At 43.1% G+C, this 72,089-nt stretch overlaps 1 protein-coding gene across 1 annotated transcript; it reads right to left on the bottom strand.

The window, feature by feature from the left end:
- Window positions 1-40,543: 40,543 nt before the first annotated feature.
- Window positions 40,544-44,475, bottom strand: LOC123446511 (peroxidase 56-like). The gene is made up of 4 exons (XM_045123087.1): window positions 44,120-44,475; window positions 43,847-44,035; window positions 43,536-43,734; window positions 40,544-41,131 (listed from the first exon to the last, which is right to left on the bottom strand). Exons 1-4 carry the CDS (start codon window positions 44,351-44,353, stop codon window positions 40,725-40,727), a joined length of 1,029 nt encoding a protein of 342 aa, XP_044979022.1. The 5' UTR covers window positions 44,354-44,475; the 3' UTR covers window positions 40,544-40,724.
- Between the last annotated feature and the right edge of the window lie 27,614 nt (window positions 44,476-72,089).

The following is a 72,089-nucleotide window of genomic DNA, read 5'->3' as shown; positions in this document are numbered from 1 at the left end:
CTATATCGTGACCATCGCGGTGGGCCCGGCCCCTGTCGACCCTCCTCTGGGCGATATATCCTCTTGCGTCAGGCCTTCGATCATAAGTGTCACCGACCGAACGCCGATCATCATGATGTCGGGGCCCGTAGGGCCCACCCCGCGGAGGGGTGCGTGAACGGCGACGATCTTCGGGATCCATGGAACGGCTACCTCCCCTGTGTCGCTGATGAGAACCGAGGCTGTGAACTGAACGATGCGTGTTCGCACGAACAGAACTATTGTGGATCCTGTTGTGCGACTGGGAGACCGCCGAATTTTTCTGTTGCACCGTGTGTAGCAGGGCATGGATCTGCTCGATCCCTCTGCCAGCCTCTGAATCAGTCGGCTGGAGGGAATCGGCTATCTTAGCGGCGGCGGCCAGGCTAAGGACGGGTGTGCGGAACACCTCCACGTTGCTCTGACGAGTGCGCCGACTGGCAAAACGGCGGGGCTGACGACGAGCACCGGATGTTTCGCCAACCTTGTGCTTGTTCCAGCTGGTTTGGCGGGGACTTTCATGGGAGTTGGCCATGTGCACTTCGGCTGCAGGCCCGTGACCCAAGTACTCGGAAGGAAACTCAGTCGGAACTGAGTCCGAGCGCTGGGACAGCGACGCAACTACAACCGACTCGAGGACCGCCACTTGTGAAGACGCGTTCTGGCGCGCCTGGGCGTGTTGCACCCAACGCTGGAGCCGCGGAAGGCGGGACCACTTGTTGCGGCGCGCGATAGGAGCGTAGATCGACACTGGAGCCGACTGCTGGAGAAGAAGGATGCCACGGGCGCCGGCACGGACGTGCGTAGCCCCGCGACTGGGGAGCGCCTCGACGTCGAGAGGGCCATCCCGAAGCCATGCCGAATCGTCAACGATGAAGGAGAGAGCGCCGAAGAGGATCTCATGACCCACGCACAAATCTCCACCGGATGACATGATGAAAAGATGTAGTCGCAAACTCGCCGGAAGTAGCTTAGACGCCTGCCCCATGGTGGGCGCCAACTGTCGTGGGTATAAGTCTGACAGTAGATGTATGGGGTACGAAAGGATGGGCAGAGCCTTAGCTACGGCGAGGTTGTATGAGTTCAGGCCCCTCTACGGTGGAGGTAAAAGCCCTACGTCTCAGTGGTCATGGGAGCTTGATGTCGAGTGGAATATGGATTACAGTGAATTGCTAACCCCTGCACCAGTGGGGAAGAGCGACTTATATAGAGTGCGCTGCCCTTCACAACGGTTCGGTGCATAGGGGTGGAGTAGTGGTGATTAAATGTCTACTTTACAGGTAATGTATGCCTTAAATGCTAATAAAGGTACATGAAAGTGTATGACCGTTGCCCTCCAGGGGGGTTACGATGTACAGAGTGGAATCCAGTCGGTAAGTTTGATACACTCCGAATGCTCATTTCCTACTGGATGATGGAGGAATCGTCACCGACTGGATGAAGGGAAGTCCTTAATTCAGTCGGAACTGACTAAGAGCCTTGTCCCTTGTGAAGGGTAGTCCTTGGGTAGGACCTATAGGGCAGGCCTATGACCCTACCCTAGGACTATAACCCCATCATTACTCTTTGCTTGCTACGTTTCACCTCGCTACACAATCACTTGTTACCGCTACTTTCAGTGCTTGCAGTTATTACCTTATCGAAACCCGTTTATCAGAGCCTTCTGCTCCTCGTTGGGTTAGACACTCTTACTTATCAAAAGGACTACGATTGATCCCCTATACTTGTGGGTCATCAAGACTCTTTTCTGGCGCCGTTGCTGGGGAGTGAAGTGCCTTTGGTAAGTGGAAATTGGTAAGGAAACATTTATATACGGTGCTGAAATTTATTGTCACTTGTCACTATGGAAACTCTTCCTTTGAGGAGTTTGTTCGGGGTATCTTCACCATGAACGGAATCACAAGGAGGTTCTCCTCAACCTGAGGTACCTACTGAAAATATCTTTTATGAAATTCCTTCGGGTATGCTTGAGAAACAGCTGGCTAATCCTTTCACAGGAGATGGATCTTCACATCCAGACTTGCATCTAATCTATGTAGATGAAGTTTGTGGTTTATTTAAGCTTGCGGGTTTGCCCGAGGATGAGGTAAAGAAGAAATTCTTTCCTTTATCTTTGAAGTATAAGGCGCTGACATGGTATAGGCTATGTGATGATACTGGATCATGGGGCTACAATCGGTTGAAATTGGAATTTCATCAAAAGTTCAATCCTTTGCATTTAGTACATCATGATCGGAACTTTATTTATAACTTTTGGCCTCGTGAGAGGGAAAGCATAGCTCAAGCTTGGGGGAGTCTTAAATCAATGCTATATTCATGCCCCAATCATGAGCTCTCGAGAGAAATCATCACTCAAAACTTTTATGCTCGGCTTTCTCATGAAGATCGTACCATGCTTGACACTTCTTGTGTCGGTTCTTTTATGAAGAAGGATATTGATCACAAGTGGAATTTATTGGAGAGAATCAAACACAAATCTGAAGATTGGGAGCTGGAGGAAGGTAAGGAGTCAGGTATGAATATCCAGTTTGATTGTGTTAAATCTTTTGTTGAGACAAACACTTCTAGAGATTTTAGCACTAAGTATGGACTTGACTCTGAGATAGTAGCTTCTCTATGTGAATCTTTTGCTGTTCATGTTGATCTTCCCAAAGAGAAGTGGTATAAATATCATCCTTCTGTAGAAAACAACATAGCCAAAACCAATCTAGTTGAGGAGAAAATCTTAGCTTTTAGTGATCCTGTTGTTCCTTGTGCTTACACTGAGAAACCACCATACCCTGCTAGGATAAAGGATTATTCTAAAGCTCCAACTATGATACGTAGGGGTTACATTAGATCACTTGCACCCCCTGAGGAGATTAGAGTTGAACCTAGTGTTGCTATTATCAAAGATCTCTTAGCTGAAGACATAGATGGGCATGTTATCAAATTCTGTGAGGACTCCGCTAGAATTGCTAAACCTCACGCGAAAGACAAACACAGACCTGTAGTTGGCCTGCCCGTTATTTCTGTTAAGATAGGAGATCAATGTTACCATGGTTTATGTGATATGGGAGCTAGTGTTAGTGCAATACCCCGTTCTCTATATGATGAAATCAAAGATGAGATTGCACCTGCTGAGTTAGAACCCATTGATGTCACTATTATGCTAGCTAATAGAGACACTATCTGCCCTTGTGGGAATTGTGAGAGACGTAGAAGTCCTGTGTGGTAAGACGAAGTATCCTACTGATTTCCTCGTCCTTGGTACTGCACAAGATAGCTTTTGTCCCATCATATTCGGTAGACCCTTTCTCAACACTGTTAATGCTCACATTGATTGCATTAAGCAGACTGTCGCAGTAAGTTTCGAGGGTGTGTCTCATGAATTTAACTTCTCCAAGTTTGGAAGACAAACCCATGAAAGAGAATCGTCTAGTAGGGATGAAATCATTCACTACAGGAATCACCTTCTTTGCCGTCTGCCATCACGGACGGCAAAGACAAATACCCGGACGGCAAAGACAATACCACAGACGGCAAAGATTGTCACGGCCGGCAAATTTTCTGCGTCAGCCTACGACGGCATAGGACATTCTTTGCCGTCAGCCCCCTCAAAGCGGACGGCAAAGCTCTTTGCCGTCCGCTTCCCTGAGCAGCAGTCGGCAAAGAGCTTGAGACGGCAGCCGAGAGGCGTTGCCTCCGTTAGGGGTTAACGGAGGCTCTTTGCCGTCTGCCTGGTGGTCAATCTTTGCCGTCTGCCTGGTGGTCAATCCTTGTCGTCTGCCTTGTCCTCCCCTCCCCCTCTCTCCACTCCTGCCCCTCCTCTGTGCCCTCTTCTTTGCCGTCCGCCCCCCAGCAGCAGACGGCAAAGAGCCTATATGGGTGCCCAGGAAGCACAGCTGGGTGCCATGTGGCACCTTTGCCGTCTGCTGGGTGATGGCAAAGGCCTTTGCCATCAGCCAGCAGACGGCAAAGAGCCCATATTGTCACTGTTTTGTTTATTTTATGTTATTTCACAGCAATAATATATATAATTCATAGCACATATATGATATATAGTTCACAACACATATATGATATACATATAAAGTTCACCAATGTCATTTGTTCATCAATGGACATCCATATATCGAAAGAAACCAACATATACAAAGTTTCATCCATATATATATACATATAGTTCCACATATATTGTTCATCAACACATTGTTCATCAACACATACAAAGAACCAACACATTGTTCATCAACTCAAATAAAAAAGGAAACTAAAGCACTCCAACGCCAGCTTCCATGCATGTAGTACATCCAATATGCAAAATGGGAATAAGAAAGTAAGTTCAAGAAGAACAACAACATAAATGACAAATAAGCTAAATTGAAGAAGAAAGATAAGAAGCAATAAGAGAACAAGGAGAAGAAAAACAAGGAGGAGGAGGAGGAGAAGGAGGAGGGGAAGGGGAAGGAGAAGGAGAAGGAGGAGGAGAAGAAGAAAAAAGAAGAGAAGAAGACGGAGAAGAAGGAGGAGAAGAAGGAGAGAAGAAGAAGGAGAAGAAGGAGGGCTCCTTCTCCTTCTCCTTCTTCTTCTCCTCCTTCCTTCTCCTTCTTGTCTTCTTCTCCTCCTCCTCCTTCTTCTTCTCCTCCTCCTCCTTCTTCTTCTCCTTATCCTTCTATTCTTATTCTCTTCTTCGTCTTCTTCTTCCTTCTCCTTCTTTTTGAGCTAAATATTCCAATTATGTCATTTTAGAGGAAAATAAGCTAAGTATATAATATTCATGAGCTAACCAAGGTTCTTATGCCATTTTGAGCTTATTACGGTATTTTGGAGCTAAATGGGCTAACTATGTCATTGTTGGGTTAATTAAAGCAAGGATAATATGAAAGAGGAGAAGAAAGAGGAGGAGGAGGAGAAGAAGAAGAAATCAAGAAGAAGGAGGAGGAGGAGAAGGAGGAGGAGGAGAAGGATAGAAGGTCCTTGGCCTTCTCCTCCTCCTCCTCCTCCTCCTCCTCCTCCTCCTCCACCTCCCTTCTCCTCCTCCTCCTCCTCCTCCTTCTCCTTATTCTCTTCTTCTTCATCTCTTCTTCTTCTTTCTTTTCATTTTGAGCTTATTATGGTAGAATAAGAAGAAGAAAGAGGAGGAGAAGAAGAAGAAAGAGGAGGAAGAGGAGAAGAAGAAGAAATCAAGAAGAAGGAGGAGGAGGAGGAGGAGAAGTCCAGGGGCCTTCTTCTCCTCCTCCTCCTCCTCGTCCTCCTCGTCCTCCTCCTTCTTCTCTTATTCTTCATCTCTTCTTCTTCTTTCTTTTCATTTTGAGCTTATTATGGTAGAAGAAGAAGAAGAAATCAAGAAGAAGAAGAAAGAGGAGGAAGAGGAGAAGAAGAAGAAAGAGGAGGAAGAGGAGAAGAAGAAAGAGGAGGAGGAGAAAGAGGAGGAGGAGAAGAAGAAGAAAGAGGAGGAGGAGAAGAAGAAGAAAGAGGAGGAGGAGGAGAAAGAGGAGGAAGAGAAGAAGAAGAAAGAGGAGGAAGAGAAGAAGAAGAAAGAGGAGGAGGAGGAGAAAGAGGAGGAGGAGAAGAAGAAGAAAGAGGAGGAAGAGGAGAAGAAGAAGAAATCAAGAAGAAGAAGGAGGAGGAGGAGGAGGAGAAGGCCTTCTCCTCCTCCTCCTTCTCCTCCTCCTCCTCCCTTCTCCTCCTCCTCCTCCTCCTCCTCCTCCTCCTTCTTCTCTTCTTCTTCATCTCTTCTTCTTCTTTCTTTTCATTTTGCCTATTTCTTCTCCTCTTCTCCTCTTGTTGGAGCTAAATTACCTAATTATGTCTTTTTTGAGCTAAATATTCCAATTATGTCCTTTTAGAGGAAAAGAAGCTAAGTATATAATATTCATGAGCTAACCAAGGTTCTTATGCCATTTTGAGCTTATTACGGTATTTTGGAGCTAAATGGGCTAACTATGTCATTGTTGGGTTAATTAAAGCAAGGATAATATGAAAGAGGAGAAGAAAGAGGAGGAGGAGAAGGATAGAAGGTCCTTGGCCTTCTCCTCCTCCTCCTCCTCCTCCTCCTCCTTCTCCTTCTTCTCTTCTTCTTCATCTCTTCTTCTTCTTTCTTTTCATTTTGAGCTTATTATGGTAGAAGAAGAAGAAGAAAGAGGAGGAGAAGAAGAAGAAAGAGGAGGAAGAGGAGAAGAAGAAGAAATCAAGAAGAAGGAGGAGGAGGAGGAGAAGAAGAAAGAGGAGGAGCTTATTATGGCATATTTTCTAATGTTTCTAATCTTCAAGTGCATTGCATTCATCTTGATCTTGTGATCGTCACGCACCTCGGCAACATCCAACTCCAATATCATCTTCTCCTCATCAAGGCTTTTACGGACCTTCGACAACTTATATATAAGCTAATAATAGATCTTTTGCGTCTTTCGATATGCGAATAGAAGTAAGAAGGTTTACTATTGGGATAACGAAGATATGACCATATGTCTGATCAATTCAACAGACGAGATCGGATCTTCTACTTTCTGAAAATGATAGAGAGTCAGGAGACGGTCTATGTTAATAGTGCTCTTTAGATAGGGAGAGGAAAGACGTAACTAGACCGTGAAAATAATATAATCTTTTACCGCTACATCCGCTGGAGAAGAAAACTCAGCAAAGGATATTCCTATCCTTTCTCTAGTTGAAGACTAATCTGGATATTCCCTAACATGCCGGGGACACTATGAACACACACGTACTTGGTTGACTTGACATCCCGTCTCACATCCGTGTAAGATCTAATAAACAAACAACTTGCTTGCCCAATCCCTATTGAGAGGATTTCTTGAGCTTGAACTTCCTTTTGTAGCTCCGCACAAAAGGACTTCTTTTCATCCGCAATGAAGCTTATACCACCACTTGGTGAGTAAGGCCTGATTTCGTCCCGTCCATAGCACTTCAGAGGTCACTTTGGCGTGGCGCTGCTGGATACTTCTGTTCAATAGGAAGTTTACCGTTTACCCATAGTGAGCACACCATCCGGCACCGGAACCGCATTGCTGGCATTGTCGGGTGTGAAGGTGGTCTCCACAACAATGAAGGGAAGACCCCGAGGACCACCCTCACTAGGGCCGGCGCGCGTCTAACCCTGTTTCAACTACGGAAGCAGTTTGCCTCAAGAAGATGCTCGGAGCGGGTGGCCTCGCGGCACGCACCCTAGGGAAGCGCTGCCCTGCCACCACAACCACGACCCACAAGGGGAAGGGTGTCATTGCAAATGCTGGTATCACAGGCTCATGTCAGCGCCCGCCTCCCTCCGGTATAGGAGGTCGCGCCAAGCGCTCTCGTTAGGCCGGGCTTGGGAGCTCCCTCATAGAACCTCATGGCTTGGTCGGTGTGATGAGGAGCACCCAGGGACCCCGTGGAGGTGCGCCTTGGCATGTGCCCCATGAGCTGGGACTGTGGCGCCAAGCGCCAAGGGCGCATGAGTTCACCGCACACGAGATCAACAAGCTGTAAGTTGTGTTGGCCATGCACGCCTCGCGAAGCGTCGGGACCCCGCAGGCTCATGAAGCCTCACGTGCCAACCGTCCCCCACCAGAGGGGTAGACCCCCACGACATGGGACGTCAAGCGGCCTCACGCACTCGTGGCAGCCTGGCGTTCAAGTGACTTTTATGGTTGTTCGAATCAAGAAATTCCCTGTATTTTGCATCGCCCCAGGTGGGTGTTTCCTGGATATGTAACATACTCGATTAACCTTCACTTGAGATGGTGTCATCTGTCTAAAACTTAAGCTATGTTGTCTCACCATTGCAGGGGGCTAGCGTGCCCCCGCAATTTCCGTGGGATGGTTCCGTGGTGGGGGTTAGACACGACATCTGTGTCGGGACTTGTCCTTGCAGCATCGAGGAATCTAAGTGATCGAGCTCTGGCTCATGGGTTGGCCACCCATGTTTGTTATCTTGCCTTGGGCGTCACACTCGGGGGATGGCTCATGGGTTGGCCACCCATAAAGAATATCGGGCTCGAGGCACTACCGCCAGGAATCTCAATGCTGGTGTCACGCACGCTTAGTCACAACCCTCCTCCTCCTTGACATGGGCGCTCGAGGAGCCTTCGGAGTCATTGTCGCCCCCACTCCGCCAACGGAGGAGCTGTCGCTGCCATCGGTGCCGGAAGGGCTGCTGTCGCTGGTGCTCTCGAAGGCCTTCATGAAGAGCGAGGCTGCCCCGTCAAACTTTAAGCGGAGGACGTGCCCTTCCTGCAAATCCTGGGCAAGTGTGAACAACTTCCACCCACGACGCAAGGACATGAAGCCAACAGAGTTGAACTCCGTCGTCACCTAGGTAGGCCCGTTATAGCAGAGTTGAACCCCTCGGCCGCTTACCGTTTACCTCAACGGTCCAGGACTACGCCGACCGATTCCAAGCCCTGGCATGCCACGCGCCAGGCATATCCGGGACTTCGACGCCCTCACGATGATATTCTGGCGGCTGGGACGCCAAATTGGCCTTGGCCTCCTCCTCCTCCTCCTCTTTATGTCTTTTTTGAGCTAAATTACCTAATTATGTCTTTTTTGAGCTAAATTACCTAATTATGTCTTCTTGGAGCTAAATTGGCTAATTATCTCATTTTAGAGGAAAACAAGCTAAGTTTGGAGGAGAAACTTACCGTAGTGGTCATCAAGGAGGAGAAACACCACGGTTGCTCGCGCCGGCTTCGTTTGGAGAAGGTTGCCCCGGAGAGGGGTCGTGCGATGCCGCTCGGGAGTTATTCTGCAGAAAAGATATTTTGCAATTTCTCAGTTAGCATGATGACACTCAATTATTAATACTAGTTTATAATGAAACTCACCGTGCCAATGGAAGAGAAGACGGGCATCGGCGGAGGGACTTGACCGCTCTTCTCACACAGACCCTGAAGAGTGGGTCGTATTAGTTAGTATTGAAACAGACATTACACACATGATTTGGCTAATGTGAAAAAAAATATACCACAAAAAGCTCGTACAGGGCCCGTTGACCCGCCTCATTCCGGGCCCTCTCCTCCTCAAGCAATCGTGCCGTGCTCTGGTCCCTCTCATCAAGAGCAGCCTGAAGAGCAGCCTGGCTTGCCAATCTCTCTTTCTCAAGAGCAGCCTGGTTTGCCGCTCTCTCTTTCTGAAGAGCAGCCTGAAAAACCATTCCTCGTTACCACAGTAATGATCTATGGTGACACACATAATGAAATGGATGAAAGTGTTCTTAGGCCGTACAACTAACCTCGATGGCAAGTTCGACTGGCCGTGGACGACGCGTTATCTCAGGACAGTTGCTCGACTGGCGCGCCTTGATCTCCGGAAGAGTGAGTGGACAACGTATTATCCCATCTCCAATGGCTATCGAGCCATGGGGCCTCCCGCCACCAGATATCATCACCAGCTCTGGATCCAAAGGTTCCTGGCTAGGGTTAAAGTCATCCCCTTTCGTAGCCTTCCCCGCGTCCCTGTATGCCACGAGCTTCTGGTGGGATGATATGTTGGTGAAGTTACTGGGATCATCCAGGTCAGACTCAGAGAATGCCTTCGCCTTCTTGTACGAGGCAGTATGGGCCATGCCATAAACGTCGTACAAGTGTGGCATCTCAGTCTTATTGTGATGCGCCTAAAAGAGAGGAACAAAATATTAGCATAAGAATGAATTGCATGAATCATGAAGCAAATCACATACCCAGTTTCGTCCAAACTGAAGTAAGTTGGCGCTGCCTTGATGGTGTGGCACACCAACCATTTGGCTACGCCGATCCTTCGCATTATCGTGGACGGCTCGCCAGCTGCCTGTGCACCACTCATCAACCAACGCCTCCCAACAATCCATCTTATCCGCACACCATCTCGGGGGCACCTGTAAGTTTTTAGAAAGAATTTTCAGCGCTACGCCTATGAATGAAATCAAGAAAACTACGTAGAAGGACTTAAGAATAGGTAATTACCTTCATGTATTGCTCCTTCTTCAGAAACTTTCCGCGGCAATCCTTCTTCTCCTTCTTAATACCACGCATGGCGTAGTAATCTCGAATAGCCTGCGGCCGAGCCTCATGGCGCAAGTTCTGTAGTAACCACCTACACTCGACCTCGAGAACCCTGGCCGCCGCCTCCTCATATCCATCCTCACACCTATAGAAGGTCTGCAAGCAAACGTGAAAACACCGATTAGTACAATAATGAGGTATATGCTTAATTTTAGATTCTGTAAAAGGATAATTTACCCAAAAGCTCCTGATCACCATCTCGGCCCTCGTGTGGCACAAGACACCATCTATAATCTCCTCCGGCGGGGCCTGCGCAGCCTGGTAGTGCTCCCAGGTAAATCCTAGTGTAGGAACCTGACCCTCACCAGGCAACGTGACAAACCCCGGGAAATTTGTCCGGCAAAGCACACCAAGGACGGAGTTCGGCCTACGGACTCCAAGAGGGTGTACCCATCCCCTGCAGTATGATAAGGTCAGCGCATTAGATATTTGACCAAACTTGAAGGCAAAAGCTAAAAAAAGGGTAAATGTACTTACCTATCTCCTTCAGGTTTTATCACCGGCCTCTGCTCGCGGGTAGCCGGGGCGACCGGGAGACGTGTACTACCACGCTTGTACACGGTAGCCGGGGCCCCGTCCACCTGCACATCGCCCTCGCTATCCATAAGCTCATCCCCGCCATCCCCGCACCGTGAGCCACCCGGACCCTCGGTCCAATCCGGCAACTCGGTACGATCCGGCCAAGGCTCCCATCCGGACCTCTCCACGTCGGGTGAAGCCTCCGGAACTGTAGTCTCCTCCGGCTGCTCCTGGGCCGAATGCACCTCGACCCGAGGCTGCTCCTGGACCGGAGTCTCATGGGACGAATGCCCGTGAACACCAGGCTCCTGGACCGGAGTCCCCGTAGCCTCCTCCGCAAACGGGTCGACCATACTAGTCCTATGCTCGGGTGAATGAGCTAGTGGTGGTGGCGAGGACGGCTCAACAGTCCTCCTGGATGTTCCGCGGCCACCACCTCTCCCTGTACCCTTCCCCTTCTTCCCTACCCGACCAGCACCTCTACCAGCGGGCAATGCCGCCGACGAAGAAGAACCCCCGGCTGGTGTCGAAAGACTGTCTGCCAAGGCTCTACGGAGAGATAGGGGTGGAAGGGAAGTACCACCCCTCGTGCGGGGCGCCTGGGAAGAACCCGTCGAGCGCTCTGGACCCGCGCCCACCATCTTTCAACACCTGCCATGATAAAGATTAAAAGAAATTAGTACAACATAAAAAAATTGAATGACTGACATGAATACTAATATGTACATGAATAATAAATATTAAAATATATAGATATTATCTTCTGTTGCCCGGCTCTCCAAGGAGCCGGAACCCTAGCCTCCGCCGCACCTAACCCTAGCCGCGACGGCGCCATCTCAACACCACCACCGCCCTACTGCCGCAAACCACCACCACCGCCCCGCTGGGACCCAACCCCCGCCGCCGAGCGTCGCCCCCACTACCTACGGGCCGCCGTCGCTGCCGTGGGCCACCCCGGCCTTCCAGCCACTCCACGGAGGGGCGCCGCCACTGCCGCCGCAGCTGCTGCTGCAGCACTACCACGCCGCGGGCACTCCTGGCCGGTGTGGCCGGCCACCACCGCGCCGCTGGGGGGGCTGCCCCAACAGTCGCTATCGGCCACCACGGCGCAGGCGTCGGGGGTCGGGGTAGGGGGTCGGGGGTCGAGGGTGAGTGTTGTCGGGGGTCGGGGGTCGAGGTTACCTATAAAACTTTCTAGGTTACCTATAAAACTTTCTAGGTTACCTATAAAACTTTCCAGGTTACCTATACTACTTTATAAAACTTTCCAGGTTCCATAAAAAAATATTTCATGCCAGGGTGTCGTCGAGATGTCGTGTCGGGGCGTCGTGTCGGGGTTTCGGGGCATCGTGTCGGGTGTCAGGGGTGTCGTCGAGATGTCGTGTCGGGGCGTCGTGTCGGGGTTTCGGGGCATCGTGACGGGTGTCAGGGGTGTCGTCGAGATGTCGTGTCGGTGCGACAACTACTATTGCGAGCTGTTGTAATACCCTCAACGTTGTGGCTAGTGCAAGCATAGGCGGCGACCGGAGGGCTCTACACGGTCAACTACAAACCTAACAACTAACCTAACACACAGTAGGTAATTAACAACTAACCTAACAACTAACCTAGCTCGAGGGGTAATACCACTAACAACTAACCTAATTACCACTAACAACTAACAAGTAACCTAACTAACCTAATTACCAGTACGTAACCACTAACAACTAACCTAACTAACCTAACTAACAATAGGTAATTAACAACTAACCTAACTAACCTAATTAATGAATTAAACGAAAAAAAGGAAAAAAGGACTCACCGAGGAGGAGGAGGGCCGCAGGAGGGGGGGCGCAGGGCGGCGGTGGGGTGTGTAGGTGGGGAGGTGGGGGGGAGGCGGCGGCGGTGCGGCGGCGGCGGCGGTGGGGCGGCGGCGGCGCTGGGGGCACAGGGCGCAGGGGCGCAGGGAGGCCCGCAGGGGGGGTCGCAGGGCGGCGGTGGGGCGGCGGCGGCGGTGGGGCGGCGGCGGCGCTGGGGGCGCAGGGCGCAGGGGCGCAGGGAGGCCCGCAGGGGGGGGGGGGGTCGCAGGGCGGCGGTGGGGCGGCGGCGGCGGTGGGGCGGCGGCGGCGCTGGGGGCGGCGGCGCTGGGCGTGCGTGGGAGAGAGAGAGAGCGCGTGGGAGAGAGAGAGAGTGCGTGGGAGAGAGGAGAGAGGTAGGCGCGCGGCGCCGTTAACTTTTCGGGGGTCCATCCCTTTGCCGTCTGCCAGTGATCCCCTTTGCCGTCCGCCACGGACGGCAAAGCTAGTCAGGCAGACGGCAAAGGGGTGGGTGGGGCCGGGGTGGGATGGGGAGAGAGGAGGGGTGGGGTGGGACAACTTTGCCGTCGGCCATCCCTACCTTTGCCGTCTGTCAGCAGACGGCAAAGAGGTGGCTGATGGCAAATATATATATTGCCATCAGCCTCCTCTTTACCGTTTGTTTTTTGCCAACGCACGGTAAAGAGGTTCTTCGCCGTCTGCTGGCTGACGGCAAAGATTTGGAAGACGGCAAATATAGGAATTCTAGTAGTGATTGCTCTTGCCTCTATTGTTGTACCTCCTACGGATCCTTTAGAGCAATATCTGCTTGAGCATGAAAATGATATGCATATGGAGGAGAGAGATGAGATAGATAGAATTGTCTTAGAACAACATCCTATTCTCAAGAATAATCTGCCTTTTGAACTGCTTCGGGATCCTCCCCAACCAAAGGGTGATCCTGTGTTCGAGCTTAAACAGTTGCCTGATACTCTTAAGTATGCCTATCTTGATGAGAAGGATATATATCCTGTCATTATTAGTGCTCTCCTCTCAGAGCGCGAAGAGAAGAAGTTACTAAAAACTCTGAGGAAGCACCGCGCTGCTATTGGATATACTCTTGATGATCTTAAGGGTATTAGTCCTACTCTATGTCAGCACAAGATTAAAACCGATCCTGACTTTAAACCAGTTGCTGATCATCAAAGGAGATTAAATCCTAAGATGAAAGAGGTCGTTAGAAAATAAATATTAAAGCTTCTGGAAGCAGGAATCATTTATCCTGTTGCTCATAGTGATTGGGTAAGTCGAGTACATTGCATACCTAAGAAGGGAGGTATCACCGTCGTTCCTAATGATAAGGATGAACTAATCCCACAAAGGATTATTACTGGCTATAGAATGGTGATAGACTTCCGGAAACTGAACTAGGCAACCAGGAAAGATCATTGTCCTTTGCCGTTCATAGACCAAATGCTAGAAAGGCTATCAAAGCACACACACACTTCTGCATTCTAGACGGTTATTCAGGTTTCTCGCAAATACCTATTGCACAATCTCATCAAGAGAAAACCACTTTCACCTGCCCTTTCGGTACCTTTGCCTATAGACGTATGCCTTTTGGCTTATGTAATGCACCTGCCACCTTCCAAAGATGTATGATGGCTATATTCTCTGACTTTTGTGAAAAGATTATCGAGGTTTTCATGGATGACTTCTCCGTTTACGGGTGTTCCTTTGATGATTGCCTCAGCAACCTTGATCGAGTCTTACAGAGATGTGAAGAAATCAACCTCGTCTTGAATTGGAAGAAGTGCCACTTTATGGTTAATGAAGGAATCGTCTTAGGACACAAAATCTCTGAAAGAGGCATTGAAGTTGATAAGGCTAAGGTTGATGCAATTGAGAAAATGCCTTGCCCCACAAATATCAGAGGTATACGAAGTTTCCTAGGTCATGCTGGTTTCTATAGAAGGTTCATTAAAGACTTCTCTAAGATTTCTAGGCCTCTTACCAACCTCTTGCAGAAGGATGTTCCTTTTGTTTTTGATGAGGATTGTGAGGAAGCCTTCAAAATACTTAAGAAGGCTTTGATAACCGCACCTATTGTTCAATCACTTGACTGGAACTTGCCCATTGAAATCATGTGTGACGCTAGTGATTATGCTGTTGGTGCTGTTTTAGGACAAAGAGTTGACAAGAAGTTGAATGTCATTCACTACGCTAGTAAAACTCTAGACAGTGCCCAAAGAAACTATGCCACTACGGAAAAGGAATTTTTAGCAGTCGTGTTTGCACGTGAAAAGTTCCGATCTTACATAGTTGACTCCAAAGTCACTATTCACTCTGATCATGCTGATATTAAGTACCTCATGCAGAAGAAGGATGCTAAGCCTAGGCTGATCAGATGGGTTCTCCTGCTACAGGAATTTAATTTGCACGTTGTTGACCGAAAGGGTGCTGATAACCCTGTAGCACATAACTTGTCTAGGCTAGAGAATGTCCTTGATGACCCACTACCTATTGATGACAGCTTTCCCGATGAGCAATTAAACGTCATCCGCACTTCTCATAGTGCACCGTGGTATGCCGAATATGCAAACTATATCGTAGCCAAATACATACCACCCAGTTTCACCTATCAACAAAAGAAGAAATTCTTCTTTGATTGGAGACACTACTTTTGGGATGATCCTCACCTTTATAAGGAAGGAGTAGATGGTGTTATTAGACGTTGTGTGTTTGAACATGAACAGGGACATATCATGCAGAAGTTCCATTCCGAAGCCTACAAAGGACACCATGCTGGAGATAGAACTGCCCATAAGGTATTGCAATCAGGTTTCTATTGGCCCACTCTCTTCAAGGATGCCCGTAAGTTTGTCTTGTCTTGTGACGAATGCCAAAGGATAGGGAACATCAGTAAGTGACAGGAGATGCCTATGAACTATTCAGTTGTCATTGAACCATTTGATGTCTGGGGCTTTTATTATATGGGACCTTTCCCGAGTTCCAATGGGTACACTCACATCTTAGTTGTTGTGGATTACGTTACTAAGTGGGTAGAAGCTATCCCCACTAAAAATGTTGATCACCACACCTCTATTAAGATGCTTAAAGAAGTCATATTCCCAAGATTTGGAGTCCCTAGATACTTGATGACTGATGGCGGTTCACACTTCATTCATGGTGTTTTCCGCAAGATGCTAGCTAAGTATGATGTCAACCATAGAGTTGCATCTCCTTATCATCCTCGGTCTAGTGGTCAAGTTGAGTTGAGTAATAGGGAGATCAAGTTGACCTAGAAAAGACCGTCAATAGATCTCGAAAGAACTGGTCTAGCAAACTTGACGATGCACTATGGCTTATAGGACTGCTTATAAGAATCCCATGGGCATGTCACCGTATAAAATGGTTTACGGTAAGGCCTGTCATTTACCTCTTGAGCTGGAACACAAAGCTTATTGGGCAATCAAAAAGCTCAACTTTGATTTCAAACTTGCCGGTGAGAAGCGGTTGTTTGATATCAGCTCGTTAGATGAATGGAGAGCCCAGGCATATGAGAATGCCAGGTTGTTCAAGGAAAAGGTTAAGAGATGGCACGACAAACGAATACAGAAACGAGAGTTCAATGTAGGTGATTATGTCTTGCTATACAATTCTCGTTTGAGATTCTTTGCAGGCAAGCTACTCTCTAAATGGGAAGGTCCCTATGTTGTCGAGGAAGTATATTGTTCCGGTGCCATCAAAATCAATAACACGGAAGGAAATTTTCCTAGAGTGGTAAATGGGCAAAGAATCAAGCATTACATCTCTGGTACTCTCATAAATGTTGAGACCAATATCATCAATGTCATAACTCCAGAGGAGTACATAAGGGATGTTTATCAGCCCGTTTCAGACCATGAAAACGAAGATGTATCTGTTTCAGCAAGAAATTGGACTCCGATACTTTTCCAATAGGAAATTTCCTCAGTTTTGGAATTTTTGGAAAATTAGAAAAATAAAAAGCAGTCCAGAGAGCGAACGAGGCAGCCACAAGGGCCCACTCCGCCACCACCCCCTGGTGGCGGTGGGCAAGCTTGTGGGCACCTCGTGTGCCTCCCGGACTCCGTTTTCTTGCGGAGGACTCCTTCTGGCCGAGAAAAAATCAATATATAGTAGCCCGAAGGTTTTGATCTCTGTATCGCGTAGTTTTCCTTTGTTTTCGTTTCGAGCTTGTTTCTGCCGCAGATCTAGATCATCATGACTTCCCCAAACGCTCTTAAGGACAAGATCTTCAAGAAGGTCATCAATCCCTACCTCACGGAAGTGCTGAAACACCCTCAATCTATCAAGATGAGCGAGGGGATGTTGCACATCCGTGATGTTGAGGGGCCTAAGAAGACCGGAAGCGTGGAGAGAGGCTCGAAGCAATGGAGCAACAAGTCTTCAAGTGCCAAGGGATGGTTGAGCGTGGACTCAAGGCCAACCACACGATGATCACGGAGTTCACTAGCAATCACAATATGGATGCCATTGATATTGGGAAACACCTCTCCAGGCTTTACGATAGGGTTGACCAACTTTGGGCCAGATCTATGACCTGCAGAATCAAAACTGTGAGAATGAGTACAGATTTAAATCAATAAGGTTGGCTGCAGATTTGAGGATTCCGGCGACTCGTTCATCCTGCCATGATGGAGCACCTATGCCTTGGAAGACGGAGGATCAGACTACTCCAACAACACCACCATCAGCACCAAAGGAAGACAACTAAGCATTGGTATGGGCAATCCCCTTGGCTTCTGCCAAGCTTGGGGGAGTTGCCCCGGTATCGTATCACCTTTATATCTTTTGCTTTTACCTTTGTTTTATTTCTTTCCTTTTCAGTTTTTATTTCTTCTTTTAGAGGAATAAGTCTTTAGTTTTTAGTTTGAGTCTTTTGCTTTTGTCTCGCCCCCGATGTATTCGAGCTTACGAGCTATATAATAAAGTGTGTCATAGTCAAGGTCTTTGCTTTGTGCCATGATCAAAAGTATGAAAAGAACGATAGCATGAAAGATCATGAGACGATCTTATGGAAAGTGATAACTTCACTTGGGACACGTATGATGATTGAAACTTGTTCAGAATAAATTAACATAGACCTCAGTCATTGTTGCAATTAATAAGTAGTAATAAGGAAAGAGAGGTTCACATATAAATATATCATCTTAGACACTTTTTGCAATTGTGAGCACTCACCAAACTATTACATGCCTAGGAGTAGATGTTGGACAAGGAAGACAACATAATGAATTGTGTTTGCTTGGTTCCAAACAATGTTATATGATTAGAGATCCCTTAGCATGTGACGATTGCTTCCACCTCATTTTAGCCAAAACTCCCGCACCAAGTAGAGATACTACTTGTGCATCCATAAACCTCCAACCAAGTTTTGCCTTGAGAGTCCACCATACCTACCTATGGATTGAATAAGATCCTTCAAGTAAGTTGTCATCGGTGCAAGCAATAAAAATTGCTCTCTAATATGTATGATCTATTAGTGTGTGGAAAATAAGCTTTGTACGAACCTGTGATGAGGAAGACATAAAAGCGACAGACTACATAATAAAGTTCTTTGTTACATGAGGCAATATAAAGTGACGTTCCTCCGCACTAAGAGGACACACATTCAAACCTCAAAAGTGCATGACAACCTCTACTTCCCTCTGCGAAGGGCCTATCTTGTACCTTTACTTTTTACCCTTGTAAGAGTCATGGTGATCATCACCAATTCCCTTTTTGCCTTTGTCTTGGCTACCGTCACATGCTTGGGAAAGATCTATATTCATATATCAACTTGGAGTTGAGTACTCATGCTTTATTGTTGTTGACTTTACCCTTGAGGTAAATGCTTGGGAGGCAAAACTATAAGCCCCTATCTTCCTCTGTGTCCAGCTGAAACTTTGACACCATGAGTACCACGTGCGTTGTAACAATTGTGGAAAACTAAAGAGATGATTGAGTATGTGGGTTTGCCTTAGAAGCTCTTATTTGACTCTTTATGATGTTGTGATAAATTGCAATTGCTTCAATGACTATGGACTATTGTTGGTTACTTCTCGGTAAGGTTTTTGCTTCATGCTTTGCTTTGTGAAGGAATTGTTACTTTCCCATAAGAGTATTTATGATATATTGCTGTCCTATGTGTGATCATGATGCCCTCATGTCTGTATTATGTTTTATCGACACCTTCGTCCCCAAACATGTGGACATGTTTATGGAACTTGGTTTTCGCTTGAGGACAAGCGAGGTCTAAGCTTGGGGGAGTTGATACGTCCATTTTGCATCATGCTTTCATGTTGATATTTATTGCTTTTGGGGTTGTTATATTACTTGCGGTACCATATTTATGCCTTTTCTCTCTTATTTTGCAAGGTTTATTTGAAGAGGGAGAATTCAGGCAATTGGAATTCTGGACTGGAAGAGGAGCAAATCCTAGTCCACTATTCTGCACATCTCCAAATGCCCTGAAAATTTACGTGGATTTTTTCTGGAATATATTAAAAATACTGGGCGAAAGAACTACCGGAGGGGGGCCACCAGGGCCCCACAAGCCCCCACTCCGCAACCACCCCCCTATGGCGGTGGGCAAGCTTGTGGGCTGCCTGAAGTCCCACTAGCACCCCTCTTTTGGTATATGAAGCGTCCTGGTCTGGAAAAAATCAGAAGGGAGCTTTTTCGTGGTTTCGCCGCCGCCACGAGGCGGAACTTGAGCAGATCCAATATAGAGCTCCGGCAGGACGATCCTGCCAGGGAAACTTCCCTCCCGGAGGGGGAAATCGTCGCCATCGTCATCACCAACACTCCTCTCATCGGAGGGGAGGCATCTTCATCAACATCTTCACCAGCACCATCTCCTCTCCAATCCCTAGTTCATCTCTTGTAATCAATCTTCGTCTCGCGACTCCGATTGGTACTTGTAAGGTTGCTAGTAGTGTTGATTACTCTTTGTACTTGATGCTAGTTGGATTATTTGGTGGAAGAGTTTATGTTCAGATCCTTCATGCTATTCATTACACCTCTGGTCATGATTATGATTATGTGTTGTGAGTGGTTACTTTTGTTCCTAAGGACATGGGATAAGTCATGCTGATAATAGTCATGTGAATTTGATATTCGTTCGGTATTTTGATATGATGTATGTTGTATTTTCCTCTAGTGGGGTTATGTGAATGTCGACTACATAACACTTCACCATATTTGGGCCTAGAGGAAGGCATTGGGAAGTAGTAAGTAGATGATGGGTTGCTGGAGTGAGAGAAGCTTAAACCCCAGTCTATGTGTTGCTTCGTGAGGGGCTGATTTGGATCCACTAGTTTAGTGCTATGGTTAGACTTTGTCTTAATTCTTCTTTTGTAGTTGCGGATGCTTGCGAGGGAGGTTAATTATAAGTGGGATGCTTGTCCAAGTAAGGGCAGTACCCAAGCGCCGGTCCACCCACATATCAAACTATCATAGTAACGAACATGTATCATATGAACATGATGAAACTAGCATGACAGAAATTCCCATGTGTCCTCGGGAGCGTTTTTCCTCCTATAAGACTTTTTTAGACTTGTCCCTTGCTACAAAAGGGATTGGGCCACTTGCTGCACCATTGCTACTACTTGTTACCTGTTACTCTTTGCTTGCTACGTTTCACCTCGCTACACAATCACTTGTTACCGCTACTTTCAGTGCTTGCAGTTATTACCTTGCTGAAATCCGTTTATCGGAGCCTTCTGCTCCTCGTTGGGTTCGACACTCTTACTTATTGAAAGGACTATGATTGATCCCCTGTACTTGTGGGTCATCAGGGGTGAGCGGTAGTACCGCTATGGTCCTAGCGGTAGTACCGCTGGAGCTGGCGGTAGTACCGCTGGGCTGGCAGTAGTACCGCTAGCTTGCGGTAGTGCCGCCCCTTGATACGTCTATTTTGCATCATGTTTCCATGTTGATATTTATTGCTTCTTTGGATGTTATTTCACTTCACGGTACAATTCTTATGCCTTTTCTCTCTTATTTTGCAAGGTTTACATGAAGAGAGAGAATGCCGGCAACTGCAATTATGGCCTAAAAGTGGAGCAAAGTTGAGATACCTATTCTACGCAACTCCAAATGCCGTCAAAATCAACGAGGATTTTTTCCCGATTTACCAAAAATACCGGGCCGAAGAAGTACCAGAGGGGCGCCAGGGGGTGCCCACAAGCCTGCACGGCGCGACCACCCCCCAGGTCGCGCCATGGGGGCTTGTGGTCAGCCCACTGGCCCACTGGCCCCCTCTTTTTCTATATGAAGGGTTTCGTCCAGGAAAAAAAATCAGGGAGGAGCTTTTTTGTGGTTTCGCCGCCGCCACGAGCAGAACTTCAGCAGAACCAATCTAGAGCTCCGGCAGGACGATCCTGCGGGGGAAACTTCCCTTCCGGAGGGGGAAATCATCGCCATCCTCATCACCAACACTCCTCTCATTGGAGGGGACTCGTCACCATCAACATCTTCATCAGCACCATCTCATCTCCAAACCCTAGTTCATCACTTGTAACCAATCTCCGTCTCGCGACCCCGATTGGTACTTGTAAGGTTGCTAGTAGTGTTGATTACTCTTTGTAGTTGATGCTAGTTGGATTATTTGGTGGAAGAGTTTATGTTCAGATCCTTGATGCTACTCATTACCTCTCAGGTCATGGATACGATTATTCTTTGTGAGTAGTTACTTTTGTTCCTAAGGACATGGGATAAGTCATGCTAATAGTAGTCATGTGAATTTGGTATTCGTTCGGTAATTTGATGTGTTGTATGTTGTTTTTCCTCTAGTGGTGTTATGTGAATGTCAACTACATAACACTTCACCATTATTTGGGCCTAGAGGAAGGCATTGGGAAGTAGTAAGCAGATGATGGGTTGCTAGAGTGACACAAGCTTAAACCCTAGTTTATGCGTTGCTTCGTAAGGGGCTGATTTGGATCCACTAGTTTAATGCTATGGTTAGACTTTGTCTTAATTCTTCTTTCGTAGTTGCGGATGCTTGCGAGAGGGGTTAATCACAAGTGGGATGCTTGACCAAGTAAGGGCAGTACCCAAGCACCGGTCCACCCACATATCAAACTATCAAAGTAACGAACGCGAATCATATGAACATGATGAAACTAGCATGACAGAAATTCCCATGTGTCCTCGGGAGCGTTTTTCCTCCTATAAGACTTTGTCCAGGCTTGTCCCTTGCTACAAAAGGGATTGGGCCACTTTGCTGCACCGTTGCTACTTTTGTTAGTTTTTGCTCGCTACGAATCATCTCACTACACAATCACTTGTTACCAACAATTTCAGTGCTTGCAGATATTTCCTTGCTGAAAACCACTTGTCGGATCCTTCTGCTCCTTGTTGGGTTCGACACTCTTACTTATCGAAAGGACTAGAATTGATCCCCTATACTTGTGGAACATCAAGACTCTTTTCTGGCGCAGTTTCTGGGGAGGCTTGCGCCTTTGGTAAGTGGAACTTGGTAAGGAAACATTCATATAGTGTGCTGAAATTTATTGTCACTTGTCACTATGGATACTAATCCTTTGAGGGGCTTGTTCGGGGTATCTTCACCTCGAACGGAAGCACAAATAGTTTCTCCTCAACCTGATGCAGCTACTGAAAATATTTTCTTTGAATTTCCTTCGGGTATGCTTGAGAAACTGCTGGCTAATCCTTTTACAGGAGATGGAACATCACATTCGGACTTGCATCTAATCTATGTAGATGAAGCTTGTGGTTTATTTAAGCTTGCAGGTGTGCCCGAGGATGAGGTCAAGAAGAAGGTCTTTCCTATATCTTTGAAGGATAAGGCGTTGACATGGTATAGGCTATGTGATGATACTGGATCATGGGACTACAATCGGTTGAAATTGGAATTTCATCAAAAGTTTTATCCTATGCATTTAGTACATCGTGATCGGAATTATATTTATAATTTTTTGCCTCGTGACAGAGAAAGCATCGCTCAAGCTTGGGGGAGGCTTAAATCAATGCTATATTCATGCCCCAATCATGAGCTCTCGAGAGAAATTATCATTCAGAACTTCTATGCTCGGCTTTCTCATGATGATCGCACGATGCTTGACACTTCTTGTACCGGTTCTTTTATGAAGAGAGATATTGACTTCAAATGGAATTTATTGGAGAGAATTAAACGCAACTCTGAATATTGGGAGCTTGAAGAAGGTAAGGAGTTAGGTGTGAATTTCACGTTTGATTGCGTTAAATCCTTTGTTGAGACAAATACCTTTAGTGATTTTAGCGCTAAGTATGGGCTTGACTCTGAGACAGTAGTTTCATTGTGTGTATCTTTTGCTGCTCATATTGATTTCCCCAAAGAGAAGTGGTTTAAATATCATCCTCCTTTAGAAGTCAATGTAGTTAAACCCAATCCAGTTGAAGAGAAAGTCATTGCCTATAATGATCATGTTGTTCCCAATGCTTACATTGAGAAACCACCTTTCCCTGTTAGGATAAAGGATCATTCTAAGGCTTCAACTGTGATACGTAGAGGCTATATTAGAACACCTACACCCCCTGAGAAAATTAGAGTTGAACCTAGCATTGCTATTATCAAAGATCTTCTGTCAGACGATGTTGAGGGACATAATATTCACTTTTGTGAAGATGCTGCTAGAATTGCTAAACCTCACGTTAGAGACAAACATAGGCCTGTTGTTGGCATGCGTGTGGTTTCTGTTAAGATAGGAGATCATTGTTATCATGGTTTATGTGATGTGGGTGCTAGTGTTAGTGCAATACCTCAATCCTTATACGATGAAATCAAAAATGAGATTGCACCTGTTGAGATAGAGCCCATTGATGTCACTATTCAGCTTGCCAATAGAGATACCATCTGCCCTATGGGAATTGGTAGGGATGTTGAAGTCTTGTGTGGTAAAATGAAGTATCCTGCTGATTTCCTCGTTCTTTCTACTGCATAAGATAGCTTTTGTCCCATCATATTTGGGAGACCTTTTCTCAATATTGTCAATGTTCATATTGATTGTGAGAAGCAAACTTTCACTGTTGGCTTTGAAGGTGTGTCACACGAGTTCAATATCTCTAAGTTTGGTAGACAACCTCATGAAAAGGAGTTTCCTAGTAGGGTTCAAACTATTGCCTTAGCTTCTATTGTCGTGCCTCCTACTGATCCCTTAGAGCAATACTTGCTTGAGCACGAAAATGATATGCATATGGTTGAAAGGGATGAGATAGATAGAGTTGTCTTAGAACAATATCATATCCTTAAGAATAACTTGCATGTTGAAATGCTTGGGGATCCACCCCCAATAAAGGGTGATCCTGTGTTCGAGCTTAAACAGTTTCCTGATACTGTTAAGTATGCCTATCTTTATGAAAAAGAGATATGTCCTATTATTATTAGTGCTAGCCTCTCACAGCATGAAGAAAAGAAGTTACTAAAAACCCTGAGGAAGCACCGTGCTGCTATTGGATATACTCTTGATGATCTTAAGGGCATTAATCCTACTCTATGCGAGCACAAGATTAAAACTGATCCTGATTTCAAACTAGTTGCTGATCATCAAAGGAGATTGAATCCTAAGATGAAAGAAGTAGTAAGAAAAGAAATACTAAAGCTCCTGGAAGCAGGTATCATTTATCCTGTTGCTTACATCGATTGGCTGAGTCCGGTGCATTGCGTTCCTAAGAAAGGAGGCATTACCGTTGTCCCTAATGATAAGGATGAATTGATCCCACAGAGGATTATTACTGGCTATAGGATGGTGATCGATTTTAGGAAACTGAATAAAGCCACTAGGAAAGATCATTACCCTCTGCCTTTTATCGACCAAATGCTAGAAAGGCTGCCCAAACACACACACTTTTGCTTTCTAGACGGTTATTCTGGTTTCTCCAAAATACCAGTTGCACAATCTGATCAGGATAAAACCACTTTCACCTGCCCTTTCGGTACCTTTGCTTATAGACGTATGCCTTTTGGCTTATGTAATGCACCTGCCACCTTCCAAAGATGTATGATGGCTATATTCTCTGACTTTTGTGAAAAGATTATCGAGGTTTTCATGGAAGCCTTTGAAATACTTAAGAGGGCTTTGATAACTGCACCTATTGTTCAACCACCTGATTAGAACTTACCTTTTGAGATCATGTGTGATGCTACAGATTATGATGTTGGTGTTGTCCTAGGGCAAAGAGTTGATAAGAAGTTGAATGTTATTCACTACGCTAGTAAAACTCTAGACAGTGCCCAAAGAAACTATGCCACTACGGAGAAGGAATTTTTAGCAGTCGTGTTTGCATGTGAAAAGTTCAGGTCTTACATAGTTGATTCCAAAGTCACTATTCACACTGATCATGCTGCTATTAAGTACCTCATGGAGAAGAAGGACGCTAAACCTAGACTTATCAGATGGGTTCTCTTGCTACAAGAATTTGATTTGCACGTTGTCGACAGAAAGGGTGCTGATAACCGAGTAGCAGATAACTTGTCTAGGTTGGAGAACGTTCTTGATGACCCACAACCTATTGATGATAGCTTTCCCGATGAGCAACTGAATGTCATCAATGCTTCACGTAGTGCACCGTGGTATGATGATTATGCAAACTATATCGTTGCCAAATATATACCACCTAGTTTCACATACCAGCAAAAGAAGAAATTCTTCTTTGACTTGAGACATTACTTTTGGGATGATCCTCACCTTTATAAGGAAGGAGTAGATGGTGTTATTAGACGTTGTGTACCTAAACATGAACAGGGACAGATCCTACAGAAGTGTCACTCCGAGGCCTACGGAGGACACCATGCGGGAGATAGAACTACACACAAGGTATTGCAATCAGGTTTCTATTGGCCCACTCTCTTCAAGGATGCCCATAAGTTTGTCTTGTCTTGTGACGAATGTCAAAGAATAGGTAATATTAGCAAACGTCAGGAAATGCCTATGAACTATTCACTTTTCATTGAACCATTTGATGTTTGGGGCTTTCGTTATATGGGACCTTTTCCAAAATACAATGGGTATACTCATATCCTAGTTGTTGTTGATTACGTCACTAAGTGGGTAGAAGCTATCCCCACTAGTAGTGTTGATCACAACACCTCTATCAGGATGCTGAAAGAAGTTATCTTCCCTAGATTTGGAGTCCCTTGATATCTAATGACCGACGGTGGTTCACACTTCATTCATGGTGCTTTCCGTAAAACGCTTGCTAAGTACGATGTCAACCATAGAATTGCGTCTCCCTATCACCCTTAGTCCAGTGCTCAAGTAGAGCTAAGTAATAGAGAGATTAAACTGATTCTGCAAAAGACTGTCAGCAGGTCTAGAAAGAATTGGTCTAAGAAGCTCGATGATGCACTGTGGGCTTATAGAACTGCCTATAAGAATCCCATGGGCATGTCTCCGTACAAAATGGTGTACGGGAAAGCATGTCACTTACCGCTTGAGCTAGAGCATAAAGCTTATTGGGAAATCAAAGATCTCAACTTTGATTTCAAACTTGCCGGTGAGAAGAGGTTATTTGATATTAGCTCGCTTGATGAGTGGAGAACTCAGGCATATGAGAATGCCAAGCTGTTCAAAGAGAAGGTTAAGAGATGGCATGATAAGAAGATACAAAAGCGTGAGTTCAATGTAGGTGATTATGTCTTGCTATATAACTCTCGTTTCAGACTCTTTGCAGGCAAGCTTCTCTCTAAATGGAAGGTCCCTATGTTTTTGAGGAAGTATATCGTTTCGGTGCTATCAAGATCAACAACACGGAAGGTAATTGTCCGAGAGTGGTAAATGGGCAGAGAATCAAGCATTATATCTCAGGTACTCCCATAAATGTTGAAAGCAATATCATCAATACCATAACTCCGGAAGAATACCTAAGGGAGATTTATCAGACTGTTTCAGACTCCGTAAATGAAGAGGTATGTGATTCGGTAAGAAAACAGAGTCCACAACTTTTCCAGTAGGAAATTTTCTCCGTTTTGGAATATTTGAAAAAATACAAAAAATGGAAGTAGTCCGGAAAGTGCGCGAGGAGGCGACAAGCCTGCACGGCGCGGGCCCACCCCCTGGCCGCGCCGTGAGGGCCTGTGGCCACCTCATGTGCCTCCCGGACTCCGTTTTCGTGCGGGGTACTCCTTCTGGTCTGAAAAAAATCATTATATATACTTCCGTTTGGTCTGACCCGTGCATCACGCAGATTTCCTCTGTTTTTCGTTTCGAGCCTGTTTTCTGCCGCAGATCTAGGTCAAGATGTCTTCTCAGGATTCAGAGGGGGAGAGATATGTGGCTAATTACCTTGCTAATCCCAAGGTCTATGGGACTTGGATCCTTATGGCTGGACCACTGATGAGGAAGAAGATTATGATCCGAAGGGGAAGGAACAAACAAGTTCTGATGAAGAGGAGGATCCTTACCTCAACTTGGACACACTCATGTGGAGTTCAAGAAGTCGAGCCTCCCTGACTCAAGGAAGAAGCCTAAGACCTTGTTTATCCCTTCTCGTTTCTTGCAGGAGAGTAAGCAGGAATTATGCCAAAGGGTGTTGAAGCTTGAAGAGGAAAATGATGATCTGAGGGAGCAGAATTTTATGCTCAAATGGAAACTGAACAAGCTCAAGACTTCTTCAACAACTCCACCACCTTCACCACCAAAGGAAGACAACTGAGCATTGGTATGGGCAATCCCCTTGGCTTGTGCCAAGCTTGGGGGAGTTGCCCCGGTATCGTATCACCATCACATCTTTTGCCTTTACTTTTGTTTTAGTTTTCCTTTTCAGTTTTCTCTTTCTCTAGTAGTTTAAAAGTCTTAGCGTTTTAGTCTTGATTTTTGCTTTGTGTCACCCCCGATGTATTCTTGCTCGTGAGCCATATAATAAAGAGTGTCTTAGTTGAAGGTCTTTGCCTCTTGCCATGATCAAAAGAGTGATAATAGAACAAAAGCATGAAAGATCATGTAATGATCTTATGGGAAGTGATGGCTTCACATATAAAAAGAATGAGGATTGAAACTTGTTGAGGGTAGGCAAACGTAAACCTTGGTCATGGTTGCAATTAATAGGAAGTGATAAGGAAGGAGAGGTTCACACATAAATATATCATCTCTGACACCATCTATGATTGTGAACACTCACCAAACTATTGCATGCCTAGAAGTAGATGTTGGACAAGGAAGACAATGTAATGAATTGTGTTTGCTTGGCTCTGAACAATGTTATATGATTAGAGATCCCTTAGCATGTGACGATTGCTTCCACCTCATATTAGCCAAAACTCCCGCACTAAGTAGAGATACTACTTGTGCATCCATAAACCTTCAAACCAGTTTTGCCATGAGTGTCCACCATACCTACCTATGGATTGAATAAGATCCCTCAAGTAAGTTGTCATCGGCGCAAGCAATAAAAATTGCTCCCTAATATGTATGATCTATTAGTGTGTGGAAAATAAGCTTTATACGAACCTGTGATGAGGAAGACATAAAAGTGACAGACTGCATAATAAAGTTCTTTATCACAGGAGGCAATATAAAGTGACGTTCCTCCGCACTAAGAGGACACGCATCCAAACCTCAAAAGCGCCTGACAACCTCTGCTACCCTCCGCGAAGGCCTATCTTGTACCTTTACTTTTTGCCCTTGAAAGAGTCATGGTGATCTTCACCAATTCCTTGTTTCGCCTTTATCTTCGCTAACATCATATGCTTGTGAAAGATCTATATTCATATGTCAACTTGGAGGTAGGCATTCATGAATTATTATTGTTGACATTACCCTTGAGGTAAGCAGTTGGGAGGCAAAACTGTAAGCCCCTATCTTTCTCTGTGTCCAGCTGAAACTTTGATCTCATGAGTACCACGTGAGTTGTAGCAATTGTAGAGAACGAAAGAATGATTGAGTATGTGGATTTGCTTTACAAGCTCTTATTTGATTCTTTCTGATGTTGTGATAAAGTGCAATTGCTTCAATGACTAAAGGCTATCGGTTGTTACTTCTCGGTAAGGTTCTTGATCCATGCTTTACTTTGTGAAGGAATTATCATTTATCATGAGAGATTATATGTTGGTAATGCTGTTCTGATCTTGATCATGATGCATGCATGTTCGTATCTTGTTTTGTCGACACCTCTCTCCCTAAACACGTGGACATATTTATCGAGCTCGGCTTTCGCTTGAGGACAAGCGAGGTCTAAGCTTGGGGGAGTTGATACGTCCATTTTGCATCATGTTTTCATGTTGATATTTATCGCTTCTTTGGCTGTTAGTTCACATTACGGTACAATTCTTATGCCTTTTCTCTCTTATTTTGCAAGGTTTACATGAAGAGGGAGAATGCAGCAACTGGAATTCTGGCCTGAAAGTGGAGCAAAGTTGAGATACCTATTCTGCGCAACTCCAAATGCCGTAAAAATCAACGGGGATTTTTTTCTCGATTTATCAAAAATACTGGGCCAAAGAAGTGCCAGACCCTGGTGCCCACAAGCCTGCACGGCGCGGCCACCCCCAGGCCGTGCCATAGGGGCTCATGGGCAGCCCACTGGCCCACTAGCCCCCCTCTTTTACTATATGAAGGGTTTCGTCGAGGAAAAAAATCAGGGAGGAGCTTTTTCATGGTTTCGCCGCCGCCACGAGGCGGAACTTGAGCAGAACCAATCTAGAGCTCCGGCAGGACGATCCTGTCGGGGAAACTTCCCTCCCAGAGGGGGAAATCGTCGCCATCGTCATCACCAACACTCCTCTCATCGGAGGGGACTCGTCACCATCAACATCTTCATCAGCACCATCTCATCTCCAAACCCTAGTTCATCACTTGTAACCAATCTCCATCTCGTGACTCCGATTGGTACTTGTAAGGTTGCTAGTAGTATTGATTACTCTTTGTAGTTGATGCTAGTTGGATTATTTGGTGGAAGAGTTTATGTTCAGATCCTTGATGCTACTCATTACCTCTCTGGTCATGGATATTGTTATGCTTTGTGAGTAGTTACTTTTGTTCCTGAGGACATGGCATAAGTCATGCTAATAGTAGTCATGTGAATTTGGTATTCGTTCGGTAATTTGATGTGTTGTATGTTGTTTTTCCTCTAGTGGTTTTATGTGAACGTCGACTACATAACACTTCACCATTATTTGGGCCTAGAGGAAGGCATTGGGAAGTAGTAAGTAGATGATGGGTTGCTAGAGTGACAGAATCTTAAACCCTAGTTTATGCGTTACTTCATAAGGGGCTGATTTGGATCCACTAGTTTAATGCTATGGTTAGACTTTGTCTTAATTCTTATTTCGTAGTTGCGGATGCTTGCAAGAGGGGTTAATCATAAGTGGGATGCTTGTCCAAGTAAGGGCAGTACCCAAGCGCTGGTCCACCCACATATCAAACTATCAAAGTAACGAACGTGAATCATATGAAGATGATGAAACTAGCATGACAGAAATTCATGTGTGTCCTCGGGAGCGTTTTTCCTCCTATAAGACTTTGTCGAGGCTTGTCCCTTGCTACAAAAGGGATTGGGCCATTTGCTGCACCGTTGCTACTTTTGTTACTTGTTGCTCGCTACGAATCATCTCACCACACAATCACTTGTTACCGAAAATTTCAGTGCTTGCAGATATTTCCTTGCTGAAAACCACTTGTCAGATCCTTCTGCTCCTCGTTGGGTTCGACACTCTTACTTATCAAAAGGAATACGATTGATATCCTATACTTGTGGGTCATCACCCCTGGCCAGCGGTAGTACCGCCCCTGGCCAGCGGTAGTACCGCTCCAAGACCGTAGTACCGCCATCCTTGCGGCTGTACCGCGTCGAACTTTTTGCGAAGACTTTCTCGGCGGTGGTAGACCCGGTAGTAGCCCTTGCGCTACCATGAGCTCAGCGGTAGTACCGCTCTGGTCCTAGCGGTAGTACCGCTGGAGGGGCAGCGGTAGTACCGCTGGAGGGGCAGCGGTAGTACCGCTGCTGCTAGCGGTAATACCGCCCTGCTCGTGCTGAGAGTGAGGGTAACGGTTGGTTTTGTTCCCTCACTATATAAAGGGTTCTTCTACTTCAAAAACCCTACCTTTGACCCTCCAAGACTCCATTGTTGCTCCCTAATCTCATAAGTGCCCGATCTCTATCCCTAGCCAATCAAACTTGTTGATTTTCTAGGGATTGGTGGAGAAGGCTTAGATCTACACTTCCACCAAGAGAAATTTGATCCCCCCCACTAATCCCTTGCGAATCATGTTATTCTTGGGTGTTTGAGCATCCTAGACGGTTGAGGTCACCTCGGAGCCACATTCCATTGTGGTGAAGCTCCGTGGTCTTGTTCGGAGCCTCCAAGCTTTGTGTGGAGTTAGCCCCAACCTTGGTTGTAAACGTTCGGTCACCGCCTTCAAGAGCACCTATAGTGGAATCACGGCACCTTGCATTGTGTCAGGGCGTGAGGAGAATACGATGGCCCTAGTGGCTTATTGGGGAGCATTGTTCCTCCACACCACTCCAACGGAGACGTACTTCCTGTCAAAGGGAAGGAACTTCGGTAACACATCCTCGTCTTCATCGGTTCCACTTGTGGTTATCTCTAACCTTTAGATTGTGTATGTTACTGTTGTAGATTATTTCTTACTTGCCTTAGCGATTATAGTTAGTAGCATCATATAGGTTGATCACCTAGTTGTCATTTTAGAGAACCTTTATGTTGCTAACCCTAACTTGTTAAGAATTGTTAAAAAGTGGTAGTTGCCTATTCACCCCCCTCTAGTCAACCATATCGATCCTTTCATAGAGAAAACCCGAGAAATAAACCTAGAACTTTAGCTCCACCGCCGCAAGCCTCCGTACCTCAGAAATCTCATCTGAAGCACTATTCAGGCACCGTGCCAGAGGGTAAATCATCACTAGAGGCCATCTTCATCATCCCGGTGGTGTCCATGATGAGGAGGGAGTAGTTCACCCTGGGGGCTGAGGGTATGTACCAGTAGCTATGTGTTTGATCTCTCTCTCTCTATCTCTCTCTCTCTCGTGCTCTTGAGATGGCAAGATCTTGATGTATGACACTCTTCGTTAATATAGTTGGATCATATGGTGTTCTTCCCTTGCTATCTTGATGTGATGAATTGAGTCTTTCCCTTTGAGATTTTGTTATGTCAGATTGAATATTGGATTTGAGACCACTTGATATATGTCTTGCATGTGGATACCCATGGTGACAATGGGGTGCTCGATTTAGTTGATGTATGTTTTGGTAGTCAACTTGCGGATTACCTTGGTGATAATAGGGTAATCTATGCATATGGATTGATGCACGTTCTTGTCCAACTTTCCATGATAGAAATCTTGGCATACTCTTTGAAGTTATTTGTATTGAATTTAATATGATGACTCTGAAATTGTTTGATGCATGTTGAATAATCAACCCACGAATACTTGAGGTGACATTGGAGTATCTAGGTGACATTAGGGTTGATTGATGCGTATCATAGGTGTTATTCTAGTACGAACTCTAGGTGTGTTTGTGACATTTATAGGAATAGCTCAATAGATTTATTGGAAAGGATAACTTAGAGGTAGTTCTACTACCTACAACAATTTCATCTTATGTTCTCGAGTAGATATCAACTTCGGACTAATTCTTTGTCGCACGTTGAGGGATGGTTATATGATTCAATTATGTTAGCACTGTTGAGAGGTTGCACTAGTCAAATTATGAACCCTAGGACTTATTCCAAGAATTGATATATCATTTTCCTCGCTGTTTACTACTTTTTAACTTGCTGTTTTTATATTTTCATATTAAAAAAGCCTATTTCTACTACCCATACTACACTTGTATCATCATCTCTTTGCCGAACTAGGGCAACCATACAATTTGTCATTGTATTTGGTGTGTTAGGGACACAAGAGATTTATTGTATTTGATTGCATGGTTGTTTGAGAGAGACCATCTTCATCCTACACATGCCACGGAATGATAAACCTTAGTTCATCCACTTGAGGGAAAATTGCTACTGTCCTGCAAAACTTTTCTCTTGGATGCCCAATAGAGTCTACAAGAATAAAGTTGTGTAGTAGACATCATGGCCCTAGTGACATTTTGGGGAGCACTATGCCTCCACACCGCTCCAAATGAAGAGAAGCATCCACAAGGGTGTGAACTTCAGGATACATCGTCATCTTTGCATGCCTCGATTATCTCTTACTCGAGCCCTTAACTTTGTAATAGCCATATTGTTTCATGTTATATATCTTGCTATCACTTAGTTTTTATCATGCTTAGCATAAGTTGTTGGTGAACATAGGTAAACCTAGTTATTTTAGGTTTTATGCTTGACAAATTAAACCCCAATTTTATTTCGCATTTGTTCAAGCCTAAATCTTAACTATTTCAAAGCGCCTATTTACCCCCCATCTTTAGGCAACATCCACGTCCTTTCACTAACCTCATGCCCAACCTCTCTCTTCCTCTTTCCAACTCATCTCCAAATCGCCCCAAACCTCCGTTTTTTGGTTTTTCATCCGTATGATGCTAGCAAACTCTTCTCTGGTACGTTTCTCCCTTGATCAATGGTTTATTTTCTCCCATCCTTGGTTATTTTTCTCCCGTTGTTGTTCTAGATTAGATTGGTATAGTTGTGATTTTTATTTGATTTGAATGTTAGAGTTAGAAGTAATTGGTTAGAATCGATCTTAGGTAGTATGTAAACTCGATCCCCATGTAAAAATTATAGAATTTTGGTGTATTTTTGTATAGGTCGCGATGAAAGGCCTTGTAAGGGGAATAAGAATGAGAGTGAGTGTTCTTCTGCGAAGCATCCGAGGAGTGCGAGTGGTTCTCTCATGGCAAACTTTAATGGGAGATATGCCATCCAGAGCAAGCGCGATGTGCACTCCAAGTGGAGGTGCAAGATGTTCTTGCGGCACCAAGGACTCCTTGATGACTTCATATGGTTGGCGAACAACGCCGACATGGTGTTTTTGGAAGCTTCCACACTCATACCTATGAGGAGATCACCCACGATTTTATTTCCAGCTTCAAGGACACTCCTGAGGACCCGACGTCCCGCCGATGTGCACTTTTTCACTTTCGGGACAAGTATGTGTGCTCACTCTCGAGGAGATATGTGACGCATTTGGTTTTAAAAATGGGGGAAATATAAGTGAGATTGGAGAACCAACCACCATTGCTTGCACGACATGGGAGGTTATCTTCGTCAAGCAAGACATCAAATTCTCCAAGGAAAAGGCATCGACCATACAAAACCCCGCCATCCGCTACTCCATGATATTGTTTGTGAATACTATTTTTGAAAGAGAGAATTCAGGGGGCATGGCTTCCGTGGAGATGTGTGTGTGCACCACACTACACTTCGCCCTCATTTGGTCCTATAAGTAAACTTGGGTACTTTGATAGCACACTTCCGTAAGCAGGGGCGGAGACAAGGGCGAGCAGGGGCTAGACCCCCTCCCCCAACGATTTGCCCCCCTCAATACTACCAATAGTACAATATACTCCCTCCGTTTCTAAATATAAGTCTTTTAAGAGATTCCACTAAATGACTACATACGGAGCAAAATGAATGAATCTACACTCTAAAGTATATCTATATACATCCGTATATAGTGTTTTAGTGAAACTTTTAAAAAGACTTATATTTAAAAACGAAGGGAGTATATTAATATATTCGCTAATGGTCGGAAAATGGCAGCTTAGTCACGAATTAAGCCCGAACCTAGTACTTTAACTAAAGCCCAACTAGTACGTAGCCCGTGTGCCCACGTTTGACACCCTCAATCAAAAGAAAAAAAACAAACTAGGGTACGGAGAAAGCCTATGAGTGGTAGTTCCCGGAATCTATGCGTTAGCTAGGGTTTTTGGACGCTCGTCCGGCTTGCTGCCCCCGCATCCCCGCTTGCCAAAAGCCGGCGCTGCACCCGTTTTCCAGCCATCGGCACTGCCTTGTTTACCAGCCGCGCGTCGGGAGCTGCTCCGTTTACCAACCACGAGGCGCGAGGGCTACTTAGATCATGATGCTGATGTAGATTACTTCCAAGGCGTTTGCCGCTTAGATTATTTGCAATTGATCCGTCAAGTATTTGTGCTTGATCAAGAGCTTAATTCAAAGGTACACCGATATACACTATCACACATGCCAGCAGTTGTGGTTGCCAGTACTTTTTTCATTCGACTACGACCTAGCAGCTTCGTGTTTAGAAGAAGAAAGACCCGGCACCTTATTTTTTGCAGTCTAATTAATCTACTCCCTCTCTAACTAAATAATTGTAATTAAAGAAAATTAGTCTAGTTTTTCCGACTATAATTATTTAGCAACAAAGGGAGTAGTATGTAAGACAATAGATTAATGAGGACTTTACTAGGGAGCGGCGTCGTATATTAGCCTTTTCGTACGGCGGCTCGCTTCCATTCATTCCTTACATACATGCAACATTACATAAGTATGACATTATTAAATATATTTTTAATTTGTATTTAAAAAAATTTATCTCCAAACCGTTATATCAATTAATGATCCGCTTTCATCAGTGATTTTTTTCGCGACAAGATCTTCAAAACTAGATCCCATATCGACATGTTTCGATAACTTTTGTTTTCGCCGGTACTTGCCAGATTACTATCACTTACTTGCCATATTATTTGTCACATAGTTCTCACATTAAATCAACTTGGTTATCAGGTTTATGAATGTCGATATACCCCACTAAAAAACTTGATTCATTGTCCTTGTGCTGGTTCATGCATTTACTTGCTTATTGTTAGTGCTTTAAACCCATTTTTTAGCTTCACATAATATTGCAATGCTTAAAAAGTATAAAATTATTGTCCTCATAACTATGTATAATTTTATGACAATTATACATCCTTAAGATGATAACTATGATGACATAAATGTGGTAAATAGGAACGACGAAAAAAAATCAACGAAACATATCAATATGAGATCTTATTTTGAAAGTCTTGTCGAGACAAACCTAACGGTGAAAGCGAATCTCAAACCAAATTATTAATCTGTGAGATAAATCATTTTTAAAATTTTAAAATACATTTAATGAGACGATGTAAGCATGAGGTGGAAGATTCTTGCATGTGCATGGGGCTGCACGAGCCGTTGCATAGAAGAGTTGTGGTGCGTTGCTTCTCCTTAAAATTTCCCTTAAATTAATTTATAAATAATGTCTTCAAATTACTACCCATCTAACTTGGGGCGATATTTTACAAAGATCATAAACATACAAATACGAGGTAAAGAGGCCTATTTACAATAAGCTAGCTACGGGATGTAAATTTTGTAATACTTGGCTCGCCCCCACTTCTTTGTTCTGTTCTTGGCTCCGCCTCTCTCCATAAGCAATCGGAAGAAACACTAGTAGAAAATAAGGCTTCAGACACGGTTAATTATGACAATTCTATCTGATGAAACTGCATATATATATATATATATATATATATTGTTATCCAATGAAACCTAGATCACTATATGCAATTGCTATCCAATGGAACATAGAAACTGCATATTGCTATCCAATGAAACCTATATCATTATATGCAATTTTCATAACCTTCGATCAAAGAAAGCCTCAAAACTATTACCTCGCCCATTGAAAGACCATGACATGTCTCTTGAAACATAGTTGGATGACGACAACATCTTGTTGATTGGCCGTATACTCCAGATCAAGCCTCATGAAATTCTCATTCTTCTCCGCCTCTTGGAGCCGTTCCTGGAAATAGGAAAGAAAACTTGGCACCATGGCACTGTCGTTCGTGTACACGACATTGAGTTCGGTCGTGCCATATGCGAGCACCTGTCTGTAGCGAGTGGTTGCCATGGTGGAAAAAGAGAGGGGAAGAAGAGAGGAGAGCGAGAGAGAAGAAGAAACAGAGAAATGGTGAAACTCTGCTTCGGTTCGTGCTTTTCATCGCTCGAAACGACGCGAGAGGCGAACCGTTCGGATATTTAGTCCCGGGTTGAGCCACCAACCGGGACTAAAGGAGGATACGAACAGTTGCCACCACTGCGGCACACCACGTGTCAGATCTTTAGTCCCGGGTTAAGCCATCAACCGGGACTAAAGGGACACGAACGGTTGCCACCACCGCGGGCGCCACGTTCCAGTCACTGGATCTTTAGTCCCGGTTTTTGACACGAACCGGTGCTAATGCATCGAACGGAACCGGAATTATTGCCCCGCAAGGCCCTGACAGCTCGAATCGGGACCAATGCATAGCATTGGTCTTGATTTTACTTGGACCCAAGGCTAATGGGTTTGAGGCTTCGTCCGAAAGCCTCATTTTCTACTAGTGAAAAGTACATGTGACATACATACGAGTTGTCTAGTTATGCACCCCGCTAGTCGCTTTCACGATGATTTGACTAGGCTTAGCGCAGTGCAAACAAGCCCTACTAATAAACTTACTCAAGAGGTTATGATTAACTCCATGTTTCACACATCCGATCGTAACTAAAGGAGCACTCTCTTGTCAATGCTCGATGATTAACGGGGACCCGATACTTGTGCGCTTTCCTCTTTGGCAAGCTTTTGAGGTGAGCTCACGTAATGAGTGGGTGATCAGTGATCACCATTGATCAGATTGACCAGGCTTGGATCGATGGGGTATAGGCGCGCGGTTCATAGAGCCTGATGTTGATCCCCACTGGGAGCCCGTCAGCGCCAGCTACAACGCAAAGCAGTGATGGGACGTGTCACAGTAGCCTTTTTGCTACAGTGGCAATTATATTCCTAGGGTAGAGTTTCAGCTGTTGGTGCGGCGTGTTGGAGGTGTCGAGACGCACTCCAACAAACTAACACCAACATCGATTTTCTCTCGCGCAACCCTCATGCCTTCACTGCATTCTGGCCACCTTCCGGGCAGACTTCACACCCCGCTTCCGCGCCTTCTTCCTCCAGCGTACCAAACAGTGGCGGAGGCAGGAATATGTTTTAGGTGTGGCGAAGTTTATGAAAGAAAAAAACTACGTCCAAAAATCACAAGTAAGTACATGGATTTCCCATCATCAATTTATAATCTTTATGGTACAGATGAACATAACAAATCATGAATTAGTTATTATTAGGATATAATCGTATAAAACACTTTATACATGCGATGATAGTTAGAAAGAACACATACCTATAATAAAGCTTTACTTTTATTAAGTACACTGTGGCAGTGGCATTCTTCTAGGTTTATTTTGAATTTCATTCTTAATTTCAGTAAGAACAGTTCTTTTAAGTATCCATATCGCAGCTACAAGAGGAAAATAATCAATTAGTTTTTTAACTATGTGAGTATTGAAATAAATATAATGCGCAAGTACATATGTGATTTCCCGTAAAAAAAATGTACATAGATGATTGGATCTAAAACTGGAGAACGTACTCATGTACCCCGTTTTTAATAGTTTATATCTAGTTCAATATCAGTCAACGACAACTCGTCATGAATAACATGCAAGCGTCAAGATCTGCTCACCCTCGCGGCCTGGCCGGGTCACGGTCGTCGGTTGCCACTTGACGGTCGAAGGCGCCGCGCTAGCGCGTTGTCGTGCCCTACTGATGTATCCGTCGTCGTCTCAACCATGCACGACCGCTGTTTCATGAACAAGCACACAAGCAGTTTGCAGTGCAAGGTTTGGTCGTGTAGTGGCCGCACTTGATTTTAATGGAGTTGTGGCGAACCAGGCCCATCAAAAAACGTCTAACCAGGCCCAACAGGAGCTACGTATATGTCCTAAAAAGCAGTATAATAGTACGTATATTTGCAACGAGCAGGTTTGCTTAGGTATGGCGAGCGCCAAAGCTTGCCAGATAGCTGCCTTCGCCACTGGTACCAAATGATTACTTGTGGCTCCATGGCCATGGCGGTGAAGAGGAGTAGTCTTTGTTAGGCAAGAACCTAAGCTTGGGAAATCTTATCTTACATTATTAGGAAGTTCATCCACACTATAAGGCGTTCTTCCAACATGCAGATTGTCCACGTCATAACATTGCCATGTTACCACTTCAGTTACATATTACAACCTCACCCTCACAATTGCCTCTCCCTGACTATTTCTCTCTTTTTGTCTCACGTGCCAATTGTCGTCCAGTGCATGAATGCTCCTAGGCCATTAATTATTAATATTTTGACGAGCGTACATATTGCCTTGAAATAACACCGTCTCTTCTTTAAGTTTGGTGAACCAACTAAGCAGTCCATACGTAAATAACATCACAGTGACTCACTCATGGTCGTCTTATGTTCCAACACCAAATGTCGCGTTTTTTCGATCACAAATATAGAAAGGGGCCACCGTCACAACCACCAGAACAGAGATAGTAGAGATCTAGAGAAGGAAGAGTCTTGAAGATCCATTCCGCCTCTTCCGCTCAGATCCCATTCCATTCATCGCAAACACCATCATGGAGAGAGAAACTTCCAGTTGTAAGATTAGGGTTTGAAATTTATTAGTAGTCATCTGGAGACTGAGACATATTTAATCATTCATCTTATTGTGGATCTTTGTTGGTACTATTGAGATGATTTCCCTTCGTTTGGCCTATACGTTATTTGGTTATTTCCCCCTCATGCTTGAGTAATCACTCATAGGCGTGGGATATGTAGGGGATTGGTGATATTCATTTTGTGCCTATTCTATATTTCGTCATTTGTGATAATAATTCTATGACTGATTAGTAAGTTGTTTATCTATGGCGAGTGTAATGTGTGTTGTCCAATTTAAGAGACCATGCAACATGATCTAAAGATCTACATAGGTAACACACATATTTTTAGCAAATTCATGACCACCAGGTGACATGTGTTGGTATCTACGAGGAGGGAGGACAAATGAGGATAACAGGGATCCATGACACTTAAAGCATTATTCCGATCATATGACCTTAATTACGATCACGACCATGCTATGGGAACGGTGATTCATGGCAATAAGGGAGAAAAATTCCGGCATGGAGGAATTTGATCATATAAGTGTGAACCACCTACAAACCAACAATCTATGCGCTAGAATCACAATACAAGTTAACCAATATTACCGTCGCACTCACACACTTGATGGACACCATAATTCAAAGTTTCTTCGTGCATAATCTCTTCATTGGAAACAACAAACCGTATATTTGTAGCCACTTTTCTTTATGTTCTTTACTTTTATGCTCTCTATTATTCTCACTGCAATCATCAACTCTTTCACCACTCTCGTATATTTGTTTCATGAGGCAATAATAGTATCTGCAGATTTTCAGGCAATTACTTCACACAATCTTTTATAATTTATGTGCGGTAGAAACACTTTAATTAATATTCTCCTCCGCTCCTGGTTGGGATGATAATTGTATAGGATACTTACATGAAGTCACTAGACAACCCTCTGTGTCTTGTAGGCCATCAGGTCACGGCAAGGTTGTAGTAGTCAACTCTTCGGTGTGTTCGCGGCAATGACAAGACTCATGCGGCCATGATGACATGTCATAGGTGACCAACTAGGTGATCCTTTGCAGCTCTAGTCTTGCATACTTCTCCATCGTAGATCATTCACGCATCCATAGCTGCCTTGACGTGTGGCTGATTGTTTGGCTTCGATCTGCATGCGACTTCTCATGGCCTGTGTGTTTTGGGCTATGTCGGTGGTCGCTAGGTGAAGCGGAGTCACTTGCTCGTGGAGAAGTAATTCGATGGGCCAACATGATACCTTGATGATATAACTTTTTGTGTGTCTGATCAATTTGTTTAGACAACTCTCTTCTTCTTAAGCAATGTAAATGACAAGTCTTTTTCCTTGTTTTAGAAGTAGTAATCGAGAATTTGGTCTCCAGCGTAACCAGATGATTATGTGGGATTGGCAGAGTGATATCTTCTATCAAAAATTAAATTTTCATTTTTTGCAAATTGAACGTAATACTATTCACTAGATTTCAAAGTGGTTCACGAAGATGTATTTTTTGTATCTATGTCCAAGCACTTAGAGATGGTATACATGTGATATGTTTAGCCGGTTTGTGTTGTTGTCTAGCTATAGTGTTTGTGACGTATAAATTAGTAAAATGTAATTTCTATTGCGGTTTATTTAATTTCCCTTGATACTTCTTTTTACATTTCTTATAAGGATCGACGGCATGCAATAAGAATGGGTATCTTTATCACTTGATACAGACACTGGGTACTCAATCCATTTCAAGAACAATAATGATTGCTCACGATAGGTCTGTAAGAAGACGATAAAAATATATGCAACATGTTATGATAAACATTAGGACTATAAATGCCAACAAAAGATTAAGCTGACAATTCTGAAGTTAAAACTTTAATTCCTACACATCTATTGAACAAAAGCAAATTGACAAGATTGAACACCACATACACCACAGAACAACTAGGTAGTTTATATTAGTTGAGAACGGCACATGTTCTCCTGATCTCCCCCTCGCTACCGGCGAGCACATCAACCCTCCCCATATTCACCATAGATACCCCAAAGTCCTTAAGGAATCTCTTCTCCAAACTCATGTAACCATACACGAGCATTTTTGTAGCACCATTACTCAACAAGGCCTCGTCCGAGTGGAAAAGGCCCTTGTTCTCTGTGACGAGGCGGTAGTAGGTTGCATCAAAACTTGTCGAGCGCCCCGGCACCATTTGCACCTCCGTCACGTTGTCATCAGAATTTGTGCACTGTTGCTTTAGTGTTGCCGCGTACGTCTTGTCCAGGGTAGGGTCTATATCGTCATCAGCCGTGAAATTACGTAGTCTCTTCTCTAAAGATGGGCAGTGTGAATTCCCTAGCGAGTGGGCACCTGATCACACACGAGTTTAATTAATTGAAATAAATAATACACTAGGAGTATATAAAATCAGGTAATATCACCGGTGATGCTTAAACTTGTCATTGATGTTCACTTTGATGCCTGAACTTGAAAAATACATCGAACTGATTTTAGAACTTGACACAAGCGTTCATATACAATGGTAATCCTATCTATATGACGTATAGTGCGCTGACGTGACACACACAAAAGGAAAAAAAACTCAGTTAAAATTTGCTGTACAAATGATTTGAACTAGCTTCTAGAGGATAGCGACAACGTGTCCTAGCCGCCCCACAATTAAGATTAGGTGTACAAAGTGTGTAACCATCATATCTATATACACCCACATGCATGTACGTTTTTTTTGGGATATCCATATGGTTTCAATGGGCTCGAATAAGTGCGGTCAATGTTAGTTTTTCTCTTAAATTTGCAAAAAGTACGTAAATTATAATGATAGCAATAAATATAAAGTTAAAGTACTAGTGTGTTATAAATATTATACATATGAAATATAACTTATTTACCATAATGTGCACGTAATTTTAAATAGTATTAATTTACTATTTTTAGACAAATCATACAAACTAAATTGTATTTCTTGTTATAAAAATGTCTGTATAGTTTATAATATCATAAAGAAAAATTACAAATTACAATTATTGTTTTAATTATACAAAAAAATAAATATTTATATGCACATTTTGAAATTCCTAAGTTTGTTGTTTTAGAATTTTTTTCATAACAAAAAATATTCATACCAATGCAAAATTTAAAATTATTTTATTATTATAAATATTTACATCTAACTATATTTCAGTTATGTAAAAGTTATGAATATGTGTCACGAGTGAAAGTTATTACAAGCAAATATTAATAAAAGTGTGAATATTTTATTTGAACAATTTATAAATAAGTTATGCTATTTGTCAGTATAATATCTATGAGACACGAATATTTAATTTAATTTTTTTACTGTGATCATAGTTGACAAAGCTTTTACAAATATCTAGTAAAACTAACACGTCTTCCTCGACGAACATTAAGAGTCTTTATCGTCGCCGAGTATAAAAAAATTTGGAGGAAGAGTTGCTAGCTAATTCTGCTTATTTTTTAGACCGAAAGGCTGCAATTTTTATTTTTTAGTTTTTCTTTGTGCTGACATATGTTCTAAGCGGGTCCCATGCCACGTGTGCATGTTGGTCAAAATATAGTGCCACATCAGCGCATTATACGTCTATGGATGAGATTATTACCGTATATGCACCTTTGTGCCAAGTTCTAGAGCCAGTTTAACGTATTTTTCAAGTTTAGGCAATAAAGTGAACATCGGTGAGAAGTTTAAGCACTAGTGGTGATATCACCTCATATAAAATTGATGACTACCATTAATTAATCCTCTCGCTGTACAACCATATCACATCAATATGCAACCATGCATGAGAAAGATTTTTCGATGAATTGTGCTACTTATGTTCACCATGATCAAATAATGCAAATCATATGTATTTTCATTTTCAGTTTTCATATTATTTCCAAATTATCAGAGCATGGTTAATAATACAGCCAGCTCGTGGCTATATGATATTGATACGTCATCTATAGCCAAGCTTATAGCCCGCAAATACAGTAGGTAGATGTAAATAAGTATTCCCTCCGTAAATAAATATAAGAGCATTTAGATAACTACTTTAGTGATCTAAATGCTCTTATATTTCTTTACAGAGGGAGTACTACTTTATTGATACAAGGCCCATCATCCTCTCTCACAAAGTGTCTAGGAGCACGTGTTACAGTCGGCTGTTAGTTTGTAGCCCGCTTTTTTTCTCTCTCCTCTTCCCTCTCTTCCAACTCATCATAAATATATTATTTTAAGTCTTACAGCTCGCCTACGTCATCCTATTATACTTGCTCTCATGCTTCATACAAACAAATCTCATAGAATATTGTGCAACCAATTCCAGCAACAAAGTACGGGATATCATCTACTAGCATGTATCATACCCCCGCAAAAAAGAAAGATAAAAGATCAAACCATGCCCGGGAAAAGTCCACCTCACTAGGCTATCATGCATGGAAAAGGCTCATCCGTTGACATTTTGTTATGCTATTTATATTACACATAGATATTTTACAACTATACAAAATAATGAATCATATGTATTTTCAGTTCCAATTCTCATATTATTAATCTAAATGTATTCTAACAGAAAGTATTCTCGCAGCAATGTGGGCATCGTCTAACTCAGTCAAGTTAAGAATGTAGCGGGGTCGTGCGTAGTGCGTACAACTGGGGCAACCGTAAAGAACTTTCCACTACGGTTACTGCAACTTGTCCTATAAAAGACTGGCAAGATTCGAAAGTATAAACTGCCTGGTGGTCAAGAATTACCTGATAGAACAACAAGATCCTTGAGTCCAAGGCCCTTGGACGCAAACCTCTTGATGAGCTTTTGGATTCCATCAAAGGAATCAGGCAACTCCGCCGCCGCCTCCTTGGCGCTCGACACGCGGCCGTCTCGCCGGCCGGTCTCCACCTCGTACAAGTTGCCGTCCTTGTTCCATTCCCCCTTGGTCACGACCTTAGTAGCCTGGTTAATTGGAAAAATGCAGCAACGCTCAAACCCCAACTCAACACTAGCTTTGATGATGCATTCTGATATCTGAATGGAGGAAAGGAGAGGCTTAATTGTATTATATTACCAGCGAGACAGCGTCTCTGGCGGCGACGGCGAGGATGTCTGCGCAGGAGACGGTGCCTGGGCACTTCTCCTCCAGCCTCTCCTTGATGGTGTCGATCACGTTGAAGGCGTCCAGGGTGTGGTTCGGCTTGGCGTCCCTCTCCGCGATGTTGGTCTTGGTCGAGTTGACCAGCACTGATCCATCGCAACCCTGCACCTCATGTCACTCACGAAGTGAGTAACTGCCATTAGCAGTTAAAGACCCAAGCTAAAGACCCAAGGCAAAGTATTTTACCCTGACGAAGCAATCATGGAAGTGGAGCCTTAGCAGCGGCGCGGTGACTGTTAGGTCATCTTCCATAGCCATGGTGACGATCCTGCGAACAATGGCCTCGGCGTCGGGGCACGAATGCCTGTAGAACCCGACCTCAAGTTTGCCATAGGCATGGACGGGAGCAATCACTGCCACCAGCAGCAGCAGAGGAGGAAGTGAGAACCTGAGACCGAGAGGAGGCACCCACTTTGTCATGGTACAGCACTAACACTAGAACTAGTGCAAGTCTGCCCTCTAGCTACCTAAGCTTGCAGAGCTGAATGGCCAAGGCAACAACATGTGAAAAGTCCTCGTTTTCGTGAGTCACCGGCGATAAAGGCGGAGTGTGGATGCCATCTCCGAGATCTAAAGGGAGCATTGACTAAGAGCGTCGTTTTTTCCGGCCGTCATGGGCATGATGCCATGTGATTAGCCATGGGTTTCCGGGATCTTACCGGCCTCGGGCACCACATTGTGGTGCATATATATACGTTACTACTCCCTCCATCCCAAAATAACTGTCTCAACTTTGTACTAGCTCTAATATAAAATTATACTAAGCTTAAGACACTTATTTTAGGACGGAGGAAGTACTTCGGTTATCGAATAACTTCGCTAGTGATAGCACTGTTACACATATGAGTTGAAGTAATTAATTCAAACATCTACAATACGTATCAAAATCGTTGTGATAGCACTGTTACACATTGTGGTGGATACATATACGTTACACATTGTAGTGCATACATATACGTTACACATTGTAAATAACTTCGCTAGTGATAACACTGTTACACATTGTGGTGCATACATATGCGTTACTATTTCGGTTATCGAATAACTTCGCTAATGACAGCACTGTTACCCATATGAGTTGAAGTAATTAACTCAAACATCTACAATATCAAAATCGCATGCGTAGGTAAGTTGCCGACAACGACCTGTATCGAGGATGTATGCAATTTTTACCCCAGGCCCCAATGATACATATCCTGCTTTATTTACTTATGTGCTTACCTATGTTTAAGGTAATACAGTACAAAAAGTTATTTAGCCTCAAACAAATTAGGATAGGCTAAGCTGAAACTCCTAACATCTCGCCAACGCAAAAAGAAAGCTCTCAGGGAATTTGTGGACTCATTGCACGCAATGATCATTTCTATCCTCGAAACAAAATTGGAGCGGGTGTACCAATTCATAATACAATGCAATGTCACGCCATCTTATGATGGTTTTTATTACTTGTGTGCATCACACACGAGGGGATGCATTTTCCTCACTTGGGACTCCATGAGGATACAACTTTCGAATCTTGTCAATGATTCCAATTTCATCATCGGATACGTCTCACCCAGCGAAGGGTCGTCATGGTGTCTCTTTGTCGTTCATGACCCTTAGGAGGATGTGCAAAAAAATGATTTCCTTCATGAACTCTTGGAGAGACAATTGCTATGCCGAGGACCTTGTGTTATCATCAGAGAGTTGAATCTCGTCCTTCATGCGGCAGATAAGAGCAACTTCAATTTGGATCGAAGAATGAGGGGGAGGTTTACAAGATTTGTTGATGATAATGCGCTAAAGGAGTTGTTCTTGCATGGACGTAGATTCACATTGAGTAACGAGAGGGAATTGCCCATCTTGCCTAAAATTGAACGTGCATTCATTTCATTGGTTTGGTAGTTGGATCACCGAGATTGTTTGCTACATGCTCTCTCTTCATCATCCTCGGACCACTGCCCTTTGTTCCTCTAGCTTGAAGAGCAACTACAATCGAGGAAGAGATTTAGATTTGAGCTGTTTTCTGTGAAGTTGGAAGGGTTTCTAGATGTGGTCCGTGAGGCATGGGTGTGTGTCATCGAGATCACCGACCTGTTTGTGTGTCTTGATATACTGCTGAGGAACATGGCTAGAGTTCTTACGACATGGGGAGAGAAAAGGTGGGCAATATCAAACTACGAATTGCCATAACTAACCTTGTGATCCTACAGCTAGGCGGTGCCCAAGACACGAGGCTGTTATCGGCAGCAGCATGATGGCTCAGGTGCACGGTTAAATAGTTGGTTCTTGGATTAGCTTCCTTGGAAAGAATGACAGCCATAGAGGGATTGAGTATTATATGGTTTCATGAGTGGGATGCCAACACAAAGCTATCACTACAAAAAGAACCCACTTTCGCGATGATACATGTTTGTCACAGTAGGTCACGGTTTTTGTCACGCATGTACATTCATGACCATTTTGTGACAGAATGAAGATAGTCATACATGTGCTGTCGTAGAAGTGTTCCATGACAAGACTCAACTTAGCATCACAGAAGTGTCCACTTCCATGACGACAAATGGCGCATCATAGAATTGATTTCGTCAAGGGTAACCGACACGTGGCAGCCACTGTAATGGGTCGTCATTAAGCTATAGGGTGCCTGTTTTGGATCCGACAGCGGTTAACAGACCTGACCACTTACAATTTTCCATGTGTCATTTTGTAATTCGCCAAGGGAACCACATGTCGGCTCTACGTTGCGACAGATGTCAGCCGACCAATGGACAAGACACGTATATGATACGATGACAAATGGCACGACCCAACAATGTCCCATTTAAGTAAAAAAAAGGCCAGACACGTCAATATTAGCGGGTTGGTCCATTAAGGGCCTACTTGCATCTGGCCCATTTGCAACCACAGCCCATACAGGGTTCTCCCAATTCGGTTGCGACCATCGTGAGTTCGAGCCTGTTAATAGCCCACTATGTCTTTGGGCTCATTTGTGGCCCAAGGTCCTTTTGGCCTGTTAATTGCCCATTATAGAGATGGACCAATTTCCAAGCCGTAGGAATTTCAGCCTTTTAGCGTCCCACAAGATAGTTGGGCCAACTTCCTTACCATTTTGTCTTTCGGCATGTTAATGTCCCACAACATAGTTGGGCCGTTGAAGGTCCAAGTTCACTTTCGACGTCTTACCGACCCATGTCCTCCATGGCACAATTCTAGCTCGTCATGACTTTCGACTTGTTAAAGTCCTGTGTTGTACAATGGCCCACTTATGGACCGACTGGATTTGGGCATGTTAACGGCCTCACATGGAAACGGTCCAAGCATTAACTGGGGACTATTTTGGCATGCTAATGGCCGTTGGCTCGTTTCCACTAACACGTCCCAATCGATCTTCCGGCTTGTTAAGGCCTGACAATAAATTGGGAAAATTTCCTGCATGGTTGTATGCCCAACTAAGAAAATGGCCCATGTTGATTTAAGCCCATCTATTACATTGATCCCATTAGCTGGACCATTTCTTTAGAGCGATAAATCTGGTCCACTAGGGCGTATGTCAGTTTTGGCCGAGCTATTAAGTGCGAGCCGATTATAGGCAGTGGGTCATTCCCGTAGATGAAGGGCCCATGTCGCTTTGTTCTAGTTATTAATTACTCCCTCCGTCCTAAAATAACTGACTCAAGTTTGTACTAGCTATAGTACAAAATTGTACTAATCTTAAGACACTTATTTTGCGACGGAGGGATTACATTTCATATTTTGTCTTGTTTGCCGCAAATTGAGTTTCGATGTAGAAAGCTGGTTTGCAAGCCGCTCTATTCAAATATACAACATACAAGAAAAAACATACACATCGAAGCATATATTACACGAAATTACATCCACCATGCAATCAAAGATTGATGCCAGTGCAAATAATGAATAGAGCTTAACGATCTACAACCTTTCAATCTGCAACCTCACCCAGATGAAGCCCATAAGCATCTGAGCAAGTTCTTTCTTCTTTGCCATACCATAACTAAAATCATTGGTTAGTTGTTGTTGTGAAAGAATGTGCACATCTGATTCCTCCATCATTTCTATCATTGCTTCAACTATCAATCGGTGCACAAACGTACATCTTCTTTGTTAGAATTGGGACACAGGAAAATGAGCAGATTTTCAAATGATGATTTTGGCATACTTGTATCAATGGTAGTGGTATCATAACTTAAATTAGGTGGGAAACTGGATAGACCAACCAAGAGTCATTACCATAATACCTGCACTATATTTATTGGAGAGAAACAATGGGGTCACCTTTCTATAGTGAGACTTTGTCTTCTTATCTTCAGCATCTTGCACCAAATTAACACAATATGACACTACTGCCATTGGCCACGTAAGTTACTAGGAAAGGAACATTGACACGATGACTGTTGATACGCTCCAACGTATCGATAATTTATGAGGTATTCATGCCAATATTCTAAAACTTTCATGTACTATTGGCAACATTTTGTATTATTTTTGGGACTAACCTACTTAACCAGTGCCTAGTGCCAATTCCTATTTTTGTGTGTGTTTATTGTTTCACAAAAATTCTATATCAAATAAAGTACAAAGGCGATAAAATTTGATGGAGACTTTTTTGAATACATGTGAATTTTGGGAAGAAGAATCAACGCAACATGGTGCCCGAGAGAAGAACAAGCCAACATGACGCGATTAGGGGGGTGGCCGCATCCTCATATCTTGTTCCTCCCCATTAAGTCGGTTGGGTCCCTTCTTTTGCCGCAAGAAATATATATTTCCGATAAAAACCCCCTCAAAATTTTAGCCCGATCGGCGTTACGGATCTCCACATATTTTAGAAATGATGAAGTGCTAGAAAACAACAACGAAAACAAGAGACAGAAAGAGAGATCCAATCTCAGAGGGGCTCTCGTCCCTCTGGGATCGATGGAGGCCAAGTACCACAGGGGAGAACCTCTCTCCATCTCGGGAGAGGCCATGGAGGAGGAATCCCAAGGGGGAGAATCTCTCCCCCTCTCATTCGGAGGCGCGAGAGTGCCGCCGGGGAACCATCGCCGCGGTGATCGTCTTCATCAACATCACCATCTCTGTCACTTTCCCTTATCTATCCATGTCGGTCCACTCTCCTGCACCCCTCTGTAATCCCCTACTTGAACATGGTGTATGATGCCACATATTATTAATGAAGGATGTGTTGGCATCCTATGATGTTTGAGTAGATTTATGTTATCCTTTGGGTTGATTGATGATCTTGATTGGTTTGAGTGTATGTTTTATTTTGGTGTTATCTTATGGTGTCCTTTGTGCCGAGCACACGTGAGGAAATTCTCGCTGTAGGGTTTGAGATATGTTCATGATTCACTTATAGTTGGTGGCTAGAGTCATAGAAGCTTACACCCGAGTAATGGAGTTCTTTGCGTATGGGAGTAAAGGGGACTTGATGTTTAATAGTATGGTTGGGTTTACCTTAATGATTTATAGTATTTGCGGATGCTTTCTAGAGATCCAATCATAGGTTCATATGATACAAGTACAGAAAGTTTGTTAGCTCATGTCTCTCCCTCATATAAAATTGCAAGAATGATTATCAATCTTGTTATCAATTGCCTAGGATGATTATGGACACCATACCATCATTATTCCACACTCACTATTTGTAATATATTGTGATATGTTCTAACTCTATCTAGTGAGAAACTACTTTTCATATTGTAGTTCTTCAATATCATGCGAAGATATCCTCTCTATACCCACAACGTAGTTTTATTTCTCGTTACTAGATATAAGCAAGCATTCGGTGTATGTAGAGTCATATCGATGACAGATAGGACTTGAGAGAATATTGATCTTACCTTTAGCTCCTTGTGGGTTTGACAATCCATACTTACAACTTCCATCTTTGGAAAGTGCTACAATGATTCCTTACAGTTTGGCCGCCCGAACAAGGAAACTTCATTGTCTTCACCGATCATCTGCACACGGGGTTTTGGCCGCCCAGGTGAAAATTCTTTAGAGATTTACTCCATTTCTTACAGTTTAGGCACCAAGATATTGGCCCCAAATCAATGTAAAATATTTGTCAATTTCAAGTTCTTCGCAAAGTTTATCTCCAAATAGAACCTACTGTCATACTCTGTAGGCAGTTCTTCTATATCAACCACCAAACCGAGGTGAAGAATGGTCCTAGTGTAGATCTTGGTGGGACTTTGATTCAGAACACAGAAAAAATGCCTTTCGTGAATCAAAACTGGCGAGTCATCCAAAAGTTTGGAACACCATGTAACATCCCAAAATTATAAATTTTAGAATGTTGTAACAAATAAATAATTAGGGATTTTTTTGTTTGAATGATATGTGATTGATTGTTTGAAATTGAGTGGAATTTGAAACTTTTCAAAATAATTAATGAGAGGGAATAAAATGACTTTCCCAAAATTTTCTATTTTGAGTCCCTATTAAATTTTGAGTTTGAATATTTTCAAAACCCTCTGATAAAAAAATCAAATAAGAGGAGGAAAATGACACTCCAAAATAAGAGACAATGTTTGATTCGAATTTTAAGTATTCGCAATTTATTTGAAATTTAAATTGCTTTTCATTTTTAAGTTATTGCGATTTTTAAAAGTATTTTATTTGGTCTTCAAAATATGTTCATGTTGTAGGACATTTTATTCTGAAAATTTTGATATATAATATGCCTATATAAAATATTCTCTCAATTTCGTTTATATTTTTTCGCTGTTTCTTTTCAAAAATAAAAAAGCACTATTCACCACGAACACTATTCATCCGAAAAAAAAACACCACGGCCTAGCTGAATTTGCGTCACGCTACTGGCCGAAGCGCTACTTGGCCCATGCGATGCTTTGTTCTTCTTTTCTTCATATTACGTATATGTTTAGTCCCACATTGTATATCTATTGACCTTTAGACCTTCCTTTCACCTATAAATATAGATCCATAGAAGCATCCAAAAATCATCTACTTCGTGTTAAATAAACCTTTTGGTAGGACAAGGTTTATTGAATAGAAATATTTTCTTCTCTCCGACGGGATTTCTGGAAATGGTCTCCTCTTTGGAATTAATTCTTGCTCTCCATTCTAAAGATATTTTCTCTTCGTATTTTCTTTTATACTCCCGTAGTTTATTATTTCTAGACTATTATTCCTACACTAGTATACGGTAAAGTAATTAGATTTATATTAGTCTCTGTATTTACACATTAGTCCTAGAATTCTTTTAGACATAGCACTTTTCTTTTGTAAAACAGTTTGGCCCTCATTTTTCAAATAGCCATAACTTTTTACTCGTTTATCCAAATTACATGAAACCAACGCCTAGAGTTTCGTCTTGATCCCACCTATCTAGTGAACCTATCATATCAGCTTTTTGAAATTTTCAAATTTCGAAATTTGTTCACACTCATATTCAAACTTCTTTTGATCATACCTTTTCATCCGTAGCTCCGTTTTAGATGAATCCAATTGTGTCGGATTCGTATCAAAGTAATCTTCCCGTTTGTATCATTAGTTTTAACTTTTAAACTTACAATTTTGATCGAATCATATTTATCTATTAGTGCCCAAAAGTGTTCACATCGTTCTAAGCTGATTCAATGTTATATTGAAGTATTTGTATCTTTTGATCCGCTATTTCAAATCTAGTAATTCTTTTTTTTCCTACATGTTCATATTGATCTCCTATATCCAGTAGCATCATTAGTTTCGACCTTTGAACCTTACAAATTTGAGCGATTCAAATTTGTATTCCAACATTCATTTGATCTTATCTTGCAAATCGTAACACCTTTTCAATTGATTCCTTTTACCCTTAAATACTCATGTCATATATTTTTGTACATCACCATCGTACTTCAGTTCAACTTCTTTTGACCTTCTGAATGAAAATCCAATTCATACCTCAATTTGCTATACCTTGCGTTGTAGTGCTCCATTTCAATTAATTCATTTTTTGCAACTAAATTTCTCCGCATAGTTGGGATCGTCTTTCATAGTATATCCACCCTAAGATTATATACCAATAGTTCATCCTCCATTAACTCTTTTGATCTCATTCCAGCACCTTCACTTTACAACACACTTAGAACTTATTTTTTTAATTAAACCTAGTATGTTGTTATTTTGCACAAAGACATGTTTTGTTCTTATGTTCTTTTGGTTCTTCCTTTTGGCATGAATGTTTATTGAATGCTATTCGTTTACGATAGATTGCTCGGAGTGTGTCGAGTAGATTTATGAGGATTATGAGAGCGACTATCTTCATCAAGTAATATCAGGAAGTTCACATTGATCATATTTTTACCTATGGTTTTATTGCATTAGTTTCAACCTTCTTCACCCATTGCATGCAAGTAGGTACTTGGAAACTTTGGTATTGAGTAGTATGCTATGATAGGCACCCCTAAACCCTTGTTACTTTGGTGGGGATGTTATTTTGCTATGCTCCTAGTAGACAGGGTTTGGTTGAGTGTTTATCATGAGTGTTGTGAGAAACTTAATAATCAAGACCTCAAGACTCCAAGACTTGCAAGACCTCAGAACGAAATATACCTCTGGGTGAAGGACGGTTCGGATGGGCCCCCTGCGAAAACCAGCGGAGGACCCGGGATGCATGGAGAAGCGCCATGACATCTTGCGGAAAGCTTCACCCAGGCTCAAAGAGATTGATGGATATTTCGAGACCCAAGGCTTACCTGCACAACCACAAGTCATTATGGGCTCTGGCTTGGTTGGACAACGTGGTGACTCTGGACGGGCGGTGCTACGAGATGTAGAAGAACAGTAGGATTGGAAGGGCACCGACAGAGGCTCAGAGGAACCACTTGAAAGACCATGTTTTGATCATCCGGTTCTCAAACACCCTGAAGTGCGAGGACTTCAACGGAGGTGATCAAATCTTGTGGGGAACGTGTGGAAAACTCTGCAGAGTACTCAAACCTAATCGATTAGCCGTGTCCACGGTCATGGACAACTTGAGCCAAAGGAACTGAAACTATCAGAAATTCTCAACACCATTTATTATTGCTGCGGGTAATATTTATAACTTGGGTATGAGAAATGGTTGGTGGGACCTTCTCATTAACAACCAACAATGTAGTAAACTTTGCTTTAACCCTCTCTCTTGTTGTTGGAAAATTTTCTTTACGCAAAATTTAAACTACAGCCCCACCTGCCATATATGCATGTAGTATAGATGATGTTTTCACCCCTCTTTTGTGACTTGCCGGCATATTCAATATGCTGACCTACACAGCTGCAACGTCTTATGTTGCAGATACTTTCTACCATGAGTAAGAGTACGACTCAGGATTACGGTCTGCACTCAACCCGTCGTTGGTGTTTATTGGGACTCCACTCTCTTGACTGTTTCTGCTGAGATTTTGAGGTATATATATCAAATTTTACGTTACTTACATGTGATTGCACTTTGATTTATACATTGATGTACTGTGTGTGCCAGCATATTGATCTAGGGATGGCACAGATACACAGAGGCTTGACTCATTTTGAGTCGGGTCGCTACAGATATGGTATCAGAGCACATGTTGACTGTAGGACGTGGCCCTAGAAACTGGAAATCCCTTAGGAAAGGATCTCTCTAAAATTTTATTTCCAAGAACATTCCTTACTTCTCATCTCTTCTGGTTTCATCAAATGTTCTCTCTCACCTCAAATGGTTAGACAATACTCTTTCCCCTTTGACCACATGAAGGATCAACTGAGTCCCACTTCAAAGTAAAGAGGATTTCACCATGCATTTGAAGAATTGAAGTTCCGCCAATTGAAGACTCTCAAGACCCAAAGAATTTGAAGACCCTCACGTGTTCCAATATTTATATGGCAATTAGAAGTCCAAACCCCTGTTATATACCCACGTTAGATATGATGATTTGTGAGCCGTCATTTGTGTGTGTTTTCTGACAGCCACAAATAAAATCTATTCTCAAAAATATTGTTTGTATTGTGTGTATCTCCCTCTTTCCCTCTCTCTCTCTTACCCATCTCATCCCAAAAAACCTTGGACCCAATAGATGGCGTATGAAGCTGGACTTGTAATCTCCGGACCAATGACCCAGCTGGAAGCTGAAATATGGATTCAGAACATGGAGAACCACTTCGGGAGAAATTTGATTTCAAGGAAGTATGAAGTTGCACCAGCTCTTCAGTACTTTACCCAAAGTGCTCCTATCTAGTGGAAAATGCATCATGCTATACAAGGATTTAGTGGAGGAGAAACTTGGGACGAATTCAAGAAGACTTTGTTAAGATCTCATCTCATTCAAAAGTGTTATGTTAACCCGATGAAGAAGCCTTGTGCATGCAAGATCTGTGGAGAAATAGGACACACCCAGGAAGAACACAAGGAAGGATGCCCTCATTGTGAAGAGAATCACCCAGCGGAGGAATGCCCAACTAGTCAGGTGACTTGTTTCTTGTGTGAAGGAACCACCCACTACCCAGCTTAGTGTCACATTTACCCCAAGGTGCAACAAGTTGTCAAGCAGAAGAAAGAAGCAATGAAGGAAACGCTCAAGAAGAAGATTTTTGAAGAACATGTGATGAAGGAAAATCTTGAAGACCCTGATGGACAAGGCCTAACCAGATTTTTATCCAATGCCTGTTACTCATGCGGAGAAGAAGGACATTTCTGAGAGGAATGCACGAAGGAAAGCCATAAATATCTGGGAAACTTCCCAATGGAAAAAGTAGAGTTTGATCCACATGAAATGGAAGTAGTAACCAGAATGAAGCAGTCCGGAAAGAAGAGAAAGTACACCAGCCAGAGTCAAATCCCGGCACATAAAGACTTGCGACATATCAGATGTTTCAAGTATAAGGAATTGGGCCACTACAACGATATGTGCCCAAGAAGGAAGCAGGAAAACCAAGGAGTAATAACAAAAACCAAGAAGCCCCGAGACAGGTCGGAAGTCATTTGTTTTCGTTACAAGGAAGCATGACATTATGCTACTAAATGTCCACAGGGGAAGAAAGCTAAAATGGAGTAGTTAAGTTTTGACAATAGCAATAAGTGTAACATGAAGCATTCTTGTTTTCATGAGATTATGGAGTTGAATTTTATAATGTAAGACTCAGAGATTGTAATAACTTCATGGATCAATTGGAATTTATTGTGTCATGTTTTCCTATGTAGAAATTGTATGAGTGGATTCTCTATGAACAAAGATCTCTGACCATTTTCGAGGATATGGGAAAATATGGTCAACGTACGCATGAGTATATTTCATCTTAAGTGTGGTAGTAATCGGTAAAACCACATGATCCAAGGAAATGGAATGTACCCTGCATACCAAGGAGCCAAATCCACTGAATACTGTTGAAGGAAATGTTGGACCATATCAAACTATGTGGGTGACAACATTTGAATAATGTACCTTGGAATTGGAAATTTGAGGAGAGATTTAATAGGAGGAACAAACACTTTTATTGGTAAACAAACCAATGGCAAGGAAAAAATGAGTTCAAGGAACTCAATCAGTACCAAGGATGCATCCCAAGACTTTCCTAAAGGTTTCCCCAAGCGTAAGAAGTAATAAGCTATGATGGATCATCAAACGTTTTCTTAGGAGCATACGGAAACGTGAGAGTGGCGAAGAACACGATAGATGTTTTGTTCAGCTTGCAGAACCCATGGATTCGTACGAGCTCTGTTCGTGTACAAGAGCAATTCTGCAATGCTTGTGAGTACGCCCAAGTGTTAGAATACGAGATTCGCTAAACCTTATACAAGGTAATGATTTCAGTGCGACATGGCTTGTCCACCATGACGACTTACTCTTATCATTCTCTTGCTATTCGGAATGGTAAATCTAAGAGACTTACCCATAGTAGAGAGAGACGACGTTCTTTGAAGCTTTTGTTTAAGCCTTATAATGGTATGATGAAAGCCCCATGTACATGGCACTTTTTGTCACGCGTAGGAAATTTTACGGCGAGGATGAAACCAAGACCCTACTCACTGCAAAATAACCACAAATGATAGACCACCATGAGAATAATCGATAGGTTATTTAGAATGGTCACGAGACTTGTGAGTTAAGAAGACCAAGTGAGGGAAGAAGCGTATATCAACAAAAGAACCCTTGATTTTGATGGAAACATTATGAATATAATGGAAGAGCATCACCAAAGAAGTTACCATGAAGAATGTGAGTAGCCAGATGCCAAGACCCCCGAGGATTGTTAGAAATATTTGAGGGACCGGTATCTCTCATTTTAAGTGTGGTAGCACCCTCACTCTGCAAGACAATGGATTTGATAGAAGACCTCCAAAACCTTAACCTTTTCCTTCTAACCTCTTCGAATCTCGAGAACGAGATTCATTTTAAGTGTGGTAGTTTGTAACATCCCAAAATTATAAATTTTGGAATTTTATAACAAATAAATAATTAGGATTTTTTTTGTTTGAATGATATGTGATTGATTGTTTGAAATTGATTGGAATTTGAAACTTTTTTTAAAAAAGTAATTAGAGGGAATAAAATGACTTTCCAAAATCTTTGTATTTTGAATCCCTATTCAATTTTGAGTTTGAATATTTTCAAAACCCTTTGATGAAAAAAATCAAATAAGAGGAGGAAATGACACTCCAAAATCAGAGACAATGTCTTGATTCGAATTTTAAGTATTTGCAATTTATTTGAAATTCAAATTCCTTTTCATTTTTAAGTTACTGCGAAAAAATAAAAGTATTTTATTTGGTATTGAAAATATGTTCATGTTGTAGGAAATTTTATTCTGAAAATTTTGATATATAATATGCATATATAAAATATTCTCTTAATTTCGTTTATATTTTTTCGCTGTTTATTTTCAAAAAAGGGCACTACTCATCACGAACACTATTCATCTGAGAGAATAAAACACCACAGGCTGGCTGAATTTGCGTCACGCTGCTCGCCGAAGCGCAACTTGGCCCATGCGATGCTTTGTTCTTCTTTTCTCCATATTACGTATATGTTTAGTCCCACATTGCCTATCGATTGACCTTTAGACCTTCCTTTCACCTATAAATATAGATCCATAGAAGCATCCAAAAATCATCTACTTCGAGTTAAATCAATCTTTTCATTTGACTAGGTTTATTGAATAAAAATATTTTCTTCTCTCCGAAGGGATTTCTGGAAGTGGTCTCCTCGTTGGAATTAATTCTTGCTCTCCATTCTAAAGATATTTTCTCTTCGTATTTTTCTTTTATACTCTCGTAGTTTATTATTTCTAGACTAGTATTCCTAAACTAATATACGGTAGAGTAATTAGATTTATCAATTAGTCTCTGTCTTTACACATTAGTCCTAGAATTCTTTTAGACATAGCACTTTTCTTCCGTAAAACAGCTTGGCCCTGATTTTTCAAATAGCCATAACTTTTAACTCCTTTATCCGAATTAGATGAAACCAACGCCTAGAGTTTCGTATTGATCCCACCTATCCGGTGAACCTATCATATCATATTTTTGAAATTTTCAAATTTAGAAATTTGTTCACACTCATATTCAAAATTCTTTTGATCATACCTTTTTATCCGTAGCTCAATTTTAGATGAATCCAATTGCGTCGAATTCGTATCAAAGTAATCTTCCCATTTGTATGAGTAGTTTTCCACTTATAATTTTGATAAAATCAGATTTATCTATTAGTGCCCAAAAGTGTTCACATCGTTCTAAGCTGATTCAATGTTATATTGGAGTATTTGTATCTTTTGATCCGCTATTCCAAATATAGAAATTCTTTTTTTCTACATGTTCATATTGATCTCCTATATCCAGTAGCATCATTAGTTTCGACCTTTGAACCTTACAAATTTGAGCAATTCAAATTTGTATTCAAACATTCATTTGATCTGATCTTGCAAATCGTAGCACCTTTTCAATTGATTCCTTTTACCCCTAAATACTCATGTCATATATTTTTGTACATAACCATCATACTTCAGTTCAACTTATTTTGACCTTCTGAATGCAAATTCAATTCATACTTTAATTTGCTATAACTTGCGTTGTAGTGCTCCATTTCAATTAATTCTTTTTCTGCAACTAAATTTCTCTGCACAGTTGGGATCGTCTTTCATAGTATCTCCACCCTAGGCGTATATATCAATAGTTCATCGTCCGTTAACTCTTTCGATCTCATTCCTGCACCTTCACTTTACAACACACTTAGAACCTATTTTTTAATTAAACGTTAGTATGTTGTTATTTTGCACAAAGACATGTTTTGTTCTTATGTTCTTTTGGTTCTTCCTTTTGGCATGAATGTTTACTAAATGCTATTCGTTTACGATAGATTGCTCGGAGTGTGTCGAGTAGAACTATTAGGATTATGACAGCGACTATCTTCATCAAGTAATATCAGGCAAGTTCATATTGATCATATTTTTACCTATGGTTTTATTGCGTTAGTTTCAGCCTTCTTCACCAATTGCATGCAAGTAGGTACATGGAAACTTTGGTATTGAGTAGTATGCTATGATAGGCACCCCTAAACCCTTGTTACTTTGGTCGGTACGTTATTTTGCTATGCTCCTAGTAGACGGGCTTTGGTTGAGTGTTTATCGTGAGTGTTGTGAGAAACTTAATAATCAAGACCCGAAGACTCCAAGACTTGCAAGACCTCAGAACGAAATATACCTCTGGGTGAAGGACGGTTCAGATGGGCTCCCTGGGAAAACCAGCGGAGGACCCGGGATGCATGGAGAAGCGCCATGCCATCTTGCGGAAAGCTTCACCAGGCTCAAAGAGATGGATGGATATTTCAAGACCCAAGGCTTACCTGCACAGCCACAAGTCATTATGGGCTCTGGCTTGGTTGGACAACTTGGTGACTCTGGACGGGCGGTGCTACGAGATGTAGAAGAACGGTAGGATTGGATGGCTACCGATAGAGGCTTAGAGGAACCCGTTGAAAGACCATGTTTTGATCATCCGGTTCTCAAACATCCTAAAGTGCGAGGACTTCAACGGAGGCGGTGAAATCTTGTCCACGGTCCACGACAGAGTACTCAAACCTAATCGATTAGCCGTGTCCACGGTCATGGACAACTTGAGCCAAAGGAACTGAAACTATCAGAAATTCTCAACACCATTTATTATTGATGTGGGTAATATTTATAACTTGGGTATGAGAAATGGTTGGTGGGACCTTCTCATTAACAAGCAACAATGTAATAAATTTTGCTTTAACCCTCTTTCTTGTTGTAGGAAAATTTGCTTTACGCAAAACTTAAACTACAGCCCCACGTGCCATATATGCATGTAGTATAGATGATGTTTTCACCCCTCTTTTGTGACTTGCCGACATATTCAATATGCTGACCTACACGGCTGCAACGTCTTATGTTGCAGATACTTTCTTCGATGAATAAGAGTACGATTCAGGGTTACGGTCTGCACTCAACCTGCCGTTGGTGTTTATTGGGACTCCACTCCCTTGACTGTTTCCGCTAAGATTTTGAGGTATATATCAAATTTTACGTTATTTACATGTGATTGCACTTTGATTTATACATTGATGTACTATTTTTGCCAGCATACTGATCCACGGATGGCACAGATACACAGAGGCTTGACTAAGTTTGAGTCGGGTCGCTACACACCACTTGGTTTTATTGCAAGTGTACTGCTCCAGCTGGTCAAAACCCCTTGTTGGGTTACAGACTGGATCGTCTTAACGCCACGAGTGAATTTCTAAGTTGGCCAAATGAGGAAGAGCAAAGAATATTGGCACCCACACTCTTAAAGTTGAGAGTTATGACTTCTCATGGTCTAATCGAAATTGATCAGATCCGGTGTTGGATAAGTTGGATGATCTAGCTTGTTAGTTTAAGAGGCGATTTGATGTGCAAATGTACTAGTGAGTTGATAGATGTTCAACACTTTAGTGAGGAGGATTTGTTTGAGAATGAAATCACTAAAGCCACCAAGAAAATGTTTGGCGATTCAAAGGAAAAATGCAGCGTAACTGGGCTAGATCCACTTTTGTTGACCAATTCTGTTCCACGTGTAAGTATTCTAAAAACTTGTTTATTTTCTATATCATGACTTTCTCACCAATTGTTCTTATGTTTCTAGCTTGTGTTATTGCTGCATGCAGTTTCTGATTGGAGGAAAGCGAGGGCCAGGACCACTATTCTTGCTCCACCTAGTCGAATGGATGACCCGACACGCTAAGCCGCCTCGGGAGAAGAATCTGAGGTAGAACTTGACTCGCTTGACTGCCTCTTTATGGAACTTGCTAATGCTTCTTCTCCTCGGGGCAATATTGATACTAGCCAAGCCGACAACGCTGAGCTAATTTCGGTCTCCTCCAACTCATCAGAAATGTATTTTCCAAAGAGCATGTGACGAACAGTCAAAAAATTTAAGTTTTTGCACCCAGCTGCTTACTTAGATCCAAACATTCTTTTTAAGAAACATCAACATGCTCCTTAGTCGGAGCTCAAGACCTTGAGTAGCTATGGGGAACTATCCGCCGACTTACCTCTCGAGCCGTCCACCCGAAAGAAGCGCGTAGAGGTGCCGCATAGCCCAACTGCTTCTCATCCCCAAGATGGCCCTTTTAAGCAACCTCTCAGTCCCTCTAATTCACTTTATCTGGAATCACCACCCTCTTCTCGCGACTCAACAACAACTCAATTTCCAGCTTTTATCATTAATCATGGGTAACTTTTTATTTAAGCCGTTTTCATTCATTTTGTTGTCACATGACATTTCCTTGACTAAACATTTCGTTTCTATGATTGTAGAGCCAAAGCCTTCACGAGGAAAAGGTGGGAGAGTCCTTTTCTGATGTCGTGGATCGCAGTATCCAAAATCCACGCGCCAAATGAAGTGGAAACTCGTGTTGAGCCTTCTGGTCGAAATGACCCGGAGTTGGGTACTGAGCCAGCTCATGGCGTGGACATGGCCCATGCTGAAGAGCCGGTAATCATGTAGATAGCTGCTAAAAATTAAGGCGTGTCGACTCATCCAGCCATTCAAGCTCCTAGTCCTCCTCGTCCTTCAAGCCTTGTGCCTCATGTGGATAGTGCCACGCCATCAGCTGCCATGGAACACACAAAATATGCTATTGTTGGAGAAGCTTTCCAGGCTCCTGGCACTTCAGATATTTTGGCCAAATTTGTAACCAAAGATGATCTGGAGAATCTGGAGAAGGGAATAACCAAGCTGGAGCTTCCAGAGATTTTTGCTCTTGATATCAACAGGTTAGATCAACAATATGTGACCCGGCCATTTGAGAGCTGGGATATTGAAATGAACTTGGCCAATACTTTGAGGATCAAATATGAGGTAAAAATATTATCTTGTACAATTCATTATGTATACTCTTGTAGCCCCCAAGGGCCAGCTTAGTACAATAAGTAGTGAGATGGATCTTGTAATAATCTTAAGAACCAATCATAGCCCCCGGGGACCGGGTTATTATGATAATAATGAGTTGATACCTTTTGAATTTCCCGAGCTTAAAAATGCCAACTCTAGCCCCCAAGGGACGGATTATCTCTTCAACATAGCTTGGTATTTTTCTTGCACTTAACCATATGTCAGTTCCAAAGTGGGATCAGTAGCCCCCAAGGGTCGGCTTATCTCTTCGGGATAGCCGGGTCTTGTATAGTTTAGAAAGAAACGACTTGCATTAGCCCCCAAGTGTCATGTAGAGTTTCTCCATCTGCATGGAACTTAGATGAATTTTGTATACTGCAGGTCGTCTTCTTGGGACGTCTCGAGGCTTTGTAGATTTTGTTCTCATATCTTTGAATTTTGCAGGTGCCGTTGAATGAGGTTGAGTCTGTTTCAGCCGACTTTCATAGAAAGTTTTAAAAAGAGAAAATGCTAAAAACTGATGTTGAACTTGTTGCGGCTCATCTTCGGGATTCTTTAATCCAATCTAATACTCATTTGGAGCAAGCTAAGGACAAGTTTCTTGAAGAAAAGGCTGGCTTGTTGGCATGAGAAGAAGAAGCGGAAAAAGTATTCGGTTAGTTACCGATGAGTTGAAGACGCTAAAGAACCATATTACCAACATGATGTTGCCATATTTGGTACAACCTTTGTTCTTTCTACTGTAATTTTTCTAGGTCATCAAATTTTCCAGCTTATATTCCTGCTTGTCTTTTGTTTGCAAGACGAAAAAATCAGAATCTCTTACGAGAACGAATAGTCAAGCTGAAAGCGATCTTCACATATGTGGAGCAATTGTTCATGGGATGTGTCTTATCCATAATGGCAGTAAAAAATCTTGAGCAACCTCCTACAAGACTCAAAGAGATGATGAATCATCTGTCTACAATACCTCATTGGGTTGAAGATTTCAGTAGATCGACGGCTCATGCTGGAACTAACATGGTGCTTGCTCGCACAAAGGCATATTTGCCTGAGTTGGATCTGGTGGTAATGGAAGGTGGGTTTCTGCAATATAATATTGATAGCTCGCAATTTTTGGAGGAAGACTTTGTCAATTGTGTGAAGGAGACTTGCCGAATATCAACTCTAATTGCGGACGAGTTGGATATGGTGAAGTATCAATCTGCCTATTCGATGGATAATAAACCCATAGAACCGCCAAAGCACAAACCTTTTGAGCTTGTGCCACCTCGTCGTAAGGAACTTTTGCTCCTGATGTTGACTAGTTTTTGATCATACCTAAACATTGATATTTCCCGGTTTTGACCACAATCCATTGGACTCTAAGGGACCTGTAGATCCAACAAGATAAGCCAACTTAGGTGGACCTAGAAGGTACAAGCGCAGAAGGTGAGCATGAGGGAACTGAAGCAAAGGATGCACGAGCCGGCCAGCAGGAGTAGTCCTTAGCTCTGAAAAAAAAACTATGATATTTTTGTGGCTTATCAGATGAGACTATAATAGGTGAAGCAAACTTGAGCCGTCTGCCGCGCCATCGTGCGTCTAATACTCGTTGATTTGTTATTGCCAACTTGTCAACTTGGTTTGCTCTGCGTTGTGATTCTGTTTTATCCAATAAGCCGTCTTTCTTCTGTGTATCATAAGTCGCCAGAATAAGATCATGCTTGGATGCAGTGAATTCCTTGGTACTTTGACCAAGTAAATATCTGGTCATCATGTGATCTAGTGAAATAACCTGGGGTATCTTTGGATGACCCCGCCAATAATAAGATAAAATTTTGTACGTGTAAAACAACATACAAACAACATAAGTATATAATTGTATAAATTATAATCCAGCCTTTAAGGCTCGGTATTAAGACTGACTTTCGAGGCTCAAGTCTTGCTTAATTGAAGTTGCGTGATAGCCCATGGTTTATCCTTGATTTCTGTAAGCCGGCTCTCACGTGACTTAAGTTGGTGGTATAACATGTATAAGTTCATGGTACATATGGATTGACTTATGAGAGTACATCGGGTCAACTTTTCGGAGTTGCATCATCCAAATAGGCAGGTTTAACCAAGATTATAATGGCATTTAGCGGGGTCAAGTGGGATATTAAAGGCTAACTCGTTGAGTCTGGAGCCCCCAAGTGACTTATTTTCAAAAAATAAATAGTCATGCACAATGGTTTGATATGAAATGACAAGGACCCCAGGTTTCGAGGGTGTCGGCTTTATTATATTGAACACAAAGGTATATATATAGGTATGTACAATGGGGTGGAGCCAGTGGCTCTAAGTATAATAAGGCCGAAGATGAGCAATGTTCCAAGGCATGTTGGTCTCTTCTTCAAAGGTGTGGGAGTTCTTGTGTTCCCATATGTCAATGAGACAATACGACACATTGTATAGGTTCTTACTAATGACAAAAGGCCTTTACCTTGGTGACAAAAGCTTAGGCATGCATGTTTGGTATTGGATCAAATGCAGCACTAAGTCACCTTCTTGGAAAGTATGGCTGCGAACTCTACGGCTATGATAGCAACGTAGGTCTTGTTGATATATAGAAGATGTGGAGGCTGCGAGATCACGTTCCTCTTCAAGTGCGCCCAAGGAATCCTGACGAGCTTGCTCATTATCAGCTTCGACATAAGCAGTGATCCTGGGAGGATCATGTCTGATGTCACTTGGCAAAATAACTTCTGCTCCATAAACCAAGAAAAATGACGTATAGCTCGTGGATTTATTTGGAGTAGTCTGTATCCTTCATAGTACTGCGGGAAGTTCTTCAACCCAACAACTAGGAGTTTGCTGAAGGGGGACCATAAGCCGGGGTTTGATTCCATGCAATATGTCCTGGTTAGCTCGCTCAGCGTATCCATTAGATCGTGGATGCACTACAGAGGCTAAATCAAGTCTGATGTGCTCTCATTAACAAAACTGTACCATAGATCCTTTCGACATATTGGTACCGTTATCTATGATGATGCTATGCGGATATCCAAAATGATAAATCAATTTTTCTAAGAATTTCACCATAGTGTCGGCATCACAATTGCTGATCGACTCTGCCTTAACCCAATTGGTGAATATATCCACTGCGACCAAAAGGTGGGTCTTCTTATCCGATGATGGTTTTAACGGACCGACCATGTAAAGCCCCCAGATTACAAACAACCAAGTAATTGGAATCATCCGCAACTCTTGACCCGGCACATGAGCTTGTCCTGCAAATTTTAGGGAACTGTCGCACTTTCGCACGATGTCTTCTGCATTAGCGTGAGAGGTAAGCAAGTAAAAAACCATGATGGTAGGACTTGGCAACCAATGATCTTGAGCCGGCATGATTACCACAATCTCCAACCTGGATCTCATTAAGGATTTCTCAGCCTTCTGTAGGAGAAAACACAGTACTGGAACACACTAGTGACGCTTCGACGGTGTAACTCACCATTGACTAAGTCATGGACTCGGAACGCCTGATAATTTGCCAAGGGATGATTTCCTCATCAGGGAGCTCACCATGGGTCAAATAAGCCAAATAAGGGACAATCCAATCAGGGATGGCATGAAGATCAGCCACCAGCCGTGCCTCCAGGTCTAGAATAGCTATGCCTTCCTCTCATGGAAATTTGACTGAAGGATTGTGAAGTACATCAAGGAAAACATTGGGCATAACCGACTTACACTAAGAGTTTAGTTTGGTCAAAGCATCTGTATCCTCGTTGAGCCGGTGATCAATGTGATCAACTTAATAACCATGAAAATGACCTGCAATAACCGTGATTGCATGTTGATAAGCCGCCATGAGAGGGTCTTTTGAATCCCATGTCCCTAACACTTGGTGAGCCACCAGATCTGAGTCGCCCAAGCATCTCACCCAGATGAGGTTCATCTCCTTAGCCATGCGGAGTCCATGACGGAGAGACTCATACTCAACTGCATTGTTAGTATAAGGAAACATTAGCGTTAAGACGTAACCAAACTTGTCACCTCACAGGGAAGATGAAATAACTCCATCCCCCGAGCCCTCCATCTGTGTTGACCCATCAAAGTGTATTGTCTACTACGTGTTATCTGGCCTCTCCTAGGGGACTTGTAATTTAGTCCAATCATTAATGAAGTCCACGAGGGCTTGCGATTTGATGGTTGTCCGAGGCACATACTTCACCTGGTGTGGTCCAAGCTCGATCACCCATTTAGCAATCTGGCCATTAGCCTCTCTATTACGTGTGATATCTCCAAGAGGTGCTGAACTGGCCACGGTGATTGGATGTTACTAGAAATAATGTTTAAGCTTACGACTAGCCATGAAGACACCAAAGATCAGCTTCTACCAATGTGGGTATCTCTGTTTTGATAAGGTCAAAACTTCATGGACATAATAGACATGCCATTGTAGCCGATACTCCTTTCCTACCTCCTTGCGCTCCACAACAACGGCTACACTCACCTATTTGTTATTTGCAATGATGTACACGAGCATAGGCTCTTTGACAATCGGGGTGGCTAAAACAGGCGGCCCAACCGGCTACTTCTCGAGTGCTTCAAAATTGTCATTGGGAGTATCAGTCCAAATGAAATTATCAGTTTTTTTCAACAATGGTAAAGAAGAATCGCCTTCTCACCGAGGTGCCTTATAAACTGGCTCAAATCCGCAGTGTGACCCGCCATGCGTTGGACATCATTGGTATTTGTCATCTTGGCCACTGAGGTCATTTCTTTCATCTTATTTGGGTTAGCCTCAATGCCATACTTGGAGACCAAAATTCCCAGTAACTTTCCTACAAGTATGCCAAAAACACACTTAGTCGGGTTAAGCTTCATCCTGTATACATGAAGGTTGTGAAAGATTTCCTTGAGGTCATCCAGCAGAGTTTCCTTCTTCTGGGATTTAACCACAATATCATCAACATAGGCGTGAATATTGCACCCAATCTAATCGTGTAAACATTTCGGAACAGAACATTGATATGTATCCCCCGCACTCTTAAGACCAAAGGGCATATAAACATAGCAGCAATCTCCAAAAGGGGTGATAAAAGCCGTCTTCTGTTGGTCCTCAACCGCCATCTTGATCTGATGATAACCGAAGTAAGCATCTAGGAAACATAAACGCTCACAACCGGTTGTAGAGTCGATAATCTGATCAATGCGAGGAAGAGAAAACGGGTCCTTACGACAGGATTTGTTGACATATGTGTAATAAACACACATGCGCCAAATCTTATTCTTCTCCAATACAAGTACATGATTTGCCTACCACTCTGGATGGAAAACTTCAATGATGAACCCGACAGCTAGGAGTCGGGCCACTTTTTCACCAATAGCTTTTCGTCTCTCCTTCTTAAAATGATGGAGGTATTGTCGAACAGGTTCATCTCGGGATCCACATTAAGGTGCTGCTCCACGAGTTCCCTCGGTAGACCAGGAGGTCACAAAGTTTCCATGCCAAGATGTCCCGATGTTGATGGATGAACTCGATAAGCACGCTTTCCTATTTGGGATCCATGAGTGTCCCAATAGTGAACTACTGAGAAGAATCACCGGGAGTGAAATCAACCTCCTTAGTATCCTGTGTCGGCTTAAACTTGAGGGCGGGTTTAGACTCTGTGGTGGGATTTTGGAGGGAGGTCATATCGGCCGGGTCAACATTAGTTGTGTAAAACTTAAACTATTCAGGTGCACAAGCTGACTCAGTGTAAGCTGCATCTCCTTCCTCGCACTGTTGAGCAATTTTCTCGTTTCCATCAACATTGATTGTTCCATTTGGCCCGGACATCTTGAGTTTGAGATAGACATAACAAGGTCGCGCCATGAAGCATGCATAAGCCGTCCATCGAAAAAGAACGTGATAATGGCTCTTGATTTTGACCACCTCAAAAGTCATAGACTCGCACTGGTAGTTAAATTTCGACTGAAAGTGACATCGAGCGTAATCCGTCCGATTGGATATGCTGACTTCCCGGGCACAATTCCATGGAAACCCGTGGTTGAAGACTACAACTTTCTCTCAGAAAGACTCATCCATTGGAACATCTCATAATGCAAAATGTTGATACTGCTTCCCCCTTACATGAGTACTTTTGTGAGGATATAACCCGCAACTTGAGGTGCCACTTCCAGGGCCAGACCACCTGGGTTGTCGACTCAGGGAGGGTGATCCTGTCTACTCCAAGCGATTAGGTACTCAGACTAGTTTATGTAGGTTGGGATAGCCTGGTCAACCATATTGATGGCTCTAGGTTGAAGCTTGCAATCACGTCTGCACGTACTCGTGGTGAACATGTGGTACTGACCGCCGTTGTACTGTTTTGGATTACTCTGAAAACTGGCTTGGTCATTCTGCTGGTGATTTCGCTACCGAGAGCATTGATGATGACCATTGTTGTTGTCGTGACTCTGAAAACTAGCTCATGAGTTGCTTGAGCCCTGGAAACTTTGACATGCAAAACCACCTAATGATCCGGCACCGGACCCATCGACGCTGGGATAACATGGATTTCCACTGTTGCCACCTCCATGGTGACTTTGGTATGCTTGGTTGTGGAACTCCTGCATGATATAACAATTTTCCCACGAGTGAGTGGTTGGCTTATCTGGGAATCTATGCTTGAGACAAGGTGCTTTGAGTGCTTCCTCATAGTTACGAGGTTTGTTCCCATTGTAAGCCTTGCTAGAGTTATTATTCCATCGCTGATTCTTGAAAACAGTATTGGTATTAGCAACAAAATCTGACCGGCCATCAGGATGCTTATGCTTTCCACCATTGCCTGCATTGTTATGATTCCCGTTGTGCCCAGGGCTGTGTTGCTGATGAGCCTTACTATTATCATGTTTCTTTCCTTCGCCAAATTTATCAGCATCTGAGCTGGGATCTTTCATGATGTACGACTCATCATATTTAGTAAGGACATCCCTGAGGTCTCCCATATCTTGAACCTTTCGCTTGAGGCGCCCAAGCTTCTGGACAAGCGGTTGGAAGTAACAATTCTTCTCCAAAATCAAAACAGTCTAGGAAGCTATGATATTGTTTGAAGAGTGAATGATCTCTGTGACCACGTGAGTCCAATGGTGGGCAGATTCATCCGTTCATTGAATACAATGATGTAAATCAACAACCATCATCGAGTGTTTGCATGTACCTTGATTTTTTTGATGAATTGCTCCTTCAACTTGGCACGGATGTTTTGAGAATTGGGGGTAGGTTTTTCAACCATGTACGAGTTGGTCCTTCTAACATCATGGTTACGTACTTGGCACAAAGCGCAACACTGACATCCAGCATATCCATGGCTATCTCATAGCTCTCAATCTGTGTAGTTCAGAACTTTGCGAGGACCTTTAAAATCCTTGGGCGTATGCTCATTACGTAGAGTCGACGCAAGGCACGGTATGACAATCATCTTGCTCCTTAAACCTGCCCCTGATGAGATAGGTTGTGGTGTGGAAGGTGGCATCTGATCCGTCATTGCTGCTTCTGCTACACATAAAGCCTAAGACGCATCGACAATTGCTTAGGCATCTGACACTACAGGTCAGGTTGCATAATTCCGAAGATGTTGTCTACGACCACTACTAGAAACTGCTAGAGAGTCGTTCCAGCTCTTACTGCGACTTGCATAAGGAGTAGAATGAACCCGATCTCGACTATAAGAATCTTGCGCTTGTTGGGTGATTGGAGTCTTTAACATCTCAATGGCATTCCTCGCTTCAACTTTAGTTGGAGTGTTTTCTATGATCGGGAGTGGTTCGAGGTTACAAGTCACCGCCAGCATGTTGTCCACTCGATTGGAGAAGTGACATGTCGGCATATGGAAACAACGAGGCGGTGACTGAGCTGGCGGTGGCTAGACCGTCTGGTGCTGCTAAGCCAGCTAATGAGGTTGATCCTCCTGAGGTTGGATAGTACCTGTTGTGCGCTGAGGAGTGTCGAACAAGAGAGCCGCCTCAATGTTAGGGTTCAAAATGCTCTCGTGTCTCCTTCGATGAACGGCCTCCGAGGCGTCTCGAAGAATACCTAGTCGCCAAGCTTCTGCCTTCAAGCGTTCAGCCTCGCTGTGGATGTGAAATTGTAAATCTGAGATGCAAGCGTTCTCATCATCGATATCCTCCTTAACCTTGGTCATCCACGCACGGAGATTTGTTAACTCTGTGTTATGGTCCTCCTGATTTTCTAGGCTCACTAGTGAATCCAGGAGTTTCTTCAGTTCTGCCATCAAGTCAGCCATGGATTAAGCTAGTGTTTTGCTCGACCCGGCGATGTCTCGAGCTGGTGCTGAGCCACTAGAGCCATTAGTTAATCCTGCCATGATGGAATTGTGAGCTGCTTCGGTCCCTTCCATGTGAACGACGGCCTGTCGTGGTGGCTCGAGGAACTCCGGGTCATCTTCGCCATCAGGGAAACCCCCAAGTCTACTATCAAAAAGTGGGCAGATCGACTCGATGTCTCCAACTGATGACTCTCCATCAGAGCAGACGAGTGTCCTCACTAACCGCAGAATTACGTGCAAGGTCTACCCCCTGGGTGAAGCCAACAAAGACATGTTTCTGACCATCTTGTAACCAGCTGGTTGAGTGCGCCAAGATGACCCGATGATATCGGTGCATGCTACGGCAATAGACAACAGCACCAGAAATTGGCACGTTGACGGAGACTTGGCTTGCGTTGGTTTTTCCCTTGAAGAGGAAAGGGCGATGCAGCACAGGAGCAGTAAGTATTTCCCTCAGTTTGAGAACCAAGGTATCAATCCAGTAGGAGAATCGCGTCAAGTCCAGAGTACCTGCACAAACACAAAAGAGCTTGCACCCAACGCTATAAAGGGGTTGTCAATCCCTTCAAGATTGATTGCAAAGTGAGAACTGAAGGCAGAAAGTGCAACGAAGTAAAAGTGTAAGGCTGAAAATATGATGTGAAGTAGACCCGGGGGCCATAGTGTTCACTAGAGGCTTCTCTCAAAATAGCAAAAATTACGGTGGGTGAACAAATTACTGTCGAGCAATTGACAGAACTACGCAAAGTCATGACGATATCTAAGGCAATGATCATACATATAGGCATCACGTCCGAGACAAGTAGACCGATACTTTCTCTGCTACTATTACTCCACACATCGACCGCTATCCAGCATGCATCTAGTGTATTGAGTTCATGACGAACAGAGTAACGCCTTAAGCAAGATGACATGATGTAGAGGGATAAACTCAAACCAATGATGAAAACCCCATCTTTTTACCCTTGATGGCAACGAAATGATGCGTGCCTCGCTACCCCTTCTGTCACTGGGTGAGGTCACCGCACGGTATGAACCCAAAACTAAGCACTTCTCCCATTGCAAGAATCATAGATCAAGCTGGCCAAACAAAACCCACAACAAGAAGAGAATTACAAGGATATGAAATCATGCATATAAGAGATCAGAAGAAACTCAAATAAGATTCATAGATAATCTGATCATAAATCCACAATTCATCGGATCTCGACAAACACACCGCAAAAGAAGAATACATCGGATAGATCTCCATGAAGATCATGGATAATTTTGTATTGAAGATCCAAGAGAGAGAAGAAGCCATCTAGCTACTAGCTGATACGTCTCAAACGTATCTATAATTTTTGATGGTTTCACGCTGTTATCTTGTCTTCTATGGTTGTTTTATGTACCTTTTATATTTTTTTGGGACTAACATATTAATTCAGTGCCAAGTGCCATTTCTGTTTTTTCCGTGTTTTTGACTCTTTTCAGATCTGATTTTGGAACGGAGTCCAAACGGAAGAAAAACCCCGAAATGATTTTTTCCCGAACGGAAGAAGACCAGGGGGCTTTTGGGCCAAGCCAGGTGACCTCCAGGGAGCCCACAAGCCCCCACTCTGCCACCAGGGGGGAGGCGGCGGTGGGCAGGCTTGTGGCCTCCCTGGCCGCCCCCTGACCTAGGTCTTTGGCCTATAAATTCCCAAATATTCCGCAAAAAATCCGGAGAGCCTTGAAAATACTTTTCCGCTGCCGCAAGCTTCCGTTTCCGCGAGATCTCATCTGGAGACCCTTCCCGGCGCCCTGTCGGAGGGGACTTTGGAATTGGAGGGCTTCTTCATCATCATCATCGCCCCTCCAATGACTCGTGAGTAGTTCACTTCAGACCTACGGGTCCGTAGTTAGTAGCTAGATGGCTTCTTCTTTCTCTTGGATCTTCAATACAAAGTTCTCCATGATCTTCATGGAGATCTATCCGATGTAATCTTCTTTGGCGGTGTGTTTGTCGAGATCCGATGAATTGCGGATTTGTGATAAGATTATCTATGATATATATTTGAGTCTTTGCTGATTTATTATATGCATGATTTGATATCCTTGTAAGTCTCTCCGAGTCTTGGGTTTTGTTTGGCCAACTAGATCTTTGATTCTTGCAATGGGAGAAGTGCTTGGTTTTGGGTTCTACCATGTGGTGACCTTTCCCAGTGACAGTAGGGGCAGGAAGGCACACATCAAGTAGTTGCCATCAAGGGTAAAAAGATGGGGTTTTTATCATTGGTTGGAGATTATCCCTCTACATCATGTCATCTTGCTTAAGGCGTTACTCTGTTCTTATGGACTTAATACACTAGATGCATGCTGGATAGCGGCCGACGTGTGGAGTAATAGTAGTAGATGCAGAAAGTATCGGTCTACTTGTTTCGGACGTGATGCCTATAGAAATAACCATTGCATAGATATCGTCACGACTTTGCGCGGTTCTATCAATTGCGCGACAGTAATTTGTTCACCCACCGTCTACTTGCTT

Source organism: Hordeum vulgare, chromosome 4H (assembly GCF_904849725.1).
Source record: "Hordeum vulgare subsp. vulgare chromosome 4H, MorexV3_pseudomolecules_assembly, whole genome shotgun sequence".
Classification (NCBI taxonomy): domain Eukaryota; kingdom Viridiplantae; phylum Streptophyta; class Magnoliopsida; order Poales; family Poaceae; genus Hordeum; species Hordeum vulgare.
The sequence above is the reverse complement of the archived record's forward strand: the minus strand, read 5'-3'. Positions and strand labels throughout refer to the sequence as shown.

Coding starts and splice junctions, on each gene's coding strand:
- LOC123446511 (XM_045123087.1), bottom strand. CDS start 44,353: ATGACAAAGTGGGTGCCTCCTCTCGGTCTCAGGTTCTCACTTCCTCCT. Junction 44,036..44,119: donor TCCATGATTGCTTCGTCAGG/GTAAAATACTTT, acceptor CATGAGGTGCAG/GGTTGCGATGGATCAGTGCT. Junction 41,132..43,535: donor GGATCTTGTTGTTCTATCAG/GTAATTCTTGAC, acceptor GTGTGTGATCAG/GTGCCCACTCGCTAGGGAAT.